Source organism: Triticum aestivum, chromosome 1D, assembly GCF_018294505.1.
Source record: "Triticum aestivum cultivar Chinese Spring chromosome 1D, IWGSC CS RefSeq v2.1, whole genome shotgun sequence".
Taxonomy (NCBI): Eukaryota; Viridiplantae; Streptophyta; class Magnoliopsida; order Poales; family Poaceae; genus Triticum; species Triticum aestivum.
This window is the reverse complement of record NC_057796.1, coordinates 60,060,328-60,132,416: the sequence shown is the minus strand read 5'-3', so window position 1 is coordinate 60,132,416 and position 72,089 is coordinate 60,060,328. Positions and strand designations below refer to the sequence as shown.

Below are 72,089 nucleotides of genomic sequence, written 5' to 3'. Positions count from 1 at the left end.
CCGGTGGAGTGCCGAAAAGGGCCCCAAGATGGGATCTCACGGGTACAGAAGGTTGCGGCGGTGGAAATAGGGTTTTGGCTCCGTCTCTAATGGTTTGGGGGTACGTAGGTATATATAGGAGGAAGAAGTAGGTCAGTGGAGCTACGAGGGGCCCACAAGGGTGGAGGGCGTACCTAGGGGTAGGCACGCCCCCTGCCTCGTGGCCTCCTTGTTCGTTTCTTGATGTCCACTCCAAGTCCTCTGGATCACGTTTGTTCCAAAAATCATGTTCTCGAAGGTTTCCTTCCGTTTGGACTCCGTTTGATATTCCTTTTCTGCGAAACACTAAAATAGGCAAGAAAACAGCAATTTGGCCTGGGCCTCCGGTTAATAGGTTAGTCCCAAAAATAATATAAAAGTGTATAATAAAGCCCATTAAACATCCAAAATAGAATATAATATAGCATGGAACAATAAAAAATGATAGATACATTGGAGACGTATCAAGCATCCCCAAGCTTAATTCCTGCTCGTCCTCGAGTAGGTAAATGATAAAAACAGAATTTTTAATGTGGAATGCTACTTAGCATAATTTTCAATGTAATTCTCTTGTTTGTGGTATGAATATTCAGAACCGAAAGATTCAAGATAAAAGTTTAATATTGACATAAAAATAATAATACTTCAAGCATACTAACTAAGCAATTATGTCTTCTCAAAATAACATGGCCAAAGAAAGTTATCCCTACAAAATCATATAGTCTGGCTATGCTCTATCTTCATGAGACAAAGTATTTAATGATGCACAACCCCGATGACAAGCCAAGCAATTGTTTCATACTTTTGGTGTTCTCAAACTTGTTCAATCTTCACGCAATACATGAGCGTGAGCCATGGACATAGCACTATATGTGGAATAGAATGGTGGTTGTGGAGAAGACAAAAAAGGAGAAGATAGTCTCACATCAACTAGGCATATCAACAGGCTATGGAGATGCCCATCAATAGATATCAATGTGAGTGAGTAGGGATTGCCATGCAACGGATGCACTAGAGCTATGAGTATATGAAAGCTCAACAAAAGAAACTAAGTGGGTGTGCATCCAACTCGCTTGCTCATGAAGACCTGGGGCATTTTGAGGAAGCCCATCATTGGAATATACAAGCCAAGTTCTATAATTAAAAATTCCCACTAGTAAATGGAAGTGATATCATAGGAGACTCTCTATCATGAAGATCATGGTGCTACTTTGAAGCACAAGTGTGGAAAAAGGATAGTAGCATTGGCCCTTCTCTCTTTTTCTCTCATTTTTTTTGGCCTTTTCTTTTTTTATGGCCTCCTTTTTTTCGTCCGGAGTCTCATCCCGACTTGTGGGGGAATCATAGTCTCCATCATCCTTTCCTCACTTGGGACAATGCTCTAATAATGATGATCATCACACTTTTATTTACTTTACAACTCAAGAATTACAACTCAAAACTTAGAACATAATATGACTCTATGTGAATGCCTCCGGCGGTGTACCGGGATATGCAATGAATCAAGAGTGACATGTATGAAAGAATTATGAACGGTGGCTTTGCCACAAATACGATGTCAACTACATGATCATGCAAAGCAATATGACAATGATGGAGCGTGTCATAGTAAACGGAACGGTGGTAAGTTGCATCGCAATATAGGAATGGCTACGGAAATGCCGTGATAGGTAGGTATGGTCGCTGTTTTGAGGAAGGTATATGGTGGGTGTATGATACCGGCGAAAAGTGTGCAGTATTAGAGAGGCTAGCAATGGTGGAAGGAAGAGAGTGTGTAAATCCATGGACTCAACATTAGTCATAAAGAACTCATATACTTGTTGCAAAAATCTACAAGTTATCAAAGCAAAGTATTACGCGCATGCTCCTAGGGGGATAGATTGGTAGGAAAAGACCATCGCTCGTCCCCGACCGCCACTCATAAGGAAGACAATCAATAAATAAATCATGCTCCCACTTCATCACATAACGGTTCACCATACGTGCATGCTACGGGAATCACAAACTTTAACACAAGTATTTCTCAAACTCACAACTACTCAACTAGCATGGCTCTAATATCACCATCTTCATATCTCAAAACAATTATGAAGCATCAAACTTCTCATAGTATTCAACACACTCATAAGAAAGTTTTTACTAATCTTGGATGCCTATCACTTTAGGACTAATTTTATGATTAAAGGAAATTACCATGCTGTTTTGTAGGACTCTCAAAATAATATAAGTGAAGCATAAGAGAACAATAGTTTCTATAAAACAAATCCACCACCGTGCTCTAAAAGATATAAGTGTAGCACTAGAGCAAAAACTATATAGCTCAAAAGATATAAGTGAAGCACATAGAGTATTCTAATTAATTCCGAATCATGTGTGTCTCTCTCAAAAGGTGTGTACAGCAAGGATGATTGTGGTAAACTAAAAAGCAAAGACTCAAATCATACAAGACGCTCCAAGCAAAACACATAACATGTGGTGAATAAAAATATAGCTCCAAGTAAAGTTACCGATGGACGAAGACGAAAGAGGGGATGCCTTCCGGGGCATCCCCAAGCTTTGGCTTTTTGGTGTCCTTAGATTACCTTGGGGTGCCATGGGCATCCCCAAGCTTAGGATCTTGCCACTCCTTGTTCCATAATCCATCAAATCTTTACCCAAAACATGAAAACTTCACAACACAAAACTCAACAGAAAATCTCGTGAGCTCCGTTAGCGAAAGAAAACAAAACACACTTCAAGGTACTATAATGAACTCATTCTTTATTTATATTGCTGTTAAACCTACTGTATTACAACTTCTCTATGGTTTATAAACTCTTTTACTAGCCATAGATTCATCAAAATAAGCAAACAACATGCAAAAAATCTACCCAAATAGGACGACCTAGACAATTTGTTTATTGATCTACTGCAATTGTAATCAATATTTTATCATGTTCTGGTGATTTTAAACAATTGTTTTCGTGAACAGAAAGTTTCTGGAATTTTCAGCAAGATCAAATAACTATCATCCAAGAAGATCATATAGGTTTAACTTGGCACAAACACTAATTAAAACATAAAAACAAATCTAACCAGAGGCTAGATCAAACATTTATTCCTAAAGAGAACCAAAAGGCAAAAAACTAAAAATAAAATTGGGTTGGCTCCCAACAAGCGCTATCGTTTAACGCCCCTAGCTAGGCATAAAAGCAAGGATAGATCTAGGTATTGCCATATTTGGTAGGCAATTCTTCAATAAGGCACCTATAAAACCTAGGAGTTTCTTTATTTTTATCAATTATCAAACTCCTAGGAACAAAATCAAGAAAAGCATTTGTAGCAAACGGTTCCTTAAGGATAGCAAAAAGATTGGGATGAACACTTATTGATTTTAGGTCAGCAGTTTCCTTACTAGAGGATTCACCCTTATTTTTAGGAACATAAACAAGCTTGGCAATTTTGGTAGGGGGATTTGGAGTATTTTTAACGGAAGAAAAAGCGGACCCCAAGTTGGTGATAATTTCCTCAAGTTTATCGGTTCTAATAGAATCTTGATCTATTCTTTCATTAACTATGGGTTCTTTTTCCTTAAAACTTTTCAGAGTAACTCCCACCTTAGATCCATATTGGGTAATTTGGTTGTGGATCTTTTTATCCAAATTCTCAATCAACTCTATAGTAGCAACTTTATTCTCAATAATTTCAAGCCTTTGCATCACATGTTCCAAAGTTAACATAGTTCCATTAACCAAAAGAGGTGGTGAGCCAAACAAATCTATCATAGCATTATAAGAATCAAAAGTATGGCTACCCAAAAAATTCCCTCCGGTAATGGTAGCAAGAATATATCTGTACCAAGGAGTAGCACCTACATAAAAATTGCGGAGAAGAACGGAAGTAGATTGCTTCCTGGTAGAACTATTTTGAGCATTGCAAATTCTATACCAGGCGTCTTTTAGATTTTCTCCCTCCCTTTGCTTAAAATTAAGAACTTAATTCTCGGGACACAACGGAGAAGATAGAGGACTAGCCATAATGATGAAGCAAGCGAGAAACAAGCGAACGGAAAAGAGAGGGCGAATAAAATGGCAAGGGTGAAGTGGGGGATAGGAAAATGAGAGGCAAATGGAAAATAATGTAATGCGAGGGATAAGAGTTTGTGATGGGTACTTGGTATGTCTTGACTTGTGTAGACTCGGCAACGGCACCAAATATGGCTTGTTGTTGGGAGTCAAATCTTGACTTGTCTTGCCGCGAATCTCCCCCGCAACGGCGCCAGAAATCCTTCTTGCTACCTCTTGAGCACTGCGTTGGTTTTCCCTCGAAGAGGAAAGGGTGATGCAGTAAAGTAGCGTAAGTATTTCCCTCAGTTTTTGAGAACGAAGGTATCAATCCAGTAGGAGATCACGCTCGAGTCCCACACACCTACAGAAACAAATAAGAACCTTGCAACCAACATGATAAAGGGGTTGTCAATCCCTTCACGGTCACTTACGAGAGTGAGATCTGATAGATATGATAAGATAATATTTTTGGTATTTTTATGATAAAGATGCAAAGTAAAATAAATGGCAATAAAAATAGTTAAGTATTGGAAGATTAATATGATGGAAAATAGACCCGGGGGCCATAGGTTTCACTAGTGGCTTCTCTCAAGAGCATAAGTATTACGGTGGGTAAACGAATTACTGTCGAGCAATTGATAATTGAGCATAGTTATGAGAATATCTAGGTATGATCATGTATATAGGCATCACGTCCGCGACAAGTAGACCGAAACGATTCTCCATCTACTACTATTACTCCACACATCAACCGCTATCCAGCATGCATCTAGAGTATTAAGTTCATAAGAACAGAGTAATGCTTTAAGTAAGATGACATGATGTAGAGGGATAAACTCATGCAATATGATATAAACCCCATCTTTTTATCCTCGACGGCAACAATACAATACGTGCCTTGCTGCCCCTGCTGTCACTGGGAAAGGACACCACAAGATTGAACCCAAAGCTAAGCACTTCTCCCATTGCAAGAAATATCAATCTAGTAGGCCAAACCAAACTGATAATTCGAAGAGACTTGCAAAGATAACCAGTCATACATAAAAGAATTTAGAGGAGATTCAAATATTGTTCATAGATAAACTTGATCATAAACCCACAATTCATCGGATCTCGACAAACACACCGCAAAAGAAGATTACATCGAATAGATCTCCAAGAAGATCGATGAGAACTTTGTATTGAGATCCAAAGAGAGAGAAGAAGCCATCTAGCTAATAACTATGGACCCGAAGGTTTGAGGTAAATGACTCACACGTAATCGCAGAGGCTATGGTGTTGATGTAGAAGCCCTCCGTGATCAATGCCCCCTCCGGCGGAGCGCCGAAAAAGGCCCCAAGATGGGATCTCACGGGTACAGAAGGTTGCGGTGGTGGAAATAGGGTTTTGGCTCCGTCTCTGATGGTTTGGGGGTACGTAGGTATATATAGGAGGAAGAAGTAGGTCGATGGAGCTACGAGGGGCCCACGAGGGTGGAGGGCGCGCCTAGGGGGGTAGGCGCGCCCCCTGCTTCGTGGTCTCCTCGTTCGTTTCTTGACATCCACTCCAAGTCCTCTGGATCACGTTTGTTCCAAAAATCACGTTCCGAAGGTTTCATTCCGTTTGGACTCCATTTGATATTCCTTTTCTGCGAAACACTGAAATAGGCAAAAAACAGCAATTTGGGATGGGCCTCCGGTTAATAGGTTAGTCCCAAAAGTAATATAAAAGTGTATAATAAATCCCATTAAACATCCAAAACAAAATATAATATAGCATGGAACAATAAAAATTATACATACGTTGGAGACGTATCAGGTATCCACATGAAAGACATACATCAAGTGTTCTCAAATCCAAAAGATTCGATCAGATAATAATGAAACCTCAAAGGGAAAGACTCAATTCATCACAACAAGATAGAGAGGGAAGAACACCCTATGATTCATCTATATTAACAAAGCCCATGGTACATCAAGATCATGCCGGATCAAGAACACGAGAGAGAGAGAGAGAGAGTGAGTGAGATCAAACACATCGCTACTGGTACATACCCTTAGCCCCGAGGGTGAACTACTCCCTCCTCATCATGGAGACCGCTGGGATGATGCAGATAGCCTCCAGTGATGATTTCCCTCTCTGGCATGGTGTCGGAAAAGGCCTCCATTTAATATCTCTTCGGAACAAAGGCTTGTGACAGTGGCATGGAAGTTCTAGGTTTCTTTATGGGGGATTCCCAATTTATAAGAATTTCCAGTGTTGGTTTCACACCAATCGGAGTTACATGGGACCCACGAGCTCAGAGGACATGCCCTAACCCCAGGGCACATGGGGTGAGCTCGTGACTCCCTCGTGGATCTTTTGATCCTTCCTCGAAGCTTCGGGGGTCTCTTATGTTCCATAAAAAATCATTGTAAATTTTTGTGGCATTTGGACTTCGTTTGGTATGGATTTTCTGTGAAACAAAAAATAGCCAAAAAACAGGAACTAGCACTGGGCACTAGGTCAATAGCTTAGTCTATCAAAATCATATAAAAGTGCACCAAAACCATGTAGAACTTAGGTAAATATGGCATGAATACTTCATAAATTATAGATACATTGGAGACGAATCATACCGCCAACACCATCCAAAATGGAACCATCCATATTGAGTTTGACACGTCCAATCGCCGGGGAAGTCCATTGGACTAAAACAGTGGAGGCAATATTGCATGTGTGTGATGTAAGGGGGTAGCAAAACTGAACCAGAGCCCTTCATTTTAGAAGGTCATCATCTGAATGAATTGCTATGGATTGCAAAGATGATAGATAGTTTGACAAAAGCTTGACTGAGACATCCACTAGGGGCAGGTTTGGAGTGAACAAGTTCGTTTCTTACGTGTCAGATTCTCCAAAATAACATCAATAGTTGCACCCTTGTAGCCTCATCAATTTCCCAGATAAATTGGATGAACCAATTTGACCCAGTTGGTTTGATACTCAATGCTTCAAGTAGCGTCTATACAACAGCCATAGCACGCCATAAAGTTCGTGCATTTGTGCATGTCCAGAACGTATGGAAGGAGTCATCATCATCAGAACCACAGATCGGGCACAAGAGAATTGACTTCCAGCCTCCGTCTCTTTTTGTTACACCAAGTTGCAAGGGAGTTGTTTGCTAGGCGCCATGCAAAACTCAACACCTTTGGGGGCGCTGGGCAAGTCCACAGGGCCTTCCAGCCCTCACGCCGTCCATTCGAAAGGTGGCTGGACGTAGATTGTTCTGGAAATCGGTAATCGGTAGCTGCCTGGTCGGCTTGGGAGTAGCGATTAATCGGTGAATCGGCCTATTAATTAGATTAATCGGTCGAACACAAATCTGTAGATAAAATAGGAACCTACCAATATATATCTGGTTTTTATGTATTATACCATAGTCTCATGCTCTCAACTATGTAATATACTAAAATATGCTACTATTTGGTCGAACCCTAGCTATTGAGGAGTGAGAGTTGGATGGGAGGAGTTATGGGCCAACATTTTGGGCTTTGTTTTCCCAGAAGTTAATGGGCTGGCAGCGACTAATCTACCTAACAACCGATTAATTGGGTGTAGTACTGAGTCTATCATAGTACTTTCATAGTGTTATTATGTTTAAGTTTGAACTCATGTTTAAATCTGAACATTTGGTATTTTGAAATGTTGTAATATGCAATGACCATGTGCCCTATTTTACATCATCGGCTATGGCAGAAAAGATCTGGTACCCTATTTCAAAACATTTGCTACGCAAAACAAATCAGGTGCCCTAGTGTACATCATCTGTTGGAGATGATTTAATACCAGGATCATCAATATTCTTATACTACCTTGAGCCCCCATGTGCAAGTAGCGAACCTGAGACTGTTAGCACTGATAAGAAAAAAAACATCTATATGCTCAGAGGCCAAAGTTTTGGGTGGTGGCAACTATTGTGTGACGCCCGGATAATTAAGCTACGGTGAACCTCTGCTAATGATGCCACGTCACCTCGGTTACTGTCGATAAACTCGTGTTAGTTTAAAACAGATTCAAATTAAATTTGAATTAAAGTCAAACGATGAAAGTTTCCAAATATTAAAACTAAAATGTTCGGGTAATACCAAATAATGCATAGGTAATTATGGTGGAGAAACTACACTTTTATAAAATGTTTGAATACTCTAAAGTAAATAAAATAGTAGCTAAAAACATTTATTAAATGTTTTTAATTAAATAAACAAATGCCAACTATTTAATTAATGTACCAAATTAATTATGGCAGTGGCCTATTTACTAAATAATAATTTAGGTGCTAGTGTTATATTTTATAAAACTAAAAATAAAATGAAACTAAAAAAGAAAACCAATAAGTTTTAAAAAGAAAAACCAAAGAGAAAAATAAAAGCCCCCCCCCCATGTTCCCCTCGGCCACTAGACCGAATTGGCAAGGCCAGCCCAACACCCCTTCATCCCCTTCCTCCCTATTCACGCAGCCCCCGTGGACGCAGAGCGTCCGTCCACGGCGCCGATGGCCACGGGGCGGCCATGCAGCAGCTCCCCGATGCCTACAAGACCTTCCCCGCGGCGCCACGAACCCTAGATCGCCTCCCCGCTCTCGCCCCTCTCCCTCTCGATTTTCCTCGGGCCCGAGCTACTGTCACCGCGCTCATCATCGTCTTCGTCGTCACTGTGTCCACCGACCAGGGTTCGTCGTTCCAAGGTCTCCAGGAGACGCGCCTCCGTCGTCCACTTCACCTGCGAGGGAAAGTTCGAGCTGAAGGCCCCCGGTCGTCGCCAACGGACGTCGTCCTCAAGCCCGGTCGGCACTGTTCGGTGGTGGATTCATCGCGTTCCGACCTTCCCCGGCCTCCCCGACCTCGCCACCGACCCCTGCTGTGAGCCCCGGGCCGATTATCGTCTTTTTCCCGTCGATGTATCGCCGTAGCAGCCGTTGCCCGAGCTCGCGCTCACCCCCGTCCGTCGCGCCCTTGAACATCCGCGCCCACCCGCATGCGTGCGCCCGCTCCTGCCCAAAACCGCGCTGTTGCTGCTAGCGCGGTTGCTGCCGCCTCTAGCGCCGGTGCCGATGCCGGCGATGCCTGCTGCGCTCCGCCGCGGCCCTAGGCTACTGCCTACTGTGCTGCTGCCTCTCCTTCCGTAGTCACTGTAGCTACTGGCCCGCATCTGCTCGCCACCCCCTCCCCGCGCGCGCTGCCGCTGCACTGCTGCGCACTCAGCCGACCGCGAAGCTCTCCGCCGTCGCTGCTGCGGACCACTCTGACCGCCCCACGCCTGTCCGCACTCACGACGCGCCCCGCTACCCCCGTCGCCCGTCCGCGCCCGGCCGCGCTCGCGGTTGCCCGCGCACGGAGTTAATTGCACATAAGTACCACAATTGGGGCATCACATGCAGATTGGTACCACAATTGCTAATTTTTGCGTGTCAGTACCAACATTGGTCCAGGTTTTTGCAAAAAAGGCTAAAAGGCTGATTTATACGTATTGATGGTATCTCCGACAGCTCGGGCCCACCCGTCAGGTGCCACGCTGGCCAATCGGCGCGTGCCCGCGCGCTGACTAGGACGAGCCGCTCTCCAACCTGGTCTGGTCGCACCGGTTTGTCCCCCACCGCACCATTCCCCTCCCCTCCTCCTCCTCGACTGAAACCCTAGTCCATGGCGTCGGCGACTCCGGTAGGCGGCGGCGAGGGCATCGGCGGCGGCGGTGACCTACCATTTTGGCCGCCTAGCGGCCTGGCTGGTGTCGACGGCGACGGCGGCGACGACTCCATCTCCGTGTACTCGAGCGACAACGAGGAGGAGTCGCTGTTACTCTCCATGGAGCAGCGGTTGCGGTTGGCGCAGCTGTGGGTGGCGAACCCTAGCAGCAGCCATGAGTTGACGCATGGACTCGGCGGCGTGCTGTACGTATTCTTCTCCTCCTCCGCCTCTGATTTATCCAATTGTGGATTTTTAGGGTTTGTTCATCTTCTGCTTTATCCAGTTGGGGATTAGGGTTTGTTCATCTTCTGTGAGCACTGTAGGACAATTACAGTAACCTAGTAACCTTGTGTAGTGCACTATCAAAGTAGTTCAATTACAGTAACAATTTGGGATCAGGGTTTGAGTAATTGAAGTATTTTGTCCTTGTCTTTATCCTTGAATTTGCTATTGTGCTGAAATGGTCGTAGCTACATTGATTCATGTTCTGTCATCTGTAATTTTAATAGTAAATTTGAGACTTATAGGAAAGTCAATTCAAATTTTCCTCTATTGCACTGTTGCTCTCCAAATTTGGAGTTATGGTAATGAATACATGAAATTGAATTTGTTCTATAGTTTGGATGAAGACATTTGGCAAGTAAGGATCCATTTTGATGCAAGAGAGCCATTGGAGATGAAGCTTTGTAGTTCAGATATTACTTATCTGAATTTGGTTGTAGTGATGGAAACCCAAGGATTTAATGCATATGATTGTTTGTATCACATTGAAAATCCATCTTTAGGAGAGAAAGGGCTGGATTTGGTAGATAGTCATGCAGAATTATAGATGATAAAGAGGAAGATCCAGGACAAATTGGAGCTTAATTTGCTAGTTAGGGCTTGTCCACCCCCTGATAGAGATTTTGAGTTGCAGCAATGTGAAATGCCAGATTTGTCCACTGTTGTGTACCAAGAGCCTGTTGTTTATGATCTTAGTGAGCCTCCTGTCTTAGCTGTTGATCAGCAAGGAGTAGTTTTTGAGAGTCAGTGTAGCAGCTCTAGCACACCCCATCCTCCTGGTGGTTACACACAAGAAAGCGGGAATGCAAATGCCAAGTTGAAAGCTGTTTTGGAAGAAGAAGAAGAGGGATATCGAGGATATGAGGTATATGAGGACAGTGATGCTTCTACCTCTGATGAGGATGGTTAAATTGGAAGTGAGCCTAATTATATGTGTGATGATGAAGATGTAGAGGTGGAAGAGGGGAAGAGACAGAGAGAGTTAGAACTACAAGAGGAAGAATGAGATGATGAGCAATCAGATGAGGAACCAGTGCTGAGGGTGACACTAAAGTTGAGGACCCATTTGAGGTAGAGGAAGATAGGACTTTTGAAGAAGAAGAACAAAATATTGTTGTACCTGTAAAGAAGCAGAAGCTACCAGTTAGAAGAGGACCAACTACTAAGTCACATTCCAGTAAGCTACCAGAGGTTGAACCTGATTTCAGACCATCATCAGATGAAGAAGAGAAGGGGTTGTTGAGGGAGAGTGATGATGATGGTTTTCAGCCAATCTCATTTGTCCTATCAAAGAAAAGGAAGAGAAGGGCAAAGAAAAGGCCTACTAGGAAGTGGTACAATGAGAAAATGGAGCGACCACATGAACAACTATGTCTAAAGTTGTGTTTTATGGATCAGCATCAATTCAGAGATGCTTTGTTGAATTTGCACATCACTCTGGCCAAGAATTTCAAGTATCACAGGAATTCAGATCAGAGGATAATTGTTGAGTGTACAGATAAACAATGCCAGTTCTTTATGGTGGCAGCAGTTATAAAAGGGGAGAAAACCTTTGTAATTAAGAAGATGAGACTAGAGCACACTTGCCCTAGTACTACTGAGACCACCAGGGTTAGTGCTAACTGGCTAGCACAGAAATATGAGCATCTCTTCAGATCTGATATAACTACTGGTATTTAGACTATAATTGATGCATGCATGGAAAAATATGGTGTAAATGTGCCCAAGTGCATGGCATATAGGGCAAAGAACATAGCTATTGAAGCTGTGTTAGGAGATCACAAGAAGCAATATCCTAGGCTTAAAGACTATGCTCGGACTGTCATGGACACAAACCCTGGGAGTAGAGTAATAGTCACTAGTGTTACTCCAGTACCAAATGCAAAAATACCCCACCCAGGCCCAAGATACCATGCCATGTTCTTTTGCATGAATGGAGCAAGGGAGGGGTTTCTCAATGGGTGTAGGCCATTCATTGGTTAGTTCCTGAACCTTGTGCACCATTTACATAATGTAGAGTATTCCATATTGTATCTCACTTGAATGTATTTAATGTTTGGAAATGTTGATTATGCAAGTGTTGATGGATGCTTCATTAATCTCACTACAGGTGCTCAACTCCTTGTTGCCACTGGTAGAGATGGCAACAACAACATATATCCACTTGCATTTGGCATAGTTGGACAAGAGGACACACCTAGTTGGTGTTGGTTTCTACACCAACTGAAAATTTGCCTAGGGGGAGAAGTGGGCAAGTTTGGACCTTATACTATAATGTTAGATAGACAAAAGGTATGTGTTTGCATATTTCATTCTGTTTTGCGCAAGTGTTTACAGTAGCTTAGAGCTTCATTGGTGCATATTTCTTTAGCTTGTAGCTTAGACTTGTTAAATTGTTTGTGTCAGGGGTTACTGAATGCAGTGAATGTTGTGTTTCCAAATTGCAACCAAAGATTCTGCCTTAGACATTTATATGCAAATTTCCAAAATGCTGAGTTTAGGGGTGAAGATCTTAAGAGGTGCATGGATAATGCTAGCTATGCCTACAATGAACACAAATTTAATATTGCAATGAATGATCTTAGAGCTGAAAGTGAGGAAGCTTGGGAGTGGCTTACTGCAATACCAAAAAAACATGGGCAAGGCATGCATTTGACACAAACTGCAAGACTTACTTGGTAGTGAACAACTTGTCTGAGGTGTTCAACAAGTACATTCTAGATGTTAGGAGAAAACCTATAAGGACAATGTGTGATGGGATAAAAGATAAGCAGATGGTGAGGTGGCACAGGAACAGAGAGAGTGGAAAGGCAGCAAGATGGGAGATAACACCTCATTACAGTGATAAGCTAGAGGTTGAGAAGGAGAGGGCCAGTTACGGCAAGCCAATACAGGCAGGGGTCAACTTATGGCAAGTTACAAGTGGGCAGCAAACACATGCTGTCAACCTGGAACTTGAGACTTGTGGATGCAGGAAGTGGGACCTTAGTGGCATACCTTGCAACCATGCCATCTCTGCAGTAAACAAGGCTAAAAGGAAACCAGAGGATTATGTCAGCAAAATCTTCAAGAAAGATTTTTATGTTGCAGCTTATGAACCAATGATCTTTCCTGTGCCTGATGAGCATGATTGGACAAGGACCCCTGGTCCAGACATAAAACCACTTGCATTCAAAATCAAGAGAGGAAGAAGGAAAGAAAAGAGGATCAAGGGCAAATTTGAAGTACCAAAGCCAAAAGACACTTCAAGAATGGGGACCATAACATGTGGCAATTGTGGTCTCCAAGGGCATAGGTACACAAACTGTCTTAAACAGTTGAAGTCTGAGCTAGCTTTGAGGAAGAATAAGCATGTGGTAATAAATTTTCACCATGAAATATACTAATGTTTCCTTTCTTGTACATTTCTTTCTAGCATTATTAACTGTTTTCCTTTTCTTTGCAAGTCTATTCCAAGTAACTCACAGCCAAGAGTTGCTGGTCCTTCTACTACACCAACAGCAAGACATGCAAGAGCTGCTGCTTATGCTCCTACACCACCATCATCTAGAAGAAGAGGAGCTGGCAGAGGAAGAGCTGCTGCTACTTCTACTACACCACCACCATCTGGAAGAGGAGCTGGCAGAGGAAGAGTTGGCACAGGAGCTGGAAGAGGAGTAGCTGGAAGAGGTGCTCCAAGGCCATTCAGTGCCCCCAGGTAATATGCTGCCTCAACTTATGCTGACATTCCTACTGATGGTACACACACTGGATGGATGTCCTACTTCAATGCTATCAGAGGAAGAGGAGCCATGTAATTTGAAATGATGTTGTGTTATTTTGGTTGAACTTGATGCTGATGTTGATGTGTTGTTGCCACTTGATGCATATTTTGGCACAATCCAGTACTGGTTATTGTAATGTTGAACTTGAGGTGGAGTACTCTAGTTGGGGCATCATATTTTGGTGTTGAATATGTATGTATGTATGGTGTTGATGTTGCTACTGGATATGTATGTGTTGCTGTTGATGAATATGTATGTGCTGCCAGTGCCAGTGCGTGAATTATGAATGTCTGTTGGCACAATCCAGTACCAATTTTTGCAAAGCAGTACCACATTTGCAGTTACTTGTTACAAGTCATTACCAATACTGCTGCTAGCTGTTGCATGTCAGTACCAATATTGGACCATCACATAACATGCAGTACCACATTTGGGGATTCTGACAGGTGGGACCGATACCTCTCCTACTCTTAAAGTGACAGCATAAGCTTGTATCGAGTGAGTGGGGAACAAAACTAAGGTTCGTCCACGCGGTGTGCATTTGGAATGCATCGAAGGAGAGATCTCAGCGTGGAGGCACTGACTGGAGCCGGCGACGGAGAGAGAGATGTCGTGGTCGTCCTGTGCCGGGTCCGCTCCCAGATTTCATCAAGCTGCAGGAAGGAGGGGGGAGGAGTCGCGCTCGCCGGTGCGCTACCGCGAGAACCCAATGGCAGACGAGCCTCCAGTGATGTGCCACTGCTCAACTCCGAGGAAGGCGCCAAGATGGATCTCCTGGAGCAGGCAGAACCCTGGTAGGAGGTACTATAGCTGCGTGGATGCTCTGGTGAGTGTGGTTTTCCCCTAATTTTCTTCCTTTTTCTTCTGTGCAATAGTATGTGAAATGATACATATTTGGAAATTTGTTTGTGCATCTTAATAGCACAGTGGCTATGGATTTGTGCAATGGCATGGTGATCCATTGCCCAAATTTTGGAGTGAGCTCATTGGGGATCTGCGTGATGAAGTCTAGAGGCTTAAAGGTGCAACTGTTGCTAGATCTGAAGATCAATTTCCAATGCTAACTCCCAGTGAAGATGATGGCACAAGGGAGGCCATGGTTCTGTCTCTGCAAACTCAACTCAGAGAGAAGAATGCAGAGATTGCAGGGATTAGGGCCAAATTTCACAATGTGATGTTTCTTTTCACTATATTTGTGCTTGGCTTAGTTGCAGGCAAAATCTTAAGTTAGTTAGTTGGTTTAGTTGTAGCCAATCTAAATGCAATGTACTGTCATGGTTTAGTTGCTCTAGTTTAAGCCAAGTTGTCTTTTGTATGCTCTTGCTTAATATGTAATGGATCAGTGAAGTTATCTTCTGATGCAATGAGATGAGTCATATGTGTGGTTTAAGCCAAGTTGCAGGCAAGAGCTTTTTTTGTATGACATGAGTGGTTTGCTGCAACATTGTCATAATGTATCATCATCAACATATCCATCTACATAATCAGCATATCCATAAACATATCCATCTAGCAATCATATAATTTTTTTTCAAACATGGCACTACAAAATAAGAAACTGATCCATGTCTACCAATCATAGCACACATTAGTTTCTGGCGTTCAACTCATTTTAGCCATACATAACCATTGTTCACAATACATAGAGGAGTTCAACTTCAAATGCATAGTTCATCCTTTTCTCACAAAAGGATGAATAGCATAACTACTACATACATACACAGCCATAGTTCACAATTAGTACAAGCATACAGTACACAACCTCAGTTCCTGAGTACTCTTAGTTCCTAGATGCTAGGTCATTGCACAACCATCATTCCCAAAAGGTCAGCAATACCACTAATCTCATTTTCATCTTCTTCACTTCTCCAAGATGGCCTGAATCCCCTTGAACTTATCCTCCAGCTTTTCATTTCCCATCATGAGCTCAGCATTCTGAAACTCTAACTGCCACTTCTCTTGATATGCTTTTCCTTTCCCTTAAGCAGATCAGCAACCTGAAGCTTCAACTCTAGCTTCTCTTGGGTGAGCTTCTCCTGACACTTTGTTAGCTCTGCATTCTTCAGCTCCAAATTCATCCTAGCTTCAGTAAGCACTTGCTTCTCTTTCATTTTGTTCAACTTCAAGTTCTGAATGACTGTTGCTTGAGCTCTTGTCAGGTTGACCAGCAGCTCATACTTCTGAGTAAGTTTCTGGGTCTCTGCATCTTTCTTTGCCATCTCAGTTGCCATCTGTGCCTTCATATCATCAATCAGTTCTTTTCTTACCTCCTGCTGATATGTAATGGCAGACTGCAGATGTCTGAAATCCACCACCCTATCCTCCTGGAAGTTCATAAGCTCATGCACATCTTGGACTAGCTTGTCATAGTTGGCCTCCAGCTTGTTCTTCTCTTCTGTCAGATGGTGGATAGTGAAAGAACTTTCAAGATTGTCATTCACCCTAGTACTTTTGGCATCTTCAACCATTGCCCATAGCTTCAACAATGCAGTCTGCATTGTTGGGGGCCACTGGTGATCAACCCATTTAACAAAGCCACAATTGCTACCTTCCTGTAAAAACAACAACAACACCAACAGAGTTCATACAGCAAGTAATGACACAAGATCACTACAATTGCCAACAAGAATATCTAAATTTAGCATCAGACCACTACATTTAACAAGAGGAGCAGCCACTTGAGTAGCTGACTGACTAGGTTAGTTACTCTAGTGTTCATATCAAGGAGTGTTCAACCATTTTTTAAACATATGGTCAGTTAAAAAATGTTCACAGCAAGCAGAGTACTCCAGCAACCAAAATATACTCATGCTTGACCTAAATAAGCTACTATAGTACCACTATGAATAAAAATTACTATGCCATTGTACTTCAGCAAAATATACTCATGCTTGACCTAAATAAGCTACTCTAGTACCACTATGAACCAAAATGTTCACAGCAAGCAGAGTACTCCAGCAAGCAGAGTTCAATATGGCACTGGCAAACTAAGAAAAAAAATCACTATGCCTATAATCCATACCGGCTGTGCACATGCTAAAAACATCCTGCCTGTGTCTATTCCTTCAAAGGCAACAGGCCTCTCAGATGCCATGCCGTGCTTCTCACATGGGGACATCAAATCCAGCTCAAGCCCTTTGTAATCTGGATCTTCAAGGCTGAAAGGGACCTACAGAAGCTCGCACAAAGACAATGGCCAAATCAAAACCTACCTAAATCAACCAAATCAAGAAATCCCAAATCTGAAACCCTAAACTCACTATAGTGGCCTGGTTGAGCCCGTCGGTGGAGGAGGAAGACTACATGTACGGGAGGCTAGACTGGTCGTCGCTGCTTTCGTCCTCCAAAACCATGGCGTCGGCGGGGCGGTGCGGCGGCTGGCAGTCGGGACGCGGGCGGCCGCGACGGAGGGAACGAGTCGAGGAGGAGGAGGGGAGGGGAATGGTGCGGTGGGGGACGAACCGGTGCGACCGGACCGGGTTGGAGAGCGGCTCGTCCTAGTCAGCGCACTGGCACGCGCCGATTGGCCAGCGTGGCACCTGACGGGTGGGCCCGAGCTGTCGGAGATACCATCAATACGTATAAATCAGCCTTTTACCTTTTTTTGCAAAAACCTGGACCAATGTTGGTACTGACACGCAAAAATTAGCAATCGTGGTACCAATCTGCATGTGATGCCCCAATTGTGGTACTTATGTGCAATTAACTGCCGCGCACGCTACTGCTTGCTGCTGCTCGTGCCATTGCTGCTTGCTGCTGCTCTACTTCTGCCGCTAGGTGCTACGCTGATGTTGTTGCTGCTGGCCACGATCGCGCCCAGCCCGCGCGACGGCAGGGCCTTGGCCGCGCCCGCATGCTTGCTGCTGTGGCACTACTGTTGCTCGAATGCCGTTGCTTGCTACCTGCTGTTGCTCTTGCCGCCGCTGCTGCCTACCGCGTACTGCTACTGCTAATGCTTGCTTGCCACTGCTACTTCCTCCTGCTGCCGCTACTTAGCTGCTCCTCCTTGCGCTGCTCTGCTGCTTGGCTGCTGCTCCTTGCGCTCCTTCCCCTGCTGCTACTGCTGCTGCTTTGTACTGCTGCTAGCTATTGCATATTGCTGCTGCTACCGCTTCTTGGTGTTGAGTATATTGATTATTAGGAAAGCTAGGATAGCGTAGGATATTATTCTACCTTGCCTTGTACTCCAAGATGATCATGTACTCCTACATATATGCCCATGAGGCTCAAGTAATACAACGAACTATTCCACCAAACCACTCTCTCCCTTCTAACATGGTATCAGCCTTACCTCGATTCTAAACCCTAGCCGCCGTCGCTTCCGCACACGCGCGCCGCCCCCGGGGCGGTCGGCCTCCATGACCACTGCCGGGGGCCGCGCCGCCCGTACCTAGGGTTCGTCCGCTGGTCGGGTTGACCGGTTGCCCTAGAGAGTCTTTTTCCCGATCCTTGATCCGGGTTTTCTCTCTCACGCCAGTCGTCTTGATCAGCGCTTCTTTTTTGGTTCTCCGATCTATGGATCGGTTTGCGTCGCCCGTCGCCGCCGTCGACTCCCGTGCGCCTCTACTCCGACACCGGCACGACCGGACGGCTTCTTCACTGACCCGGCGGCCTCGCGCGATAGGCGGTTCCTCACAGTTGTCGTCCGCGCGCCGGCCCTCCCATCGATCTACGCCGGCCGTCGCCGCCCCGCTCCAATCGGGACTACTTCATCAACCCCACGTTCATCTACCTCGGCAGCATCATGCGTATTTCTGTTGGACGGCGCGTCATGGTGCAACTCGTGGCCACCGTGTAACCGCAGGTCACCCCGCGTCCCACGCGCGCGTTGGATGCAGCGACCTCGGCCACACATGAGCGCCACGGCCCAATACGCGTCTTCAGTTCAACGTCAAGGCATGCAGGCGTCTTGGTCAAGTCACACGTGATGCTTGGGCGTGTGGCTCTACACAACGTGTGGCAGCTGGCCAGTCCCCCTCGGCTGCTACATCGGACAATGATGCACTACGAGGAGCGGACACTTCAACTTTGCGGACGTTTGGACTGATCACCCGAGCTTACGCGATCCTCTTTTCATCCGCGCGATCGATCTGGCCCGTCGGTTCCGCGCGCCTCTGGAGGTCCCGTGAACATCATCCTCGAGTTCAGCGCGCCATCCACCGATCGAGCAACGGGCTGCCGCTGGGTCGCCCCTTCGGGCCGCAGCGCCGCCGCCCCGTAGTTCTTCCTCCGGCTACATCGACCTGCGTCACCGCTGTGTCGTCCCTTCGGACCGTAGTGCCGCGGCCGGCGGTCCGCCGCCGCCCCGAGGTCGTCCGCTCCATATCGTCTCCGCGGTTGCACCGACCCTCGCACCGTCGCTGCGTCGCCCCTTCGGGCTGTAGTGCCGCGGCACGCGGTCCACACGCCGTCGTCCCGAAGCCCTCCTCGCAGTTGCACCGACCCACTGCGCCACCCCTTCGGGCTGTAGCGCCGCGGCCCAAGGTCCCCGCCGCCGCCCCGAGGTCTTCCCGCTGTCGCCCTGGCCTACCCGCCGCCACTACGTCACCCCTTCGGGCCGTAGCGCCGCGGCCCGCGGTCCACTGCGTCGTCTCCGCGCATCGACTTCTCGTGGTATGCGCCGTACGCCACCATCCACGCCGATCTTCGTCATGTTGTCGGGTTCCTCGCCTACTTCAAGCACCGCAGCCGCGCTCCTAACCTAGCCGATGCGGCTGCCATAAGGCCGCCACCGCCGCTCCTCTTCGACCACCGCCGCTACCACCATAACCGCCGCGCCGCCCGTCCACCCCCCTTCGTTTTCGTCCAGCACCATGCCGTCGCCAGCATCGCCGTCATCTACCCCGACCACTTCATCTACTCCGACAACCGCGGGCGACATCGTCCCCGCGCCGATTGGCGCCACAACCATCATCGAGTCCTTCTCTGCTGGCTTCTCCAACTTCTTCGACATGGCGTATAGCTCGTGCAGGTCCCTGTCTACGCATGCCCGATGCTGGCAACACCGATGCGTGCCTTCGTCCCCGACGTGTCCCCGGATCTGGCAAGCCTGGAGCGACGCTTTGTCAACTTCGTCTTCGTCCGTCTACGCATGCCCGGTGCTGGCAACACCGACGCGTGCCTCCGTCTACAACGTGTCCCTAGGTTTGGCAAACCCGGCGCGACGCGTCGTCAGCAACATCTTCTTGCCGGCGCACCACTACTTCGACACCACTTCGGCCATGACTAACTCGGCGTCTCCCTGCGCCCGCGGCTCCACGGCGACTTCCTCGACACCGGCTACCCCGACTCGACATCGACCACGACACTCTTCGCACGGCTACCTCGACCACGGTTACACCACCCACGCTCTCGGCTCCCTCAACAAACGGCACAAAGGGCTACCGCCTTGCTTGAGCAACCTCGTTGGTTTCCACTCCAGCCACGACTCCGCGATGCATCGACCGTTACGACTGTGGAGGGTGTGTCCGTCGGCTTGCCTTCGGATTCTTCTCCAGTCTCACCGTCTGCATCGCTACCATTGTGACTGCGGGGGTATGTTGAGTATATTGATTATTAGGAAAGCTAGGATAGCGTAGGATATTATTCTACCTTGCCTTGTACTCCAAGATGATCATGTACTCCTACATATATGCCCATGAGGCTCAAGTAATACAACAAACTATTCCACCAAACCTCCCCTTCTAACATTGGGCATGGCCGCCAAGACCCCCGTACATGGCCGTGTGACTGGTGCTGCTATGTGTGTGTGTATGCACAGCCAAGTGCACGTATGTGTCCTGGCACATGGAGCCAATCCAATTTAATTAGTGCTTATAGCCATTGACATGTGTGACCCATCACTATACAAACCAGTTTAGCACTTTAGTTAAATTATCAGTCAATGACAAGTAGGCCCCACCTACACTATTCACACTTTGACCCAGGTCAACTTTGACTGTTGACTGCTGACCTGCTGACTGGATGTTGACCTTGACCTTGGCCCCACTGTCATACAATGTGGCTAGAATAGCACTAGTAGGTAACAAAAGTATATTCTGTTTTTAATTCGAATTAATAATAAATCCAAAGCCTCGTGAAATGGTGGACAGATCTACGCCCGCAAAACCACATGAGGAAGGAGACGTGGACTGTTATTACTCTCGTGCTATGGCAGTTGTGGAAACACCGGAATGACATACTGTTCAATGGAGCCCTGCCATCGGTTGAGGAAGTGCTTGTGAAGATCGAGCTAGAGGCACAAGATTGGAGAGCGCCAGACTTCTTCGAGAACGGGGTTCCGTCATTTGTATGGTAGATAGGGAGGACATGGGTGAGTAATCCGCATGTGGTTTTAAGGCTTTTATAGCCGTGGAGGGGGTTGTAAAAGGGTTTGTAAAACGGTTGGCCTTTCTTGGCCTCTTCTATCTATCTTCTCGATGCGTCAATCTTGACGCATCCCTTGATAAATCCAAAAAAACATTAAACTTTAGAAAAACATATAAAATAATTCGTAACTCGGATGAAAATACTTTGTACATGAAAGTTGCTCAGAAAACCGAGACGAATACGGATACGCCCTTCGTTCGTCTGTCACACGTTCCTAGCATAGCGAACATGCAACCGCCCCCCTCCGTTTCATCTGTCCGAAAATACCAAACGCCAGGAATACTTTCCCGGATGTTTTCCCCCTTCGCCGGTATCTCCTATCCCTGCGTTAGATCACCCCTCGCACCGCATATTGCCTTGTTATATTTTGTGATGCTTTGTGTGCTCCGTATTTATTGTTTCTTCCCCTCTCTTCTTCTCCGGTAGACCCCGAGACCGGCGCTGATGCCACTGAGTACGACTACGTCACCGACGACACTTCTTCTGTGCAACAAAGCTTCCAGGCAAGCCCCCCCCTTGATCAACCTGATATCGCCTATTCCTTCTCTCTACTGCTTGCATTAGAGTAGTGTAGCATGTTACTACTTTCGGTTTATCCTATTCTGCTGCATAGCTTGTCATTGTTGCTACAGTTGTTACCCTTACCTGCAATCCTAAATGCTTAGTATAGGATGCTAGTATTCCATCAGTGGCCCTACATTCTTGTCCGTCTGCCATGCTATACTACCGGGCCATGATCACTTGGGAGGTGATCACGGGTATATACTTACATACATATTATATGATACATGTGGTGACTAAAGTCGGGTCAGCTCGTAGAGTACCCGCAAGTGATTTCGATGTGGGGGCTGAAAGGACAGGTGGTTCCATCCCGGTAGTGGTGGGCCTGGGTTCCTGACGGCCTCTGACTGTTACTTTGTGGCGGAGCGGCAGAGCAGGTTGAGACCACCTAGGTGAGAGGTGGGCCTGGCCCTGGTCGGCATCCGCGGATACTTCAATTAACACGCTTAACGAGATCTTGGTATTTGATATGAGTCTGGCCACTGGCCTATACGCACTAACCAACTACGCTGGAACAGTTATGGGCACTCGACGTCGTGGTATCAGCTGAAGCCTTCTTGACGTCAGCGACTGAGCGGCGTGCGCCGGGTTGGACCACGTAACGCAACTTCCTTTGTAATGGAGGTTGCTAGGTCTGCTCACCGGCCGCGTTCGCAACGTGCATGTGTGCAATGGGCGATGGGCCCAAACCCCTGCGCGCATAGGATTTAGACCGGCATGCTGACCTCTCTGTTGAGCCTAGGTGGGGCTGTGACATGTTGATCTTCCGAGTCCGAGCATGACCCAGGAAAGTGTGTCCGGCCAGAGGGATCGAGCGTGTTGGGTAATGTGGTGCACCCCTGCAGGGAATTATCTATTAATAGTCGTGATCCTCGGTAACAGGACGACCCGGAGTTGTACCTTGACCTTATGACAACTAGAACCGGATACTTAACAAAACACACCCTTCCAAGTGACAGATATAACCCGGTGATCGCTCTCACACAGGGCGACGAGGGGAGAATCGCCGGGTAGGATTATGCTATGCGATGATACTGGGTGAACTTACCATCTACTCTCTTCTACATGCTGCAAGATGGATGCTGCCAGATGCGTAGTCTTCGACAGGACTAGCTATCCCCCTCTTATTCTGGCATTTTGCAGTTCAATCCACCGATATTGCCCCTTTACACAGATACCCATGCATATGTAGTGTAGATCTTTGCTTGCGAGTACTTTGGATGAGTACTCACGGTTGCTTTGCTCCCCCTTTTCCCCCTTTCCTTTCTCCTCGGTTGTCGCAACCAGATGCTGGAGCCCAGGAGCTAGACGCCACCGTCGACGACGACTCCTACTACACCGGAGGTGCCTACTACTACGTGTAGGCCGCTGACGACGACCAGGAGTAGTTTACGAGGATCCCAGGCAGGAGGCATGCGCCTCTTTCGATCTGTATCCCAGTTTGTGCTAGCCATCTTATGGCACCTTGTTTAACTTATGTCTGTACTCGATATTGTTGCTTCCGCTAACTCGTCTATGATCGAGCACTTGTATTCGAGCCCTCGAGGCCCCTGGCTTGTATTATGATGCTTGTATGACTCATTTATTTTAGAGTTGTGTTGTGATATCTTCCCGTGAGTGCCTGATCTTGATCGTCACGTTTGCGTGTATGATTAGTGTATGATTGAATCGGAGGCGTCACATGTAGAGAGGGCGATGGCGTCATGTCCTTTTATAAGGTGGACCGGGCGATCGGCAGCCTCAACCAGCTCCCAGGATGACAACTAGGTAGCTTGGCAGCCTCCCTCCTGTTTCGGCGATGTTTATTTAGTGAATTTTAATTATGTGTACTTCAAACTATTTAGGGTGTATTTCGGATTTGAAGGTTCAAATCAATTGACTCATATTAACTATGGACTGTAATTAAGTTAAGTGTTGAGTTAAATTTTGTGGTATGTCATTTGAACTATGAGCTGTTGTTTAATACCATGTTATGTTCAATTTTGTGCTATGCAATTTGAAAAGATAGATGTGTTGGGTCCCACATGGCAGTGGCCAATGAGATCGAGCTAGGTCTAGGTCCCATGCATCCGTGAGTGGGCTCGTAGGGGCAAATCGGTCAATCCAACGTCTCATTAACGGTCAAACGACTTTCACAGGACGAAATCGTGACAAAAGAGCAAAAGCATAAGGGCACGCACAAAAACTAAGGGCAAAAACTAAGGGCAAAAGAGTAGGGTGAGCACGAACTAATGACAAGAATGTCATTCTCAACAATAAAAAACAAAATGCAAGAATGTAAAAAAAAAAAATCCTTCTTAGACGTCTCTCACATTGCTCATGTTCTAAAATAGGCTTTTTAATTGTATTGCCGTGTTGCTTGTTTGATGCACTACCAAAAACTGAAATATTCCTGTGAGCCCAAACCCGACAGGAAAATAGGGTTTACCGACAGGGAAAGTATTTCCTGTCGGCCAGCCGTCAGGGTTAGTCGTCAGGCATAGCTTGACAGGAAAATTTTCATATGCCTGTCGGCTGGCCGCCAGGAACATTATTCCTGTCGGTTTTCATTGTTTCTCTGACGGTTTTGGACTCACAGGGATACATAGTCGTCAGGTTTGGCAAATCAGGTAAATTGCATATCCCTGTCATTCATAACCGCCAGGAAAAAATGAATCCAATGAACAAAAAAAAATCTTAACATTGATGGTCTTAGACATAGCTATTTCATTACTCTGAATGTTTAGAATAGAGAAACATCACTATCAATAGCTTCCATCAACCATAGAGTTACAAATTCACATAATTCGGATACAATTCCATCGAAGTTGCATACATGAATCAAAGGAAAATGAAAACAGAGGCGCAACATCTAAAAACACTAGTGCATCAACTAAACATTCACAGCGTGAGACCTCTTTTCATAATGTTTTGTTACAGCTTAAGTTGCAAGCTTCTCTTCCAGGTTACCCTGCAGTGCACATAAATGAACTTCTAAAAAGGTGCAAGTGTCTGGCATAAAAAAAGTGCAAGTGTCAACACTTTGCTACAAAAAGGTATCAAGAAACAGGAACAATATCTATAAGATATAATAAGCATAATCAATCTGATATCTCGGTTTCTCGCAATAACAGTGGCATATATACCCAACTTGTTTTTGTCACAGCAAAGTTACCTAATTTATCAGCTATACGGAAAATAATGGAGTAATTGTTCTAGAGTAATATCTCAGATTTATACAAACCATGCAATTGAAAAAATCCATTCAAATGGCAACCTAACCACATGCTTCTGGACTAGTTAGAACAGCTAACAGTCTGAATAGATGAGATATTAGAGGATTCTTGCAAGTCTGGCTCAAATCACAGTACCAATGTAAATATTCTTAAGTGCAACTGCTCGATGATGCATAACCACAAAATTTTATAATAAGAAAATAACAAGGAGTTAAGTCTACCCATTTCAGATGTTCGAGAAAAATGGGTAAAGTCGTCATCATCTCCATAACAATGAAAACCAAAGCATTATGAAATTATTCAATAATGTAACAGCAGGGAACAGTAGCTCTTTATTCAGAAGAGTATGTATAATTTCTTGCCTTTATTGATTACCTTAACTTCTTGCTGCAACCTCCTTGTTGTGCTGATCATCTTCCTTCCATGCAACAGATCAATTGTCCCTAAATCATAACAGAATGAAAGAGCATGAAACCAAAAGGTATTGACAAACAAAACTAGATAATACATTTTTACAGTACTGCATGGTTAGACAATAAAGGACCCCAAAGAAATAGAAAGAGGTTGTCTGCAGATTAAACCAACATAGCAGCTACTGGCTCAATAATGTTGATCTCATGATGTTGGGCACACTGAACATAGCATGGTCTGTTTGAATGTACACGAGGCAACTTGATTTGACAATTAATAATGATAAAAGTTTGGAGACGAGGGTGAGAGCAAAAGTAAAAATACCTTGATTAGAACAAAGGCTCTTGCATCTCTCGTAGATCCCAGATCTTGAATTTTGCTCCTACTCAAGATGAATTGCAAACTAGAAAACCCAGACCTCAAATACATGTTGACCAATATTTAATTTATAGGTTGATGTGCATACAACAACAAAATATTAAAGGGAATAGCACCACTTCATTGGGACGAATATTATTCAATTTCTTGACATTGAGTGATAACCTGTGAAGTTTTTTCAATTCTTCCTAAATCCAAAAATAATGAAAGAGATTAAATCAAAGGGTATGGACAAACAAATTAGAGAGCAAAACTGTTACGTACTCGATAGTCAGACCATAAAAAATCATAAGGAAATAGAATGGAAAGTAACATTAGGAGTTTAAGACTGAACAAATATAGCAGCTACTGGCTCAAAACACACTAGATAATCTTGAGCATACTAGACATCGAATGTTATTGTAATATATAGGAGAAAACACGCCATACAATTATTCATTTTAAACTTTGGAAGGGCGAAAGCACAAGTAAAAAACCTTATGCGCCATGTGTCCCGACACAAGACAAAAGATAGGTTATGTATAGAACCTGCTAGTGACTTTTTCAAGATTCTTATTTACTGCTCGATCTTGAGAAAATTAACTGGGTAACCAATCTTCACTGTTACTGCTTACTCAATAGCTTCAACTTCCGATTACATGTTGATACACAACATACAAATATTGGAAGGGGTGACCCATGATTACAGAACCAGAAAAGGAGATATGCAGAGCTATATTTGAGAAACCATTGATATATTAAATGATAACAAGCATGCAGTATTGTCCATTACCTTTACAATTAACAGTTGGACTCTGTTTCCCTCCTCTGAAGAAGTGATTTTTTAGGAGTCCTGCAACCTGGAAGATGAAAATCAAAACATATCACAGACTTTCTAAAAGCAGTTGTGGTTCTAGTACTAGTAGAATCTCTTGCACACATACGGTTGCAGAGGAGAGACATCAACTACCTTGCCTATTCAAAACCAATGTCTGTATAAAGCCATTTTCTTCTACCAGTACCCAACAAATGAGGAAGGAGACAATTCTCGTTATTTTTCTGGTGAATCCAGTTGGGGAACTCACATATGAATTTTATCAGGAAAAGGAAACAAATCCTAAAGAAGGGAATACAAAAAAAATGGATCTGGAAGGGTGGTACCTGGATGGAAAGGGGTGGCACTCGAACAAGGATTCGATGGCGCGCAATCGACTGACGACATCGGCGGGCACTTTGACGACGACCCTCTGGAGGTAGAGGCGAAGTTGACGGCGATATTCCGAAGGCGGCCATTCCTTGTTCGGCAACCCAGCGAATATAGCGAATGGGGCGGGCGAGAGGTTGGAGGAGGCGCATCCGGCGGCGAGGGATTTGGGGCGCAGCAGGTTGGCGACGGATTTGGTGCGCATCAGCGTACGGACGACGAGGGATTTGAGATGCCGCTGGCTGGCGGCGGCCAGATCTAGGATTTGGGGGCACCGCTGGCTGGAGGCGGCCAGATTTGGGATTTGGGAGCGCCGCTGGCTGGCTCGGGTGGGGAATGCTGAGATTTTTTCACTGGGGCTTTTAATCCAAGTTTTCCAAACGGTGAGCGGCAGCCCAAAAATTAGCTCGATCAGCGGTGGGACGGGCTTTGTTTTGGCGCGCGTGGCTGAATTCATGGCGCCAAACATGGGCTTCACTTTCGCTGTGGGTTACCCACGCCAGGGATATTGGTTAGTCCTGTGGGCCGGGCCGGCACCGACAGCAATATAGTTTTTTCTGTGAGTTTTCACCGGACGCACAGGAATATGGCCCATTTTCCTATGCGCTAGTGCGGGCCCGACAGGAAAAGGTATAACACACAGGAAAAATCCAGTTTCTGGTAGTGATGGAAGCTTAGGGTGTTATCTCATGGATTTATATCTTGTTTTCTCAAACTAAAAGAAAAGTTGCCAATTGTAGCAAACCCCTTCTATGAGGCCCAACAACTACTACTAATCTATTGGCTATTGGGCGAACCAACCTGTGGCCCAGCCCACCAGGGTTCAAGTCCTGCTGCTCGCATTTATCCTAGATTTATTTTATGATTTCCGGCGATGCGTGTTCAGAGGGAGCAGACGTTCTCATCGGCTACGAGGCGCCTACGGTGGCTTCGTAAAATCTCAAGATGGTATGCCGGCTCAGTGTCTCGGAGGTGCTCATAGGGGTAGCGTATGTGTGTGCAATAGGGGTGAGTGTATGCACGTTTATATGAGCGCTTGTGTCTGTACTGTGTTAAAAAAATCTATTGGCTATTGCAGTAGTGAAAACCCATCTCATATTGTGCTAAAGAGCTCAGTCATTGATTCCCAGATATCCATCCTTTCTCTCACTCGAGAAGATCAACTCACGCAGGCACAGCGCAGTGTGACGTTTTTCATTATCCATCTTGTATGTTAACTCTTCGATCTCCAAAGATAGCATTCAAATCTTAAAGTAATCAATACAGTCCTTTTATTCGCAAATGAGATCCATATATACACCGTAAATACATGATCTCAATTCGTGTCCGAAAAATATATGAACTGGCTGTAGGAAATATCAACCTTCTCCAATGAAGTTAATTCCGTCAAATAAGTTCAGATACGGGGATGATACGTTTACATTTGGCACCCAGTTTCTTAAGGTCGCAAAATCTCCTCACATCGTCAAAACAAATCAATACTCGTTCATGCAAGGCGCGTAATTATTCTAGGATATCAATGCGTGCATTTCTGATGGATTTGTTTCACCAATTCATAGTGGATTGAAACCTAGCTTGTTCCTCGCCCATCTCCTTACTTGCGCCTATAAATACACTCGTCCCATCGACGGGAAGAGCATATCATACTCGCTGATCACTCCACTGCACACACAACGCGGTTGTACAATACAAGAAACTAGCTAGTTAACGCCGAGGACGACGAAGATGGTGGGTAGCGCTAGGGTGCTGCTCGTAGCCGCCGTGGTAGGGTTTTTTGGCAACCATGGCGTGCGGAGCCGCCCAGCGGGACTACGCCGCCGCGCTCACCAAGTCGCTGCTCTACTTCGAGGCGCAGCGCTCCGGCAGGCTGCCGACGACCCAGCGCGTCCAGTGGCGCGGCAACTCGGCCCTCAAGGACGGCGCTGACCACGGGGTAAGCACGTCGGCGATGCATGCTTGTGTGGTACGTTCTACGTGTTTGGTTCGTGCATGATGCTGACATGCTTGATCGATCGACGTGCAGGTGGATCTCACGGGCGGCTACTACGACTCCGGCGACAACGTCAAGTTCGGGTTCCCCATGGCGTTCACGGTGAGTCGGTGACCATGCTGTCGTGGAGCGTGGTGGAGCACCGGGGCCGGCTGGCCGCGGCAGGGGAGCTGGGCCACGCGCTCCAGGCGGTGCGCTGGGGCGCCGACTACCTGGCCAAGGCACACGCCCGCCCCGATGTGCTCTACGTGAATGTCGGCGACGGCGACTCCGACCACGCCTGCTGGGAGCGGCCGGAGGACATGGACACGCCTCGGAGGTCCTACATGGTGAACGCCACCAACCCGGGCTCCGACGTCGCCGCCGAGACGGCGGCGGCGCTGGCCGCGGCCTCCGTCGCGTTCACGGGGCCGCGCGGCGACCCCCGGTACGCGTCGACGCTTTTGAAGCACGCGAAACAGGTGCGCATTACTTACATGCAGAGAGATTATACAATGGATGGTCAAAAAACAGTAGGTAATCATGGTGTAATTACACAATGGATGGCCGCACTATGTAAGAAAATAGAGCGGCGCACATATTAATTTGCCCTTTAAATTGGGCAATTATATGCATGCACAGCACAAATTGGACGGCTTCTGTGGCTACAATCAATTTGAAAATAATGTGAGGGAATTTATTTAGCAAACAATTTCATAGAGTGGTGGTCATATAGTGGCAAAAAATGAATGTCAAATGAATTAATTATTGCTAGGAACTGAAGGTGGACTTGTATTTGTGCACACAGACAGACGAAACTGTATCAGCTAATTTCTTGAGTCACTTGCTTCTGCAGTTGTTTCAGTTCGCCAAGAACCACCGTGGCCTGTACCAGAAACAGCATTCCATCGGCCAGAAGTTTCTACAGTAGCAGCGGCGACGAGGTAGCACATCACTAATTAATGTCATAATAATGATAAGAAACATAGCATAATTGTAAAGCAAAATACGAAACTTGTTTGGAACAGGACGAGCTGCTGTGGGCAGCTGTCTGGCTCTACATCGCCACCGGCCACCAGGAGTACAAGGCCTACATCGCCGGCGCCAACAACGTCGGCGGGGTGCCGCAGTCCTTGGGTTGGGATGACAAGTTCGTCGGAGCCCAGGCACTGGTCGCCAAGGTAAGTGTACCATGATGATCCTAGTAGGTCTGGCCGACGGCAACTTTTAGTTTCAGTAACTGATGAGTGTGCCGGCCATGTTGCAGCTCATCCTCCAAGGGAAGCTGCCCAACAACGGCCGCCACGCCGAGATGAGGAGCAACGTGGAGAGCTTCCTCTGCAACGTCCTTCAGCATGGCGACGGCCGCAGCGGGCGGCTAACCCCGGGCGGCATGCTCTACCTGCAGCCCTGGTCTAACCTGCAGGACGTCACGACGGCGATGTTCGTCCTCGTCACGCACGCCGACCAACTGGCGGCGGCGAGGGCTTCCCTGCAGTGCGGCGGCGTGAGGCTGCCGCCGGCGCAGCTCGTCTCGTTCGCACGGTCACAGGTGGACTACATCCTTGGCAAGAACCCCATGAAGATGAGCTACATGGTTGGGGTTGGAAAGCGGTACCCGTTGCAGCCGCACCACCGCGGCGCCTCGCTGCCATCCATCAAGAACAACCCGGGGAAGATCTCCTGCGGCAAGGGAGCCGACTACTTCCACAGGTCTGCGCCCAACTTGAATGTGATCGACGGCGCCATCGTCGGAGGGCCTGACAATAACGACCACTACGACGATTCTCGGGGGAATTACCAGCAAGGAGAGCCATCAACCTACACTGTCGCGCCCATCGTCGGAGTGCTTGCGAGGCTTCTGCCTAACTGATGTTAATGTTTTCAGTCAAGAGATGTGCAATGTCAATGCCGTCCTTGTAATTTAGGCAGATATAACTTAGTCAATAAAAGACTTATACCGACAACAACACAGGCATTGTTTCCTTCCAAACTTTGAAAAAAACTTCAACATCACAATAGTCCAACATGACATTTTATTCCCTTCCTAATTTTGAAAGAAACTTCAACATGTAGATCTCATCATATATATTTTTTTGAACGAAAGAGGGGGTGATCCCTCCGATTTCATTAACGAAACCAAACCAGGCAACATCATCCCAGTCCAATCTGCTAGTCAGGTTCGAAACCAAAGACCAAAAGGAACGACATATATCTTACATAGTTTTCATGGAAAACAAGATAAAAGAAAACTAAACAAGGGGCAGAGCCCTGAAAGCAAACTGAAGAGATCAGTTCCCCAGCCGCAGCACTCAGGGCCTCCATCCCTGCGAAGCTTTGTATATCTCACTTGCCACCCGCTCGATTAGCTTTGCTCCGAGCATCAGTAGTTTCTATTTTGATTTTTTTTCTCTACAAAATAAACCATTCATCAATCCAATTACACATAAGTCTGATAAAAGTCATGGGATCATGAATCTTCTTTGCTCTAAAAACAATGAATCTTCTTTGCTCTAAAAACAATCTCATTTCTGCATTTGCAAATAGACTAGAATATCGCAGAAATCCCAACCAGGACTATGTTCTTTTCAGGTTTTCATCCAAATATTCAAGCAGTCACTTGAATTCGAGTTGTTCTAAGGTCAAAAGCACGTTAAATTAGACTCCAGATCAATCTAGGAGCAAAACAATCAAAGAACAGATGATCAATGCTCTCATCTTGTCCACAGTATACACATTCCTTTCTCCTTTCCATCTTTTTTTAATTAGATTGTCTTTGGTTAGAATGCTTTTTCGAGCAATCAACCAGAAGAACATCTTGATCTTGGCTGGCACTTTGATTTTCCATAGAAATTTGTTTGGGAAACCAATCTCAGTTTTGATTAAGAAAGAGTACAAAAATTTCACACAAAATTTCTTATCTTTAGTGAGCATCCAAAGTGGTTGATCTTTCCCCCATACATCCTCACTTCCTCACATCTAGCTTTTAAACTATCCCACAACCCAGCTGTCTCACCAGCCAGATTAAGCCTGAAGGTGAAACCCTGCCATCCCTTGCTGATAGCTTCAGTAACAGAGATCTTGTGATCAAAACTAATATTATAGATTCTGGGATATAGGTCCTTTAATGGTTTTGACCCCACCCACCAATCTTCCCAAAATCTAGTCACTCTTCCATCCCCCAATTTTTTCTTAACATACTGAAAATAGATTTTTTTTAACTCCCATCAACCTGCACCAAAACTGGGAATCTCCAGGTTTTTTCTCTATGCCAGAGAGACATCTCTTTTTTACATATTTGTTAAGCAAAATATCTATCTAGGTCCCAGTTTCAGTTTCTAGTTTCCATAGCCATTTTGCTAGCAGGGCTTTATTCATAATGTCAAGATTAAGGATTCCCAGACCTCCCTGCTCTTTTGGTAGGCAACAGATTTTTCCAATTAACTGGATGGTATTTCTTATTGTCCTCATTTTCTTGCCATAGCAATCTAGCTCTAAAGACATCACTCTTCTTCCTTACCCCAACATACAGTGGATAAAAGGACATCATAAAAAGGGGGATGTTGGTCAGGCAGGCCTGGACAAGGGCCACCCTCCCTGCCATGTTTAAGAGCCTGCCTTGCCAACATGCACCTCTTCTCTCAATTTTCTCAGTGACCACTTTCTAGAACTTATTCTCCAATCTTATATCAGAAACTGGCAACCCCAGATATTCAAGAGGGATTTCCCCAACCTCACATGTAAACATTTCCTGATAGATATCAGTCTTATTAATAGACTCCCCCAAACAAGAAAATCTCGCTCTTATGGGAATTTATAGTCAACCCAGACATTTGCTCAAATGCAGTTAGAATGAATTTTAAGTTTTTGGCACTTTCTTCATCGTCTTGTAAAACGAAGATAGTATCATCAGCATATTGGAGCACGTTGACCTCACAATTTTTAAGTTCAGATAAGACCCCTTTAACAAAACCCCCTTGTTTAGCTTTATCCAAGATAATAGCCAAGGCATCAGTAGCTATATCAAATAGCAAGGGAGATAGAGAATCCCCTCGTCTGAGGCCTTTGAAAGTTTTAAAATAGGGTCCAATGATGTCATTAACCTTGATCCCCACATGACCCCCAACCATTGTGTGCATCACCAGGTCACACCATTGGTCAGGAATTTTTTTAATTTCATCATTTTATATACAAAAGGCCACTTAATCTTATCATATGCTTTTTCAAAATCCACTTTGAAAAGCAATGCAATCCATTTCTTATAATCTATTCTGTTCAGGGATTCATGAAGTACCACCACCACTTCCATTATATACCTCCCTTTGATAAAGGCAGTTTGATTTGGAGAAATAACATGTTTTACTACCTTGTTGAGCCTATTCATAAGGACGTTAGTTTGTGATTCTAAAGCACACATTAAAGAGACAAATTGGTCTGAATTTCTGGATTTGTTTAGCATATTTAACTTTGGGGACTATGGTAATAATCCCATAGTTTAATCTTGTAATGTCCAATGTCCTAGAATGGAAATCATCCAGTCGACCTTTGAGCTCCCACTTCACCAGCTCCCAAAAATTCTGATAAAAATCTACAGGCAATCCATCTGGGCCTGGACTCTTGTTCTTTTTCATACTAAACACCACATCATGTAATTCCTGCATACTAAAAGGTCAATCAATGTAGCAGTCCGTTCCTCAGAAATTCCAGGAGCATTCTGGATATTAAGGTTTACAGTTGAAGGCTCCGGCTGACCAAACAGGTTTTTATAGAAATTTGTGATATATCTAACAAGTTCATCATCCCCATCTATCTCCCCTTCCTCTTGAGTCAGGGAGAATATTCTGTTTTTTCTTCTCCCCCCATTTACTTTAGCATGGTAGTACTTTGTGTTACTATCCCCATCTTTAATCTCCCTATCTTTATATCTTTGTAGCCATTTTATTTCTTCTTTCTTCAGCAATCTACCAAGTTGAACCCTCAACTCTTTTTGCCCATTTCTGTCATAAGCAGATAGCCCTACGATCTCAACTCTTTTATCAATATCATCTAATTTAGATAAAATTTCTTTCTTCAGTTTCCTGTACCATTCATCAGAGTTAAGTATCCATCCCCTCACTTTTTGTCTAAAAATTCTCAATTTTTGTTGCCATCTCTCAATGTGGCTTCTTGTAACTTGGGTAGACCACACCTTAGTTACAAATTCTCTAAAGCCTTCTTTGAGCATCCAGGAATTTTCAAATATGAATATGGGGGTAGCATTACTTTTGTCTCCAGTATCTAGAATCAGGGGAGTATGGTCAGACATTTCTCTCTCTAAAGCTTGAGCTATGGTTAGAGGGTAATGTTCTTCCCAATCATGGCAGATCAAAATTCTACCTAATTTTTCATAGGTGGGATCACATTGGTTGTTAGCCTAGGTGTAATTCGTACCATTTAAAGGTAACAATATTAGTAAGAGATCTTGTATACACTAAGAGGTAGAGGCTTCAAGAGCAGGTAGACATTCCCTTATCACCTCTGCAGCTTGCTCCAGCTCCTTCTCCGACACGATGACCGCAGACACAAGCCTCACCACATTGCCTTTCCCGGCCGTCGGCAAAAAGATACCAGATTCCAAGCACGCATCAACTAAAGGACCAGATAGTATGTCGAGCTCGATGCAAACAATGAGACCCCCCCCCCCCCCGGATCTCTTTGACGTGAGGGTTTCCACCCAGCTTAGTTTTGAGCAGCTGCTTGAAGTATTCTCCTTTCCTGTCACCTCTGCTAGAAAGCCAGGTATCTAGATATTGTCCAATGTGGCTAATGCAGCATGGCACACAAAAGGGCCTCCGCTGAATGTGGTTCCATGGTCACCGTAGTTTATGGCTGCAACAACCTTTTCCGTGACCAAGGCCACGCCAATGGGAAGGCCATTGGCCAGTGGCCTTCGCCAAGGTCATTTTGTCAGGTACTACATCATAAACCTCATGATCCCAGAGGTAACCTGTGCGCCCCAGACCACATTGCACCTGTGTTTCAGACAATAGATTCGATGTCTCCACTTTTCAAATTGACAGAAGTTGAACTTCAAACTGCAATCCTAAATCCCTACTATTGAATTGCCTATTTGGGTAGTATTAAGACGCAGATTGCTCATGGGGTATTCCTTCATGGGGGTGCAGAATACATTCCCAGTCTTGAACTACCACTGAGCAATCTCCAGAACAAGGAGTAAAATTTACTCTCCTTTATACTACTACAAATTGTGTAGTTGCCACTAATTACTTCTATGTGATCGACAATAGAGATAAGTATTAGTGAAGGCAAGCTGAATCATACCTCGTCAAAGAACAAGAGAGTCACTGCCTCATCACAAGCATCAGGCAGTCTCCACCCTTTATCCGGGACGAGTCCGTCGGCGATGAGATCGAGCACTTGCTGCGCGGGTACCTTGGACGGCAACTGGTCCCCTTATTTCCAATCAGGCGAAGGGGCGGTGCTCGACGTTGAGCCCTTCCACGCCTTCTTCTTCTTCTCCAGCACGAAGGTCTTGTTCTTCCCCATTTCCGCAGGCAATGCTGGAGTCGAGTGATGTCGGCGGTTGGGTGCGACATATGCCAATGGATGGCTTATCATGGTGGGAGCGAGTAGAACGTCGCCGGTGCCTGGAAGCGGGATGAGGCGTATACAAGAACGCCGGAGCACTTTACCCAGGTTCGGGGCTCTCCTAGGAGATAACACCCCTAGTCCTGCTCTGCGGGGTCTCCGCATGATCACTAAGGCACTAGTGAGTACAATGGTGCTCCTCGAGCTGTATGCTAGAGGTAGAAGAAGGCAGGGCTTGCTCTCCTCTCCCTTAGGTGTGAGTCTAATTCTAACAGGTTGGAACCCTTTGCATGGGTGCCCTAGGGGGTTTATATAGGCCTACCCCCAGGGGTACAATGGTAATCTGGCCGGGTGTAGGACCCGACTGTCAGTCTCTCTGGCCGCCGGCTTCTCCGCCGGCTGCTGGGGCCCGCCGCCTGGTCTGGTACGGAGCCGACGGGCCGCCCCCGCCGCTCGCGGGTCTTGCCGACAGCTGATTACTGTAGCCATGATGCTAATGACGCGGGCTTGGTCAGGGGAGCGTGGCTACAGCCCCGCCGCCTGGTCGGAGATCACTGTAGCCACGCCGCGTCTTATCTGGTTAATGGCGCGAGGGGCCCCGAGGAAGGAACGGGCCGCCTGCTGTAGGCCGGCCTCCCTCGGGTCCGACTGGCCAGGCTTCCGCCGTCTTCCGGGCTCTCACTGCCTGGTAGGGCCCGCCGCCTGCAGGCCGTACCGACAGGCCGTCGTGGGAACAGGGCTCCGCCCGCCCATAGTGACGTCAAGGGCGGGGTGGCCACAGTGCCGCGCTGGGCGGAGACCTCCGCCTATACGGAGCACTGTGGCCATGCCCGGCCCTAGATTCGGGGGGATGGGCTACACTGTAGCCTCACCATGTCTTGTCTTCTTAATGGGGACGCAGACTCTGAGGGCGCTGAGGGCCGCCTGCCGGAAGCCGGCCTCTCTGGAGGTCGCCTGCAAGGAGTCGGCCTATCTGGATGTCGCCTGCAAGGAGTCGGCCTGTCTTGGTGCCGCCTTTCTGGAGCTTAGCCGCCTTCTGGCACCCGGCCACTCGGACCAGCCGGCCATCAGAAGGCGGTGCTTTGTCTCGATGTCCTGAGGGGCGCAGCCGGCCCCGATGTCTTAAAAGATTCTAGGACTCGGGTTAGGCTACCCGTGGCCCATTACTCCAACAGTAGTCCCCGAAGCTGGTGAGGTGCCGCGGCAGAGGAGCCGAGAAGCCTCAATAGTTTCCTCCTCCGGGTGCTCTGGATGGAAGCTTCATCTGACTCCTGACAAGCCGCCTGATGGGAGTCGGCCACGTCCAGTCGGATCTGTCTGGAACTTCGAACGCAATGGCGGGAACTAGGTAGCGTGCTAGCTAAGCTTCTAGGCCCGGCGCCCGTCGTGGGCGTGCCGCGTGGCATCAGCCAGCCGAGCCAGCCTGCCAGCCCATGCGCGCAATGGGACGCGACTGCGGGCTGGGCCCGCCACCACCGGGCCTCGGCATGCGAGCGGATCCACTGCGGCCGAGGCAGGCAGTTGAGTTTCCCCGCGGAGTTACTGCGCGCAGTAACTCGCGCGATAAAGGTGGGAACGTGGGGTTGTGGGCACAGTTAATCGCACGATCCAACGCCCGCCCCCTCGGCTTCATAGCTCGTAGGCTATAAGTAGGGGGAGGAGAGGGAGCGGCGGAGCACGCGTGCCCCTCCACCCCGTTCTTGCCTCCTTCTTCTTCCTCTCGCCGCAGCGCCCCCGAGCCACGTCGGAGCGCTGCCGCTGTTCGCCTCCGTCGAGTTCGTCCGCCACGAGCCCTGTTGGCCCCGCACCACTCTCAGCTCCCCCGCCGCACCATTTTCTTCGTCGAGCTCTCCATGGCGCACGAGCGGGGAGGAGACTGGGACGGGTCGAATGTCAATGAAGATCACATCACTTTCCTCCGGGAGACGCGACGTCTTCCCGGCGCGGGCTACATGAAGGCGCGCGTGCCGCCGGCGGGGGAGATCTCGCCGGCGCCGGGGGAGGGCGAGCGGGTCGTCTTCCGCTCGCACTTCATCCGCGGCTTCGGCCTGCTGGCGAGCGGCTTCCTCCGCTCGTTCCTCGAGTTTTATCACCTCCAGCCTCATCACATGACGCCCAACACCGTGATGGTCCTGGCCGCATTCATCACGATGTGCGAAGGCTATCTCGGCATCCTCCCCACCATCGAGTTGTGGGGAGCGTTCTTCTACACCAAGCTGGGCACCTCCGTCCGGGAGGTGGCTGCCCAGTGTGGTGCCTTCGTCGCGGTGCGCCGGCCGTCGCCGAAGAATGCCTTCCCCACCATCAAGCTGCCACAATCGGTCAAGATGTGGCAGCAATCTTACTTCTACGTGGAGAACGTGGACCCGGCCATTGACTTCATCAACCTACCGGCTGAGCCTCGGGCCAGCTGGGGCTACCAGCCGAAGCCGGTATCAGTAAACGGCGCCGCCGCCATCCAACGACTCCGGGAGCTGACCGACGCCGAATGCCTCAAGGCGTCCGACTTGTTAGTCGCCTTTGTCGTGCGCCGGGTTCTCCCACTCCAAGGCCGGCCTCACCTGATCAGCCGGATGAGTGGGCATCGCGACCCGTGCCGACTGAGTACCAAGGAGATGCCGGTTGCCGAGGTTGCAAACTTGGTGAACGAGATCTCCGGCCTCAAACTGGAGGGGTCTTGGTGCTTCAGCAAGCGGCCATACTCCCGCGCTGACCCGCCGCCTGCGGTAGGTTTTTCAATTCTTTCTTTTTGATATTCGTCTTGGCCTTGATCTTGGTCTTGACCAGCCGGCCTCTCACCATTTGAAACAGATCTACATGTCGGAAGCGACGGCCACCATCGTAGGGGCGGGTGGCGACTACGAACCGGACCGGGCGGTGAGTGACATGGACGACCCCGACTTGGGGGCGGCCGCCTTGGAGGACACCGCAATAGGCGGCGTCTACGAAGCAGGTGGCTCCGAAGAAGGTGGCATCGAGACCTGGCCTGACAGTGATGAGGAGGAAGAAGAGCCGCACCCTACGCGGGGCGCTGGCAGGGCGGACGCAGGCCCCTCCGTCGAGCTGACTGCTCGAGGCAGCACGCGCAAGCGTAAACAAGGCGCCGTCTTGTTCGGCAGCGCGCCGAAGAAGGCCAAGAATCCGACCGCCGCGACCAGGCGGAAAGAGGCCGCCGCGAAGGTGGCCAAATACCAGAAGCTCCCGAAGGCGCCTCCCATGGTGTCGGCGTAAGTATCTTTTCCTTGTGCTCTTCTTTCTTGTTGATTCTTGACTTAGGCCCCGCTCTCTCTTGAGATGTCGGCCGCCGCCTCCATCATTGGGTCGGCGGAGACCTCCACCACCACCTGGTGAATCGATCCGGCCGCCGACCTCTAGGAGGCGCGGGAGCGAAACGCGCGGGAGGTGCGCGAGGAGCAGGAAGCCGCCCGCCTGGAGAAGGCGGAGGCAGACAAGGCGGAGGCCGCCGCTTTGAAGAAGCTGGCGGAGGCCGAGGCTGCCACCGCGGTGAAGAAGCAGTCCGAGGAAGCCGCGCGCCGTCAGTCGGCGTTGTTCGTCATCCCCCTGAACTCCGCGCCGCCACCGCCAGAGTTTATGGCGCCGACTGGGGGAGCCGGCGATGAGCACCCGATCATGGAGAGGGACGGCGACGACGTCGTCATGCCGGACGTAATCACCTCCGCCACCACCTTCTGAGGAAGCGCGAGACAAACAGCCGGCTGATCTTCCGGTGCCACCAGCCGGAGACGAGATGGTGACGGGCCCGACTCCTGAGGTCCGCACCCCCTCACGCTGCCGGTTTGCAAAGGCGGCTTCGGCGCCATGCCCGCTGGAGGCCGCAGCCGCGAGCTCTTCGATCCCGGACGCCGAGGCGACCTGCGCCGCGCTCGCTGACTGGATGCGGGGAGGCGGGGCGGGCCCTTTGAATCAGGCGGTTCTGGACGTCCAAGGCAAACTCCGGGCCGAAGCCGATGCCCTGAAGTGGTGCAACCAAGCGTTCCTGGAGTCGCGAGCCGCCGTCTGGGTATGCTTCTTTATCTTTAATTCTTGTATTTCTTATACTTCTCTGTGGGGCGCGCCAGCGCACCCACTGGATGTAGTCCCCGAGTTTCGGGCCGGCTGCTGAGCAGGCGGCTCGGAACTTTAACTGGCAAGCTCCGAGTACTAACATTGTCTGATATCTTCACTGCAGGATTATCATAACCTCCGCGCGGTCATCTTCAACACTAATGTCCGAGATCTAGACAAACGGACCGCCGACCTGTCGGAGAGCCGGAGTAAGTCCTTGTTTTCTTTCTTTGCGGGGGCGCGCTGGCGCACCCGCGGGCTGTAGTCCCCGAGATTCGGGCCGACTGCGGAGCAGTCGGGCCGGATCTCCCCGGCAACTATTCTTCTTCTTTGTTGGCTGCTGACGCCTTTTCTTCTTCTACTTTTGCAGAGGCCAACGCCGCCCTGCAGCAGCAGCTGGGCGAAGCCAACACCGCGCTGCGTGCCAAGGAGGCGGACTGCAGCAAGCTGGCCGAAGAGCATGACCGGCTGGTCACACAACTGGCAGAGCAGGCGGAGCTTCTCAAGAAGACCCAGAAGGAGGCGGAGGACAAGGAGGCCGGTCTCCTTGCTGAGTTCGAGACCGAACGCTCCGCCTGGACCGAGAAGGAGGCAATGCTGACTGCCGGCTTCGGCGAGATTGAAGACATGGTTGATGGTGAGCTTCCTTCTTTACTCTTTCTTCGAGCCGCCAGCTTCTGATCAGGCCGGCTTCTTGTTTATAATTTGGCTCTTTTGCTTTTTGTTCGAGCAGACTTCTTCCCAGGTCACTCTGGTGCTGCCAACCAGGCTATCGAGGCCGATCGCGAAGGATGGAGGGCAGAAGGCGAGCAGATTGCTGCCAATGCCCCCCGCACTCTTAGCAAGCAGCTTCTCAGCATCCAGGCTCGTCTTCGACCGGCTCATCGGATGTTGCGCCGCCTTCAGCGTGTCGGCGCCCAGGCGATCGCCGCCCTGTGGTCAGACATGCCGGCTCCACGTACACCCAGTCGAACTGCCGATTGGCTGGAGGTGGCGGCCGGCCGCCTTGAGGCTTGGAAGGGTTCCTCTGCCCGGGCCGGGGCACGCGGGCCTTGGAGTTCTCAAGGCGTGGTACCCTGGGCTAAATCTAGCCCAGTTGGCCACGCTTCGACTAGAAGCCCAAGAGGAGCTGGTGGCGGTGGAGCGTGAACTTGTCCAGCGAGCCGCGGCAATCGCCGAGTACACCAATGCTACCTCTTGAGCACTGCGTTGGTTTTCCCTTGAAGAGGAAAGGGTGATGCAGCAAAGTAGCGTAAGTATTTCCCTCAGTTTTTGAGAACCAAGGTATCAATCCAGTAGGAGGCCACGCACGAGTCCCTCGCACCTACACAAACAAATAAATCCTCGCAACCAACGCAATAAAGGGGTTGTCAATCCCTTCACGGCCACTTACGAGAGTGAGATCTGATAGATATGATAAGATAATATTTTTGGTATTTTTATGATAAAGATGCAAAGTAAAGAAAGCAAAAATAAAAATGGCGCAAGAAATAGCTTGTTGTCGGGAGATTAATATGATGGAAAATAGACCCGGGGGCCATAGGTTTCACTAGAGGCTTCTCTCGAGAGCATACTGTTGAGCAATTGACAGAATTGAGCATAGTTATGAGAATATCTAGGTATGATCATGTATATAGGCATCACGTCCGAGACAAGTAGACCGACTCCTGCCTACATCTACTACTATTACTCCACACATCGGCCGCTGTCCAGCATGCATCTAGAGTATTAAGTTCAAAAGAACAGAGTAACGCTTTAAGCAAGATGACATGATGTAGAGGGATAAACTCATGCAATATGATATAAACCCCATCTTGTTATCCTCGATGGCAACAATACAATACGTGCCTTGCTGCCCCTACTGTCACCGGGAAAGGACACCGCAAGATTGAACCCAAAGCTAAGCACTTCTCCCATTGCAAGAAAGATCAATCTAGTAGGCCAAACCAAACTGATAAGTCAAAGAGACTTGCAAAGATAACCAATCATACATAAAAGAATTCAGAGAAGATTCAAATATTGTTCATAGATAAACTTGTTCATAAACCCACAATTCATCGGTCTCAACAAACACACCGCAAAAGAAGATTACATCGAATAGATCTCCACAAGATAGGGGGAGAACATTGTATTGAGATCCAAAAAGAGAGAAGAAGCCATATAGCTAATAACTATGGACCCGAAGGTCTAAGGTAAACTACTCACACATCATCGGAGAGGCTATGGTGTTGTTGTAGAAGCCCTCCGTGATTGATGCCCCCTCCGACGGAGCTCCGGAAAAGGCCCCAAGATGGGATCTCATGGGTACAGAAGGTTGCGGCAGTGGAATTAGGTTTTTGGCTCCGTATCTGGTAGTTTGGGGGTACGTAGGTATATATAGGAGGAAGAAGTATGTCGGTGGAGCAACGTGGGGCCCATGAGGGTGGAGGGCGCGCCCCCTACCTCGTGCCCTCCTGGTTGATGTCTTGACGTAGGGTCCAAGTCCTCTGGTTCACGTTCGTTCCGAAAATCACGTTCCCGAAGGTTTCATTCCGTTTGGACTCCGTTTGATATTCTTTTTCTGCGAAACTCTGAAAAGGCAAAAAACAGCAATTCTGGGCTGGGCCTCCGGTTAATAGGTTAGTCCCAAAAATAATATAAAAGTGTATAATAAAGCCCATTAATGTCCAAAACAGAATATAATATAGCATGGAACAATAAAAAATTATAGATACGTTGGAGACGTATCAAGCATCCCCAAGCTTAATTCCTGCTCGTCCTCGAGTAGGTAAATGATAAAAACAGGATTTTTGATGTGGAATGCTACTTGGCATAATTTCAATGTAATTCTTCTTAATTGTGGTATGAATATTCAGATCCGAAAGATTCAAGACAAAATTTTAATATTGACATAAAAATAATAGTACTTCAAGCATACTAACTAAGCAATCATGTCTTCTCAAAATAACATGGCCAAACAAAGTTATCCCTACAAAATCATATAGTCTGGCTATGCTCTATCTTCACCACACAAAATATTTAAATCATGCACAACCCCGATTACAAGCCAAGCACTTGTTTCATACTTTTAGTGTTCTCAAAATTTTTCAATCTTCACGCAACACATGAGCGTGAGCCATGGACATAACACTATATGTGGAATGGAATGGTGGTTGTGGAGAAGACAAAAAAAGGGAGAAGATAGTTTCACATCAACTAGGCGTATCAACGAGCTATGGAGATGCCCATTAATAGATATCAATGTGAGTGAGTAGGGATTGCCATGCAACGGATGCACTAGAGCTATAAGTATGTGAAATCTCAACAAAAGGAACTAAGTGGGTGTGCATCAAACTCGCTTGCTCGCGAAGACCTAGGGCATTTCGAGGAAGCCCATCATTGGAATATACAAGCCAAGTTCTATAATGAAAAATTTCCCACTAGTATATGAAAGTGATATCATAGGAGACTCTCTATCATGAAGATCATGGTGCTACTTTGAAGCACAAGTGTGGTAAAAGGATAGTAAAATTGTCCCTTCTCTCTTTTTCTCTCATTTTTTTATTTGGGCCTTTTCTTCTCTTTTTTTATGGCCTCTTTTTTTTCGTCCGGAGTCTCATCCCGACTTGTGGGGGAATCATAGTCTCCATCATCCTTTCCTCACTTGGGACAATGCTCTAAAAAATGATGATCATCACACTTTTATTTACTTACAACTCAACAATTACAACTCAATACTTAGAACAAAATATGACTCTATGTGAATGCCTCCGGCGGTGTACCGGGATATGCAATGAATCAAGAGTGACATGTGTGAAAGAATAATGAACGGTGGCTTTGCCACGAATACAATGTCAACTACATGATCATGCGAAGCAATATGACAATGATGAAGCGTGTCATAATAAACGGAACAGTGGTAAGTTGCATGGCAATATATCTCGGAATGGCTATGGAAATGACATGATAGGTAGGTATGGTGGCTGTTTTGAGGAAGGTATATGGTGGATGTATGATACCGGCGAAAAGTGCGCGGTATTAGAGAGGCCAGCAATGGTGGAAAGAAGAAAAAGTGCGTATAATGCATGGACTCAACATTAGTCATAAAGAACTCATATACTTATTGCAAAAATCTACAAGTTATAAAAACAAAGTATTACGCGCATGCTCCTAGGGGGATAGATTGGTAGGAAAAGACCATCGCTCGTTCCCGACCGCCACTCATAAGGAAGACAATCAATAAATAAATCATGCTCCGACTTCATCACATAACGGTTCACCATACGTGCATGCTACGGGAATCACAAACTTTAACACAAGTATTTCTCAAATTCAAAACTACTCAACTAGCATGACTCTACATCACCATCTTCATATCTCAAAACAATTATCTAGTATCAAACTTCTCATAATATTCAACACACTCATAAGATTTTTTTTTACTAATCTTGAACGCCTATCATTGTCAAAGCAAACTACCATGCTGTTTTGTAGGACTCTCAAAATATTCTAAGTTAAGCATAAGAGAACAATAGTTTCTATAAACAAAATCACCACCGTTCTCTAAAAGATATAAGTGAAGCACTAGAGCAAAAACTATATAACTCAAAAGATATAAGTGAAGCACATAGAGTATTCAAATAAATTCCAAACATGTGTGTCTATCTCAAAAGGTGTGTACAGAAAATATGATTCTGGTAAACTAAAAAGTAAAGACTTAAATAATACAAGACGCTCCAAGCAAAACACATATCATGTGGTGAATAAAAATATAGCTCCAAGTAAAGTTACCGATGGAAGTAGACGAAAGAGGGGATGCCTTCCGGGGCATCCCCAAGCTTTGGCTTTTAGGTGTCCTTAGATTTTCTTGGGGTGGCATGGGCATCCCCAAGATTAGGCTCTTGCCACTCCTTGTTCCATAATCCATCAAATCTTTTACCCAAAACTTGACAACTTCACAACACAAAACTTAACAGAAAATCTCGTGAGCTCCGTTAGCGAAAGAAAACAAAACACCACTCTAAGGTACTGTAATGAACTCATTATTTATTTAAATTGGTGTTAAACCTACTGTATTCCAACTTCTCTATGGTTTATAAACTATTTTACTAGCCATAGATTCATCAAAATAAGCAAACAACACACGAAAAACAGAATCTGTCAAAAACAGAATAGTCTGTAGTAATCTGCAACTAACGCTAACTTCTGGAACTCCAAAAATTCAGACAAAATAGGACGACCTAGAAAATTTGTTTATTGATCAGCAGCAATTGGAATCAATATTTGATCACGTTCTGGTCATTTTTAACAATTATTTTCGTGAACAGAAAGTTTCTGCAATTTTCAGCAAGATCAAATAACTATCATCCAAGAAGATCCTATAGGTTAAACTTGGCACAAACACTAATTAAAACATAAAAACACATCTAACCAGAGGATAGATCAAATATTTATTCCTAAACAGAAGCAAAAAGAAAAAGAAAATAAAAGTAAAATTGGTTTGCCTCCCAACAAGCGCTATCGTTTAACGCCCTTAGCTAGGCATCTATAATTTTAATGATGCTCACATGAAAGACAAAAATTGAAGCGCAAAGAGAGCATCATGAAATACGTGACAAACATATCTAAGTCTAACATACTTCCTATGCATAGGCATCTTATAAGCAAACAAATTATCATAGCAAACAAAAACTAGCATATGCAAGGAAGCGGAAAGAAACAATAGCAATCTCCACATAACGAGAGGTAAGTTAGTAACATGAAAATTTCTCCAACCATATTTTCCCCTCTCATAATAATTACATGTGGGATCATATTCAAATTCAAAAATACATAAAATTTTCTCTACATGATCCACATGCATGCAAAGTTGACACTCTTCCGAAATAGTGGGATTAACATTAACTAAAGTCATGACCTCTCCAAACCCACTTTTTTCAAAAATACCATAAAATTGAACATTCTCCAAATATGTGGGATCTAAAGTTGACACTCTTCCAAACCCACTTTCAATATTATTGCAAACACTATTATCAATCTCATATTCATCATGAGGCTTAAATAAATTTTCAAGATCATAAGAAGAATCAGCCCAATCATGATCATTGCAACAAGTAGTAGACATAGCAAAACTAGCATCCCCAAGCTTACGGTTTTGCATATTATTAGCACAATTGACATCAAGAAAATTTATAGTAAAATCATTGCAATCATGCTTTTCATCGAAGGAACTATCAAGTATGGGTGCAATAGCAACGATCTCATGTTTAACGTAAGGAACTATAGCAAATTCATCTTCATAAATATTGGCATCATGGCCACAAGAATAGCAAGCATCATGTTCATCAAGGGATATTTCAATCAAATCATCGGAATCATCATTATCTATAGATTCATGCGTATCATTATTTTCTTTCAAAGCAACGGTCATTCTCTCAATAAATTCTTTGACATATACATTATGAGCATAGTTTTCATAGCAATATTTAAGTATGTCAAAAATTTCAGATTCGTAGAGAGTAATATCATACTTTTCAATCAAAGAAGCAACTTCATAAGCACCCTTAAAAGCAACAAATTCTTCAATTTGTTCGATATCATAGTAACTATAAACACCCTTTGCATAAGAAGATAAGATTTTATTTTCATTAAACTCACAAAGGTAGGGAAAGTGTTTTTTAGGGTTCTTAGAGCAACAAGTAAAATCACAAATTTCACAAAGATTCCAAGCATAACACAGCAATCTGTTTATTTGATTCCATAAGAGTCTCCCTTTTTCAGACAAACGGTGACGCACAAAATGAGCATGCTCATCTAAAGATTTCCCATCAACTAGGCTAGTTGGGGTTTCAGCATGAGCGCATAGGGATCGAAGATGATCCAAGTAGAACACTTTAAGTGGATCCATAACAATAGACTTTTAGCAAGCAAAGATGCAAACAAATAGAAGGCACATGGTAACACAAGCAAACACTAGAACTGGCGAGAAAAAGGCAAACGGAAAGAGAGGGCGAATAAAACGGCAAGGTTGAAGTGGGGGAGAGGAAAACGAGAGGCAAATGGCAAATAATGTAATGCGAGGGAGATAAGAGTTTGTGATGGGTACTTGGTATGTCTTGACTTGTGAGTAGACTCCCCGGCAACGGCGCCAGAAATCCTTCTTGCTACCTCTTGAGCACTGCGTTAGTTTTCCCTTGAAGAGGAAAGGGTGATGCAGCAAAGTTGCGTAAGTATTTCCCTCAGTTTTTGAGAACCAAGGTATGAATCCAGTAGGAGGCCACGCACGAGTCCCTCGCACCTACACAAACAAATAAATCCTCGCAACCAACGCAATAAAGGGGTAGTAATTCCCTTCACGGTCACTTACGAGAGTGAGATATGATAGATATGATAAGATAATATTTTTGGTATTTTTATGATAAAGATGCAAACTAAAGAAAGCAAAAATAAAAACAGCGCCAGAAATAGCTTGTTGTCGGGAGATTAATATGATGGAATATAGACTCGGGGGCCATAGGTTTCACTAGAGGCTTCTCTCGAGAGCATAGTGTTGAGCAATTGACAGAATTGAGCATAGTTATGAGAATATCTAGGTATGATCATGTATATAGGCATCACGTCCGAGACAAGTAGACCGACTCCTGCCTGCATCTACTACTATTACTCCACACATCGACCGCTATCCAGCATACATCTAGAGTATTAAGTTCAAAAGAACAGAGTAACGCTTTAAGCAAGATGACATGATGTAGAGGGATAAACTCATGCAATATGATATAAACCCCATCTTGTTATCCTCGATGGCAACAATACAATACGTGCCTTGCTGCCCCTACTGTCACTGGGAAAGGACACCGCAAGATTGAACCCAAAGCTAAGCACTTCTTCCATTGCCAGAAAGATCAATCTAGTAGGCCAAACCAAACTGATAATTCGAAGAGACTTGCAAAGATAACCGATCATACATAAAGGAATTCAGAGAAGATTCAAATATTGTTCATAGATAAACTTGATCATAAACCCACAATTCATCGGTCTCAACAAACACACCGCAAAAGAAGATTACATCGAATAGATGTCCACAAGAGAGGGGGAGAACATTGTGTTGAGATCCAAAAAGAGAGAAGAAGCCATCTAGCTAATAACTATGGACCCGAAGGTCTGAGGTAAACTACTCACACATCATCGGAGAGGCTATGGTGTTGATGTAGAAGCCCTCCGTGATCGATTCCCCCTGTGGCGGAGCTCTGGAAAAGGCCCCAAGATGGGATCTCACGGGTACAGAAGGTTGCAGCGGTGGAATTAGGTTTTTCGCTCCGTATCTGGTAGTTTGGGGGTACGTAGGTATATATAGGAGGAAGAAGTACGTCGGTGGAGCAACGTGGGGCCCATGAGGGTGGAGGGCGCGCCCTGGGGGGGTAGGCGCGCCCCCCTACCTCGTGCCCTCCTAGTTGATGTCTTGACGTAGGGTCCAAGTCCTCTGGATCACGTTCGTTCCAAAAATAACGTTCCCGAAGGTTTCATTCCGTTTGGACTCCGTTTGATATTCTTTTTCCACGAAACTCTGAAATAGGCAAAAAACAACAATTCTGGGCTGGGCCTCCGGTTAAGAGGTTAGTCCCAAAAATAATATAAAAGTGTATAATAAAGCCCATTAATGTCCAAGACAGAATATAATATAGCATGGAACAATCAAAAATTATAGATACGTTGGAGACGTATCAACCAACACCAGCGTCTTCGTTCCTGAGTTGGCTGAGAACGGCACCGAGGCGCCGCAGGAGTGGTTCGGGCTGAACCCAGAGGATGGCGAGGACTCGGCCGAAGTGATCGACTCCAGCGACGAGGGAGAATGCGGGGAGGAGGAGGGAAGTGAAGAGGAGGCGCCAGAGGTCGGAGCGGACGGCCAGCCTCAGCTCGACCGTGCCTCCAGCAATGAGCCACGCCCGAGCGAGCTGGCTGCTGCTGAAGGCTACCAGGCGGAGACCGACCAGCCGGCCGCTCCACCAACCGGCACCACCGACGCCACCGTTCCGCCGAACCCATCTGTTGCTTCCTAGGCTGTCAATTTACCTTTTGTTTCTACCTGCTTATCAGTCTCGACAAACTTCGTTAACTTCGCACAATTCCACCCGCGGGGTGTATTTCAAACTTCTGTTGAATGTTGGCCAAGGGCCTTTTGATATGTAAATATGCTCCCCGAGTTCTATCTTTCCTTGCTTTCTGCTCCTTGGCTTTTTTCCTTTGCAGCCCTCCCACGACTGCCGTCTGGCCAGCCAAACAGCCGCTCTGCAGACTGCGGCTGGGTCCAGTACTTGGCTGCTTTGGGAGGGTAAGTACTTAGCCGATTTTCAGAGTTTTTTAGCAAGTCAAGTAGAAGTCGGCCGGCCGGCTGCTCAGCAGCCGGTCGGCGACGCGGGAAGCCGGCTTGAACTATGTGCACGCTTTGGGTCCTCACAAGTTCTCTGTTGACGATGGTGTACGCTGCTGCCCGGCGTTGCACTTGCCGGGCCGAGATCTCATCAGTCGGCAGCTCTTTGTTCACCAGGAAGTTGAGGATGGGCTGGGCCCATGAAGGTGTTGCAATTTCTTCGACTGCTAGGACTGCTATTTGCACGAGGGTGGTTGGGCCGGGAGGCGGCGGGTTGGAGTCGGTTGCCGCTTGCTGAGTCGATGAAGTCCCCAGGCCGACTGCTACATTCCCCGGGCCGGGTTCTGAAGTCCCCGGGCCGGGTGCGGCTGCTGCAGTCCCCGGGTCACCTGCCGAATTCCCCGTGCCGGCTGCTGGGGTCCTCAAGTTGGATCCGACTGCTTCAGGAGGAGCCGGCAAAAAGATGGAATCCGATTCTGGCGATGGCTTGACGGACGGTTTAAGGAGGCGTTGTAGGGCGACGCCGGCTTGTATTGCTTGCCGGGTGGAGCCGATTCGTGCCAAGGCATCTGCTTGCTCATTGTCATTTCTTGGCACATGGAGGAACTCGCATCCTTTAAAGTATCCACTGAGTTGTTGTACGAGGAAGCGGTAGGTCGCTATGTTTGCGTCCTTGGCGTCCTAGTCGCCTGACGACTGCTGGACCACCAAGTCGGAATCACCATAGCACAGGATCCGGCGAATGCCGAGTTCCTTGGCAAGCCGAAGCCCGTGAATGAGTGCTTTGTATTCAGCAACGTTGTTGGCAAAATGGACTTGCAGCACAAATCTGAGCTTGTCGCCTTTGGGAGAGGTGAGGACGATGCCGGCTCCCAGACCGGTGCGCATCTTGGAACCATCAAAGTGCATTCGCCAATGGGTGGAGTCTGGCGCTGGCGGCAGGTACTGGGTCTCGGCCCAGTCGACGAGGAAGTTGGCCAGTGCTTGTGACTTGATGGCGGTGCAAGGCTGGTAGTAGATGGTGTAGGGGGGCAAATCTATGGCCCATTTGGCCACTCGGCCTGAAGCATCTCGGCTTCCAATGATCTCATCAAGTGGAGCTGTGCAGACCACAGTGATTGGGTGCTCTTGGAAGTATGGCTTCAGTTTCTTGGCGGCAAAGTGCACGCCATAGCACATCTTCTGGTAGTGGGGGTAGTTTTGCTTGGAGGCGGACACCACTTCACTCAGGTAATACACCGGTCTCTGGACTGGTAGTGCTTTGCCTTCTTCTTTCCGTTCCACAACTATGACCGTGCTGACCACCCGGCTGGTGGCGGCGATGTAGAGGAGCATGGGCTCCTTAGGAGTCGGAGCCGCCAGGATAGGCGGAGTGGTCAACATCTTTTTGAGCTGGAGAAAAGCTTCATCCGCCTTGTCGTTCCACTCGAAAAAAGTGGTCTTCTTCATGAGCTGGTACAGGGGAAGAGCCTTCTCGCCCAGCCGACTGATGAAACGGCTGATGGATGCCAAGCAGCCGGTGAATTTTTGCACGTCCAGCAGTCAGGTGGGCACTTCCATCCTCTCGATGGCCTTGATCTTCACAGGGTTGCAATCTATGCTGCGCTCTGAGACCAGAAAGCCAAGAAGTTGGCCGGCTGCACTCCAAAGACGCATTTCTCCGGGTTGAGCTTGATCTGAAATCGGCGCAAGTTCTCAAAGGTCTCCTTGAAGTCTTCTAGCAGCGTTGACGCTTCTCCGTGTTCACCACAACATCGTCCACATAGACTTTGGGTGTTTCTGCCGAGTTGCTTGAGGAGACACTTCTGCATGCAACGCTGAAACGTGGCGCCGGCATTCCTCAAGCCGAACGTCATGGTCAGGTAGCAGAACGCTCCGAATGGTGTGATGAAGGTGGTCTTCAGTCTGTCGGCCGGATTTAGCTTGATCTCATGATATCCTGAGTATGCATCCAAAAAACTCAACAGCTCGCATCCGGCTGTGGAGTCTATCACTTGGTCGATTCTTGGTAATGCAAAGGGGTCTTTGGGGCAAGCTTTGTTGAGGCTGGTATAATCAATGCACATGCGCCACTGCTTGTTCTTCTTCAGCACTAGGACTGGGTTGGCTAACCATTCTGGAAAGAATACCTCCATGATGAAGCCAGCTGCTAGAAGCCGGGCTATCTCTTCTGCAACAACTCTTCTCTTCTCTTCCGACAGGCGGCGCAAGGGCTGCCTGACTGGCTTGGCATCAGACCGGATAGCTTGTGCTCGGCGAAATCCGTTGGAACACCCGGCATGTCTTTGGGTGACCATGCAAAGATGTCCCGATTCTCATGGAGGAAATCGACGAGCTCGCTTTCCTATTTGCTGTCAAGGATTGCACCTATGACAACGTACCTCTCAGGGTGCTCTGGGTCCAAGGGTATCTTCTTGGTTTCTTTGGCCGGCTTGAACGAGCCCTCAGCTTCCGACTCCTTGGGGTTGGGTGACATTTCCGGCTGCTTGCCTGCCATTGCCACAAACCGGTCAAGGAGCCGCTTCTCAGCAGTGATCACGAGGGACTCGGCTAGCCGGTTGCTATCTACTGCACAGGCGGACGACTTCTTGTAACCCTGCTATGGTCAGGATTCCCTTGGAGCTTGGCATCTTCATCTTGAGGTAAGCATAGTGGGGGACCGCCATGAACTTGGCCAGGGCAGGGCGGCCAAGTAGCGCATGGTAAGGGCTCTCAAGGTCCACCACCTCAAACCAGACTGGCTCTCGGCGAAAGTGTTCTTTGTCTCCAAAGAGGATGTCAATCTGTGTCTTGCCGATTGGTGAGCAGGAAAGGCCAGGAACTATGCCATGGAAAACAGTCCGGCTGGGCTGAAGATGTCTCTGCTTGATTCCCAACTTTTCCATAGTATCTTTGTACGGATGTTGATGCTGCTGCCGCCATCTATCAGAACTCGGGAGAAGCGAGCAACCTGCCTCTCCGTGGCAAAGGTGGCATCCAGAACCAAGGCATAAGAACCGGGATTTGGCATCACTTCCGGGTGGTCAGCTCTGCTCTAGCTGATGGGCTTCTCAGACAAATGCATGAACTCGGGGGCCTCTGACGCTACTGCGTTCACTTCTTGTTGTCGCTGCCTTCTGCTGTGCTTGTCGTCGGCCACACTGGTGAACACGACATAGGCTCCATGCTCCTCTGGGTATTCATCTTGTATCGCGCCGACTAGCCGAACAGTCGGCTGCTGAGCAGGAGGAGGCGGCGGGCTGGCAGGCGGAGGGGGCTGGAGTCCATCACCCTTGGCGATCCTGGTGAGCCAGTGGCACTTCCGAGTGGTGCGATTGGACGGCTTCGCGCCGCTGTGGAACTTGCAGGGTGCATCGAGAGTCCGTTCGTACGAGAAGGTGGGCAACCAGTTGGGCTTGCCGCCCTTCTGGCGTTTGGGAGAAAGCTGCCCTTCCGGCTGCTGATCTTTGACTGTTGCCACCTGCCGACTCGTGGAAGCCGGCTGCATGGCCTTGCGCTTGTTGTCGTTCGGTTGCTGTCGCCGACTGGCGTCACCAGCCGGGGTCCGAGGAGCTCGAGGGGCCACCTTGCCTGACAAATTAACTTGGATCTCCACCTTCATGGAGGAGTCGGCCATGGCGTACTTGTCTGCTGTGATCAGCAGTTTGTCAAGGGTTGCCGGTTCGTCGCAGAGAAGCTTGTGCTTCAGGAGGGTGCCCTCTCGGCACCCGGCAGTGAAGTGCTCGATGGCCTGCACCTCGTGCACGCCCTCGCAAGAGTTGCGCAGCTCGGCCCAACGCGTGAGGTAGTCGCGAGTCGACTCGTTGGGGCCTTGGACGCACAAGGAGAGTTGGCGAGGCTTGGGCGGCCGCTTGTACGTGCTAGTGAAGTTGCGGATGAATGCTTCAGTGAAGTCAACCCAGCTGTTGATGCTGCGGGGCTTCAGGCTGTTCAGCCACGTCCGGGCCGTGCCCTTGAGCATGAGCGGAACGTACTTCACGGCAACGCGCTTGTTTCCGTTGGCGATGTTGACAGCTATTGAGTAGTCGACCAGCCAGTCCTCCAGCTTCACGGAGCCGGTGTACTTGGGTGTATCTCTCGGGAGCGTGAACCCTCTGGGGAAAGGTTCGTCTCGGATGCGGGGGCCGAAGCAAGGCGGACCCAGCTCATCGTCTTCTTCCAGCGCCAGGGATCGATTGAGGCGATCGATCCGGTGGCGGGCATCATTTCCTCCGATTCCTTCTCGGCGGCCAAGGCGGTCGCCGAGTGACGGGTGATCAACAGGCAGTGGGGAAATGTGCCTCTCCCTGCGAGGAGGGGTAGGTGGGCAGTCGTCTTGCCGCCGCACTGCTCTTGGGCGGCCGTCTTGGTCGCGGTCGATGGTGATGTGAGTTCGGCTGCGGCTGGCAGCCGGCTCCTTGTCCCTTCTATCGTGGACGCCACCAGTCGGCGTCCGGGATGTCGCGCCTTGGTCTTGGCGAGGAAGCGGGTCATCGTTTCTCCGGTTGGGCGCTTCAGTGCGGCACCTGTCCTCTTGATGCTCAGCAGCCGCGTCGAGGAGCTGCTGGACTTGCTCCGTCATGTGGCGACGCTCATCGCCCTCGAGCTTGTCTAGCTCGTCTGCTGCCGCCTAGGCAGCTCATATGTTCTCTACAGGCGTGGCATAGACGGGATGATCTGTCCCGAACATACTGGCGACGGTCGCGCCACGCTGCCGGACCAGGCCAATGCGGCTAGGACCACCAGGAGCCGGCGTGCCGCCGACGGCACGGTCCATCTCCCGCTGGTAGGCCTCCGAAAGGCGTCTCACGCTAGCCTGCCGGTTGGCGCTTTCGACGAGCTGGACACGGCGTGCCTCCAGCGTCTCGGCGTCGGCGTCTTCCGGGATGGGTGCGGTCAGGTCTTGCATCGCCGCCTGCAACGGATCCTGGCCACCTCCACCAGAGTGCTCGCCGTGGCTGATGACGAGCACTTCCGTGACGGTGCTGCCGCCGCTGTCCACGCAAGGAAGCGGCTCGTCGTAGACCACCACATTGGTAGGGAACGGGTCAAGCGACGCCATGTCGGAGTCGACCAACATCGGGTCGGTGGAGCCAACCGACTCCAAGTTAGCAGCAGGCTCGCTGGCGACGTGGAGCTGATCGAGGAGGCTCACGAGGCGGCTCTCGGGGCCATCGGTGCCCTCATCAGACGCGGGCTCGTCAGAGAGGCGAATCTCACCAACAAGATCGGCGAGGCAGCTCGTCGCGCAGTGCGTTGCCGCAGACGCCATCTGGCTGCGTTCGCCAGGAAGGAACAGGGTTCCCGTCCAGAATAGGTCTCCGGGAGACGGTGCACCTCACCCCACGGTGGGCACCAAATGTCGGGGGTTGGGTGCAACATATGCCAATGGATGGCTTATCATGGTGGGAGCGAGTAGAATGTCACCAGTGCCTGGAAGCGGGATGAGGCGTAGACATGAACGCCGGCGCACTTTACCCAGGTTCGGGGCTCTCCTAGGAGATAACACCCCTAGTCCTGCTCTGCGGGGTCTCCACATGATCACTAAGGCACTAGTGAGTACAATGGTGTGATACGTCTCCGTCGTATCTACTTTTCCAAACACGTTTGCCTTTGTTTTGGACTCTAACTTGCATGATTTGAATGGAACTAACCCGGACTGACGCTGTTTTCAACAGACTTTCCATGGTGTTATTTATGTGCAGAAACAAAGGTTCTCGGAATGACCTGAAACTCCACGGAACATCTATTTGGAAAATAAGAAAAATACCGGAAGAAAAATCCACGTCAGGGGGCCCACACCCTGTCCACGAGGGTGGAGGGCGCGCCTGCCCCCCTAGGGCGCGCCCCCTGCCTCGTGGGCTCCCTGACGCTCCACCGACCTCAACTCCAACTCCATATATTCACTTTCGGGGAGAAAAAAATCAAAGAGAAGGATTCATCGCATTTTACGATACGGAGCCGCCGCCAAGCCCTAAAACCTCTCGGGAGGGCTGATCTGGAGTCCGTTCGGGGCTCCGGAGAGGGGGATTCGTCGCCATCGTCATCATCAACCATCCTCCATCACCAATTTCATGATGCTCACCGCCGTGCGTGAGTAATTCCATCGTAGGCTTGCTGGACGGTGATGGGTTGGATGTGATCTATCATGTAATCGAGTTAGTTTTGTTAGGGTTTGATCCCTGGTATCCACTATGTTCTGAGATTGATGTTGCTATGACTTTGCTATGCTTAATGCTTGTCACTAGGGCCCGAGTGCCATGATTTCATATCTGAACCTATTATGTTTTCATGAATATATGTGAGTTCTTGATCCTATCTTGCAAGTCTATAGTCACCTACTATGTGTTATGATCCGGCAACCCCGAAGTGATGGGGACCACTCACGGTGATGACCATAGTTTGACGAGTTCATGTATTCACTATGTGTTAATGCTTTGGTCCGGTACTCTATTAAAAGGAGGCCTTAATATCCCTTAGTTTCCATTAGGACCCCGCTGCCACGGGAGGGTAGGACAAAAGATGTCATGCAAGTTCTTTTCCATAAGCACGTGTGACTATATTCGGAATACATGCCTACATCACATTGATGAATTGGAGCTAGTTCTGTGTCACCCTATGTTATGATTGTTACATGATGAACCTCATCCGGCATAATTCTCCATCACCGATCCAATGCCTACGAGCTTTTCATATATTGTTCTTCGCTTATTTACTTTCCCGTTGCCACTGTTACAATCAATACAAAACACCAAAAATATTTCTTTTGCTACCGTTACATTTGTTACCGTTACTTCCATACTACTTCGCTACTAATACTTTGCTGCAGATATTAAGTTATCCAGGTGTGGCTGAATTGACAACTCAGTTGCTAATACTTGAGAATATTCTTTGGCTCCCCTTGTGTCGAATCAATAAATTTGGGTTGAATACTCTACCCTCGAAAACTGTTGCGATCCCCTATACTTGTGGGTTATCAAGACTATTTTCTGGCGCCGTTGCCGGGGAGCATAGCTCTATTCTTTGAGTCACTTGGGATTTATAACTACTGGTCACTATGAAGAACTTGAAAGAAGCTAAGACAACAATTTATCCCTCAACTACGAGGGGAGGTAAGGAACTGCCATCTAGCTCTGCACTTGATTCACCTTCTGTTTTGAGTAAGCTTGCGACACCTAAACCTGCTTCTGCTATTCGTTCTGATATGTCGCATGTTATTGATGATGCCACTTCTGCTATGCATGATACTTATGATGAAACTACTTCTATGCTTGATACTATTGTGCCACTTAGTGAATTTCTTGATGAACAAATTGGTAGAGTTAGAGAGAAAGAAATTATTGAAACTGATTATATTGATGAAAGTGATGATGAAGACTTGCCTGTTATTCCTGAGGGTTATGTTTTTGAAAAAGAAGCTGATTTAGCTATTTTAGCTTGCAAAGATAGATATGAGCTCAAGAGGTTATTAGTTAAATGGAAGCAGCAATCTCTTAATGCTAGAATGAAACCTGACCCTGCTTTTGCTACTTCACCTATCTGTGTTACTGATAAGGATTATGAATTCTCTGTTGATCCTGATATAATTACTTTGGTTGAATCTGATCCTTTTTATGGCTATGAATATGAAACTGTTGTGGCACATCTTACTAAATTAAATGATATAGCCACCCTGTTCACTAATGATGAGAGATCTCGCTACTTCTATATCCTTAAAATATTTTCGTTCTCATTAAAGGGTGATTCTAAGATATGGTTTAATTCTCTTGATCCTGGTTGTGTGCGTAGTCCCCAGGACATGATTTATTATTTCTCTGCTAAATGTTTCCCTGCTCATAAGAAACAAGCTGCTTTGAGGGATATATACAATTTTTTGCAAATTGAAGAAGAGAGTCTCCCACAAGCTTGGGGGAGGCTTCTCCAATTACTTAATGCTTTGCCTGATCATCCTCTTAAGAAAAATGAAATACTTGATATCTTTTATAATGGAATAACCGATGCTTCCAGAGATTACCTGGATAGTTGTGCTGGTTCTGTTTTCAGGGAAAGAACACCGGATGAAGCTGAAATTCTATTGAATAATATGTTGACCAATGAAAATAATTGGACACTTCCTGAGTCAACTCCTGAGCCTATTCTTAAACCAACTCCGAAGAAGAGAGGTGTTCTATTTCTCAGTCCTGAAGATATGCAAGAGGCAAAGAAATCTATGAAAGAAAAAGGCATTAAAGCTGAAGATGTTAAGAATTTACCTTCTATTGAAGAAATACATGGTCTTAATCTACCGCTTGTTGAAGAAATATATGATCTTAATCCTCCACCTATTGAAGAAACTCATGGTCCTAATAACCCGACACAGGTAGTAAAGGTAAATTCTCTCTATAGATATGATAAAGCTGAAATCCCTCCTACTAAAATTGCTAGCCAATGCTTGGATGAGTTTGATAACTTTATGGTTAAGCAAGAAGATTTTAATGCTTATTTTGGTAGACAATTAAAACAAAATGCTTATATGATTGAACACTTGGGTGATTATATGTCTAGAGTTAAAGGTGAACTTAAACTCATTACTAAACATGCTTCTATGGTTACTACTCAAGTAGAACAAGTACTTAAAGCTCGGAATGATTTGCTCAATGAATTGAATAGTAAGAATAATGATTATGCTGTTAGAGTGGCTACTAGAACTGGTAAGATGACTCAGGAACCTTTCTATCCTGAAGGCCACCCTAGGAGAATTGAGCAAGATTCTCAGAGAAATAATATTGATGCACCTAGTCCTTCTAAAAAGAAGAAAAAGAAAAATGATAGGACTTTGCATTCTTCTAGTGAACCTATTGCTGAACCACCTGAGAATCCAAATGATATTTCTATTTCTGACGCTGAAACACAATCTGGTAATGAACATGAACCTAGCGATAATATTAATGAAGATGTTCATGATAATGTTCAACCTAGTAATGATAATGATGTAGAAATTGAACCTGCTGTTGATCTTGATAACCCACAATCAAAGAATCAACGTTATGATAAGAGAGACTTTGTTGCTAGGAAACATGGTAAAGAAAGAGAACCATGGGTTCAGAAACCCATGCCTTTTCCTCCCAAACTATCCAAGAGAAAGGATGATGAGGATTTTGAGCGCTTTGCTGAAATGATTAGACCTATCTTTTTGCGTATGCGATTAACTAATATGCCCAAAATGAATCCTTATGCTAAGTATATGAAAGAAATTGTTACTAATAAAAGAAAGATACCGAAAGCTGAAATTTCCACCATGCTTGCTAATTACACTTTTAAGGGTGGAATACCAAAGAAACTAGGAGATCCAGGAGTACCAACTATACGATGCTCCATTAAAAGAAACTATGTTAAAACTGCTTTATGTGATCTTGGAGCCGGTGTTAGTGTTATGCCTCTCTCTTTATATCGTAGGCTTGATTTGAATAAGTTGACACCTACTGAAATATCTTTGCAAATGGCTGATAAATCAACTGCTACACCTGTCGGTATTTGTGAGGATGTGCCTGTTGTGGTTGCAAACATTACTATTTTAACGGACTTTGTTATTCTTGATATTCCTGAGGACGATAGTATGTCTATTATTCTTAGAAGACCTTTTTTGAATACTGCAGGGGCTGTTATTGATTGCAACAAAGGCAATGTCACTTTTCATGTTAATGGTAATGAGCATACAGTACACTTTCCGAGGAAACAACCTCAAGTCCACAGTATCAATTCTATTGGAAAAATCCCATCGATTATATTTGGAGGTTTTGAATTTCCTCTTCCTACTGTCAAGAAGAAATATGATATTCTTATTATTGGGGATGTGCATATCCCCGTTGAGGTAACATAGTGTTTATTGAAATTTCTCCAGTTCCATGTTATTCGGAATGAGTTTGTTAACAAGACTTGATCAACCTTGTTAGTGGATTCCTTTCGATGAGCATGAGATGGATGAAACTAGAAGGCACAACCTTCCGTACCCTCCTTTTATTTTCTGTTATTTAGTTGAAATAAAGTAAAAATAGTATTTTCTTGTCTGTTTTATGATTTATCCGTGCAATATAAAAATACCCCGAAAATAAAAGTTCTCCAAATGCCCTGAAAATGGAATATGATTTTTTTCTAGAATATTTGAGAATATCAGGCACTGAGAACACCGCAGGAAGGGCAAGCACCTGGCCACGAGGATCCCTGGGCGCGCCCCCCGCCTCGTGGGCCCATGGTGGGCCCCCTCCACTTATTCCTACACCCACACACTTCTTCTTCCTCCCACAAACACCAATATCCAGCTCAAGCACGAGTTCTACCTCATTTTGCTGCGATTTTCGATCTCCTTGCTCAAAGCACCTCTCACAAAACTGCTTGGGGAGATTGTTCCTTGGTATGTGACTCCTCCATTGGTCCAATTAGTTTTTGTTCTAATGCTTTATTCATTGCAAATTTGTGCTGCCTAGGTGACCATGTTCTTGAGCTTGCATGTCAAATTTATATGGTTCCAAGTAGTTCTAATGCATGATATAGGCTCTAGCCACTTGTAGGAGTAGTTGCTATCAATTTTGTTGAGCTTGGTTCACTTTTATTTGAAGTTACTAAAAATTTCAGAAAATAATGAAGATATTTTTTACGGGCTCATCGAGCCGAAGCTCAAAGGAAAAGCAAAGTGAAGAAGCACAGAGGCCCAAATATAATTTACCTCGCATTGCGGAGGTCCGGCCATGTGAATGGCCTTCCAATGATTTCTTGAGAGACGCCGGGATTTATGATGATTTTTATGAATTGGCTGAGAATGTAGGCCTCACCGACTTCCTCCACGACCAACGCAATCAGTATCTCTTACTCACCAATACTTTTGTGCAAAACTTCTAGTATTATCCTAAGGAATCACCACCTTCAGTAGTTTCATTTATATGATGTTGTTAAGAAGATGCCACTAGATGAATTTTGCAAGATTTGCAAAATACCTTTTGAGGGTAGTTTAGATGAACCACATTGTAAAGATGTGGATGGGTTTATTGACACTATCACTGTGGGGGAAACCAGGAAGGTTTCCGATGCAAGAATCACTAGCATACATTTTCCTGTTTTACGCTACTTTGCCATATTTGCTAGTCGTTGCTTAATTGGTCGCGGAAACTGTGGAAACCTTGGCGTTCCTGATATTATTATTTTGTTCCATGGTTTATTCTGCGATAACACAGTTAGTATGGGCGGTATTATTGCCAAACGGTTAAGTCTGAACCGTACAAAGGGCCCCATCTTTGGAGGTATTTATGCTTCATGCCTATCTGCACATTTTAACATACCTATTGGGCACTATGAAAAAGAAGAAAAATTGTTGCCCACTGCTTATTTAGATTATAAGAGTATGGTAGCGCATGATTTTATTGTTAAGAATAGGGAAGGAGCACTGAAATACAAATTGTTCTTTGATAAACATCATCCTGAGACTATTACTTTGCCTGCTCCCTCTTTGTTTAATTTATCTGAAGATCCGTATCTCATTCCATTGGCGGCCATTCACGCCCACCGGAACCCTACACCAGCCACGGAGCCGGAACCACAATTTGAACCTCCACGACAATCTAATTACCATTGGGATCCGGAGATGATTGCCAACCAGTGGCAGTCAGAGTCTTCTTCATCTCACTATGACCCCGGCTACAACTATGGATATCCGCCAGGCCATCCGTGGCAATAAACCAACTTAGCCAAAAGCCTAAGCTTGGGGGAGTACGTATTTCCCACCGACATTACATTTATGTTCACACACTCATTGCTAGATGTCAGTGCTCATACTTTTTCACTGTAATATCCATGCTAGTTTATTTTCTTTTTCTCGCTTTCTTCTTGTGTGTTTGTTAAACCTTAAGAAAAACAAAAAAAATTAGTAGTAGCTTTTAGTAATTTATTTTTCTTTCTGTAGTAGTAATAATTAGAAAGAAAACCCAAAAATATTTCCTGTTCTTCTTTTGCTTGTTGGGAGCTTTCCCGTGTAAATAGTTTTATTTCTTTTCTTTTCTTTGGGGGTTGATGGGAGAAGACCATAATTAAATTGTTGAAGTGGCTCTTATATGCATTATTGTTGATTTAACCAAGAGCCCATATTGCCTTGTCTTCTCCTGTTTATTGAATGCTCGCAGATTCCAGCTTAGTCCAATGCACGTACACTCTTATTATTTTTATATCGTTCGGTCGTGCAAGTGAAAGGCAATTATGACGATATATGATGGACCGACTGAGATGAGAAAAGCTGGTATGAACTCGACCTCTCTTGTTTTTGTAAATATGATGAGTTCATCGTTCCTGATTCAGCCTATTATGAATGAACATGTTTGCAATGACAATTAGAGATCATAGTTGCTTGTGCCATGCTTGATTAGCTATGAAGTTATAATGGTTTACCTTGCGTGCCAACATGCTATTAAAATGGTTGTGATGTGGTATAGTGGGGGGGGGGTATCCTCCTTTGAATGATTTAAGTGACTTGACTTGGCACATATTCACGCATGTAGTTGAAACAAATCAACATAGCCTTCACGATATTTATGTTCATGGTGGATTATATCCTACTCATGCTTGTACTCACTGTTTATTAATTTTTATGCATGTTCATGACTGTTGTCGCTCTCTAGTTGGTTGCTTCCCAGTCTTTTGCTAGCCTTCACTTGAACTGAGCAGGAATACTGCTTGTGCATCCAATCCCTTAAACCCCAAAGTTATTCCATATGATTCCACTATACCTTCCTATATGCGGTATCTACCTGCCGTTCCAAGTAAATTTGTATGTGCCAAACTCTAAACCTTCAAATGAAATTCTGTTTTGTATGCTCGAATAGCTCATGTATCAACTAGGGATGTCCGTATCTTCCATGCTAGGCAGGTTATTCTCAAGAGGAGTGGACTCCGCTCCTCATTCACGAGAAAATGGCTGGTCACCGGGATGCCCAGTCCCATGCTTTATGCAAACTAAATCAAAATAATTGCAAACAAAACTCCCCCTGGGACTGTTGCTAGTTGGAGACACTCGTTGTTTCGAGCAAGTCATGGATTGATGCTTGTTGGTGGAGGGGGAGTATAAACTTTACCATTCTGTTTGGGAACCGCCTATAATGTGTGTAGCATGGAAGATATCGCCATCTCTTGGTTGTTATGTTGACAGTGAAAGTATGCCGCTCAAAATATTATTTATCTCTATTTTAAAATCGAGCTCTGGCACCTCTACAAATCCCTGCTTCCCTCTGCGAAGGGCCGATCTATTTACTTTTATGTTGAGTCATCGTCCTCTTATTAAAAGCACTAGCTGGAGAGCACAGCTGTCATTTGCATCCATTACTATTAATTTATATTGGGTATGACTATGACTGGATCTCTTTTACCATGAATCACAATGTCTAGTCAGTCCTTGATCTTTAAAGGTGCTCTGCATTTATGTTTTGCGGTCTCAGAAAGGGCTAGCAAGATACCATCTTGTTATATCATATTATGATTGTTTTGAGAAAGTGTTGTCATCCGAGATTTATTATTATGGTTCGCTAGCTGATTATGCTATTGATATGAGTAAACATGAGACTCAAGAGTTATTGCAAATGTGGTTAGTCATAATCTTTGCTGAAAACTTGAATGCTGGTTTACATATTTACAACAACAAGAGCAAACAGAGTTTGTAAAATTTTTTCTTTATCACTTTCAGTTTATCAACTGAATTGCTTGAGGACAAGCAAAGGTTTAAGCTTGGGGGAGTTGATACGTCTCCGTCGTATCTACTTTTCCAAACACTTTTGCCCTTGTTTTGGACTCTAACTTGCATGATTTGAATGGAACTAACCCGGACTGACGCTGTTTTCAGCAGACTTTCCATGGTGTTATTTATGTGCAGAAACAAAGGTTCTCGGAATGACCTGAAACTCCACGGAACATCTAGTTGGAAAATAAGAAAAATGCCGGAAGAAAAATCCATGTCAGGGGACCCACACCCTGTCCACGAGGGTGGAGGGCGCGCCCCTGCCTCGTGGGCCCCCTGACGCTCCACCGACCTCAACTCCAACTCCATATATTCACTTTCGGGGAGAAAGAAAATCAAAGAGAAGGATTCATCACGTTTTACGATACGGAGCCACCGCCAAGCCCTAAAACCTCTCGGGAGGGCTGATCTGGAGTCCGTTCGGGGCTCCGGAGAGGGGGATTCGTCGCCATCGTCATCATCAACCATCCTCCATCACCAATTTCATGATGCTCACCGCCGTGCATGAGTAATTCCATCGTAGGCTTGCTGGACGGTGATGGGTTGGATGTGATCTATCATGTAATCGAGTTAGTTTTGTTAGGGTTTGATCCCTGGTATCCACTATGTTCTGAGATTGATGTTGCTATGACTTTGCTATGCTTAATGCTTGTCACTAGGGCCCGAGTGCCATGATTTCAGATCTGAACCTATTATGTTTTCATGAATATTTGTGAGTTCTTGATCCTATCTTGCAAGTCTATAGTCACCTACTATGTGTTATGATGCGGCAACCCCGAAGTGACAATAATCGGGACCACTCCCGGTGATGACCATAGTTTGAGGAGTTCATGTATTCACTATGTGTTAATGCTTTGGTCCGGTACTCTATTAAAAGGAGGCCTTAATATCCCTTAGTTTCCATTAGGACCCCGCTGCCACGGGAGGGTAGGACAAAAGATGTCATGCAAGTTCTTTTCCATAAGCACGTATGACTATATTCAGATTACATGCCTACATTACATTGATGAATTGGAGCTAGTTCTGTGTCACCCTATGTTATGATTGTTACATGATGAACCGCATCCGGCATAATTCTCCATCACCGATCCAATGCCTACGAGCTTTTCATATATTGTTCTTCGCTTATTTACTTTCCCGTTGCCACTATTACAATCAATACAAAACACCAAAAATATTACTTTTGCTACCGTTACCTTTGTTACCGTTACTTCCGTACTACTTTGCTACTAAATACTTTGCTGTAGATATTAAGTTATCCAGGTGTGGCTGAATTGACAACTCAGTTGCTAATACTTGAGAATATTCTTTGGCTCCCCTTGTGTCGAATAAATAAATTTGGGTTGAATACTCTACCCTCGAAAACTGTTGCGATCTCCTATACTTGTGGGTTATCATGGTGCTCCTTGAGCTGTATGCTAGAGGAAGAAGAAGGCAGGGCTTGCTCTCCTCTCCCCCTAGGTGTGAGTCTAATTCTAACAGGTTGGAACCCTTTGCATGGGTGCCCTGGGGGGTTTATATAGGCCTACCCCCAGGGGTACAATGGTAATCTGGCCGGGTGTAGGACCCGACTGTCAGTCTCTCTGGCCGCCGGCTTCTCCGCCGGCTGCTAGGGCCCGCCGCCTGGTCTGGTACGGAATCGACAGGCCGCCCCCGCCGCTCGCGGGTCTTGCCGGCAGCTAATTACTGTAGCCATGATGCTAATGACGCGGGCTTGGTCAGGGGAGCGTGGCTACAGCCCCGCCGCCTGGTGGGAGATCATTGTAGCCACGCCGCGTCTTATTTGGTTAATGGCGCGAGGGCCCCCAGGAAGGAACGGGCCGCCTGCTGGAGGCCGGCCTCCCTCGGGTCCGACTGGCCAGGCTTCCGCTGTCTTCCGGGCTCTCGCTGCCTGGTAGGGCCCACCGCCTGCAGGCCGTACTGACAGGCCGTCGTGGGAATAGGGCTCCGCCCGCCCATAGTGACGTCAAGGGCGGGGTGGCCACAGTGCCGCGCCGGGCGGAGATCTCCGCCTGTACAGAGCACTGTGGCCACGCCCGGCCCTAGATTCCGGGGGATGGGCTACACTGTAGCCTCACCATGTCTTGTCTTCTTAATGGGGGCGCAGACTCTGAGGGCGCTGAGGGCCGCCTGCCGGAAGCCGGCCTCTCTGGAGGTTGCCTGCAAGGAGTCGGCCTGCCTGGATGTCGCCTGCAAGGAGTCGGCCTATCTTGGTGCCACCTTTCTGGAGCTTAGCCGCCTTCTTGCAGCCGGCCGCTCGGACCAGCCGGCCATCAGAAGGCGGTGCTTTGTCTCGATGTCCTGAGGGGCACAGCCGGCCCCGATGTCTTGAAAGGTTCTGGGACTCGGGTTAGGCTACCCGTGGCCCATTACTCCAACAAGTGGAGAGCCAGAGCTAAGCTTGAGCGAGTAACTGGATGGAGGAAAAGGGGATCTAGAAATTATCAACTTGAAGTTGAGACTCAAGAAGACGAACTGATTCAGGCAGCGAGTTCGAAGAGCTTGTGCCAGTAGTAGTGGCCAGTAACTCGAACACTACATCAAGACAGGACTTTTGGGTTCCCTCACTGTCGTCAAGATAGTTTTTATCAGCTTTCTTGGATACCAACAAGGATGTCTCACTATCTTGAACCTTATCTGCATTACTTCCTTTACCATTGGATAACGCGGTACTGTTCTCCAATATTTTGTCCGCATACTAAAAGAGAAACAAGCAGACACATCACATGTTTACCATGTTGTATATGAAACTCATTTTGGTAAATGAGTTCAGTAGTAAAGTGGACAGGATAACAGCATGAAACAAACATATATCTATGTACCATGGTCACTTTATGGTCTATATCATTCTAGTTTTTGTTGCCAAATCAAGATAGAGACACAGTTCAAATAATATTTGTTCAAGACAAAGTAGAATAGACAGAATATAAGTGTGGGTAACTATAGAGCAATAACAACACTTGTAATGTGCATGACATGAGAACATAACTGTTTATTCAATTGAAACTGAAATCAACATAGAGCAGGTTACAATAGCAAACCAGTTAAAGAAACAGGTTTAAAACATACCTGTTGCGCCATTGGAGTTTCAATTCCATCCTTCAAATTTGAAAATAGTTGGTATGAGTAAATACAGTCATGCAAGAGCAAAGGAGTATGAACCATAGCTACAGAACATGACCTGAGAACAAATCTTCTTCTCCTTTAAGCGTTGAGTTGGGATTCGGAGTGGTGGTCCTCGTGCTTTGGGCACTGCAGTTCCCTTACTAACTGCTCGTGTTTGGGTGCTCTGTGGTGGAGACGGTGCTGTGTCAACTGGAACTGGGTTACTATCTGCCGGGGTTGGGGTTAGAAGGGGTGTAGCTGGTTCTCTGTCCAACTAGGTAGGGGTACAATCTGCGAGAGTCTGGGTTATGTGTGGTGGATCTGGTCCTTGGGCAAGTACAACCGTGGTTCTATCTGCATCAACTGGTAGCACTATCTTTTCTGAAGACCGTGTTGTTACTCCCTTAGATACTGCCATCACGCTCTCCAATTCAAATGGCTGATAAACAAGAAAAGTAATTGAAAGTATAGACATTGTATGATACACAGGTGCAATGGATAGTGGGGAATAAAAGAGGGCATGAAATAATTCATATTTATGTTGTCTAACCAAACAGGATAGCATGACACAATTTCACATATATGATGGCTAACTAAACAGGATAGCATGACACAATTTCACATTATGATGGCTAACTAAAAAAGATGGAAAGACATAGTTCAAAATATGAGACTATGTAAACAGGATGACATGACATAACTATATAATGTGTTTATTAAATAGGTTGGCATGCCATAATTCACATACATTCACGGATAGAATGCCATAATTCAAAATATGATGACTGTAAACACTAAACAGGATGAGATGATATAACTATATGATGTCTTTATTAAATGGGTTGCCATGCCATAATTCAGATAGATGATGTGTATGTACTATGTAAACATGATGGCATGATATAATTCAAATATATGATTTATATAGTAAGCAAGTAAGCAGATGGCAATCCATATATGATGTAAAAACTAAGCAATGCAAGACAACATGCATGACATGGGTAATATAACCCTGCCAAGTTTGAGCATAGACCTCGGGGGGAAATAGGACTGGTCATCGGTCTCTGAATCCTCCTCTGAGGAGCTCTCTGTAACCAGCAAGATGTTTCCTTCAGCAGGTAGCATTGTCTGCTCTTAATACCTTGTTTTCACTCCAGATACTTCCATCACCGCTTCAAATGGCTGATGCACAGGAAGAGTAGTTGAATATACAAACGTTGTCGAGAAATGGAACATGTAATACAAAAAAATGATAGCATGATATAATTCACATACATGATGATTGGCTAAACAGCATGGCATTGCATAATTCACATATATAATGCCTTTGCAACAAGATAGCATTGTATAATTCACATATATAATGTCTTGCAACAAGATGGCAATGCATAATTCACATATATGGTAATTAGACACTGTACAGGTGGCATTCACACAAAGCATGTCTAAACTAATCAAATGACACAGCAATGCGAGACACCATACGCACGATATGAGCAACATAACCCTGCCAAGTTAGAGCATACACCTCGGGGGGGGGGGAATAGGACTGGTCATCTGTCTCTGAATCCTCCTCTGAGGAGCTATCCGTAACCAACGAGATATGCGCTTCATCAGATAGCATAGTCTGCTCTGAAGACCTTGTTTTCACTCCAGAATTTGCCATCACCATGTCAAATGGCTGATGCACACGAAGAGCAGTTGAATGTAATAACATTGTTGACAAATGTAATATGTAACAAAAAAAGGATGGCCTGATATAATTTACATATAAGATGACTAGCTAAGCAGGATGGCATTGCAAAATTCACATATATGATGCCTGGCTAAACAAGATGGCGTTGCATAATTCACATAAACGATGAATAAACTAAACAGATGGCATTCGCACAAAGGATGTCTAAACTAAGCAGATGACATATTTGATGTATAAAGTAAGCAATGCAAGACACCATATGCATGATATAACCAACATCAGCATGCCAAGTTAGACCGAAGACCTCAGGGGGTAAATAGGAGTTGTCTTCTCCTTCTGAATCCCCCTCAGAATAGATATCTTCCTCTCGATTACAATCCGAAATGCGTGGAGGGGGGGCTGCCTTTGCGCCTACCATGGAGCAACGTCTGCATGAAATTTTATTGCCACACAAGGCTCGTCTCTTTTGCTCTACATGTTCAGTTCCATTGTTTACAATAACTGTCATGCATAGGAATAAAATATAGTGAGATTATGTAAGGAGTGCATGCAAAAATCCAGAGTGATGGTAGCAACCGATGGATAGACCCAAAACCAATAATAGCAGGCAGATAATGGCTTCAGTTAAAAAATACAGATAATGGCTTCTTTACTGTTTGTTTCCCACCCAACATGAAACTCATAGTAGACACCGGAGATTAACCAGATAGTAGATAGATACTATTGATAGCGGCCCCGATATGTACCCCACAACCATTTAAAAACTCAAGTTTGACAATTAGTTTGGAGCTGACTCAGAGTCTAATCGGTGAACAGGACGATAAGTAGCATGTAATATTAAGCGATGCATAACGTAAGCAGACACGAAAGAGTGCGACCTCTCTTGCGGAGCCGTGTAGTCCTCGAGGTCATCTGCTCGGTTGATGATGGTAGTGCAGTTTTCATGGCTGCCAGTGGCGGGGAAGAAGATCTGAGGCGGCGAAAGACAGTCTGGAGGCCGGATCCCTGCTGTGCTGGACCCTTCTGTCATTGGAGCAGCTGAGCTGGGGTGGACGACGGCGCAGCAGGAGCGGGACAAACCACGCAAGGTTTTCTTTGACAACTATCTGTAAGAGAAGTAATTCTGTAAGGGCTCGTTTGAATTGGAGGATTCCAACAATGCAGGGATAGGAAATAGACAGGAATAGGATAGGAATGCACGTGCAAAACAGAGAATTTAAAAACACATGATTTCTGCCAATCTGGGTGTTTGATTCACAACAATTGGAAGATCACAGGATGCAAAGAAGCATGGTGAGATTAAGTCAAACCACAAGAAAATGTACGGTTATAATGCTATTATCCTACTATCTCTTAGTCTTGTGCTTCATGAATAGGAATTTGAAAAGGAGGACAAGTGAAAATTAAAATTCCTATGTTTTTTCTTTCAAGGAGACACTAAAGGAATAAATTCGTGTGCTCAGTGGACAATATATATAACATGTAGAGTAAAAAAGAGATGCAACAAGTGTACAACCTCTTTGGCGAAGCCATGTCGATCTCAGCTTGATTGGGTTGGCCGGTGAGGATGCTACGGCTGACTTGGCTGTCGGAGGAGGGGAAGAAGATCTTAGGCGTCTGGAGATGGAGCCCGAGGTACTGCTCCGCTGTGAGGGAGGGTTTCGTCGTTGGAGCAGCTCTGGTGAGTTGTACGACGCCGAGGCTGAAGCAGGACAAGAGAGACAATGAACAACGTTAACCTGAGTGGAATTCTAATAGCATCTCCAGTACATGACGTAAAATAATCACAAAGTGCTAGATGTAAAATACATCAGCCGCTCATCTCTGAACTTAACTGTCGAAACTGAATTTAACTGTCGAAACTGAACTTCACTGTCGAAACTGAATTTTGCTGTCGAAACCGAATTTTGCTGCCGAAACTGAACGCACTAGCAAGGTGAGGCTACACGTTGGTCGACTGACTTTTTCATCTCTGGTCAGTCGATTTTGCAGCCGTTGGATACGAAATCAAGGGCCTGCGGTTCATCTTCAACCTCCACCCCCCTGAGTCGGCCAAACAGCAGCCCCCCGCCGCCCACGGCCGGCGGTGCGCCGCCCCGCCCGCCCCGAAAACACTCCCCACCGCCGGTCCGCCTCCGCCCCGACCATCCCTCTAGGCCCCCCCATGCCGAGCTTTTTCTCCGGCGATCCCCACGCCACCGCCCCGCCACCGCCGGCGACCACCGCCCCCATCCTGAACCCTAAGATAGATAGTGGGGTACCTCCCCGATGAGCCCCCCTCCCCGCTGCGGCTGGTTCTTCCTTCACCCCGGCGAGCCCCCCCCCCACCCCCTGAAAATCGACTGACCCAAAAGTCGATTCAGTCGACTTAAGTGTAGCTAAATCGGAGCAGCATCGCAAGCAAGAGCAAGAGCGAGAGCAGCAGCGCAAGCAAGAGCAATAGCAAGAGCAGACCAGGCAGGGGACCGAGAGCAAGAGCAGAGCAGCAGCGCGAGCGAGAGCTAAAGCAGCAGCAGGTCCTACTGATGTGGACGTCGTCGCCGAGGGAGCGACGCCGTGGAGGAAGTGGCCGGCGACGCCGCCGTGGATGGAGCCGCGCCGTGTCGGCTCGGGACCAAGTGCCGACAGCATCGTGAGATCGAATCAAGAAGAAAATGCGGCGATTAGTGTACAACCTCTTTGGTGGCGCCGATTAGGCCGCAACTTCATCCGAGGAAACGGTGATGATGATGCTCTTCCAGTGGTGCAGGTGAAGACAGCGGTGTCGGAATGGAGGTGGCGCGAAAGATGAGGGGAACGTCGGGGCAGCTCCTTGGAGGTGGAGGACGGGGTGGCTGAACCGGCGGGACGATGAGATCGACGACGGATCCTCATCCGGTACAGTGGATGAGGAACGTCAAGGTGTTGATGTGGACGACGTCGTCGGGGAAGAGGCTCCGGCTGGGTGACGGACGGAGTAGGGTGTGGGGTTTCATCACGGGTTTTCGCGGCCTCGGTGTACGAATGGGTGGGCGGATGGGATGCAGTGGGGAACCATGGCTTAGAGACGCGCTTGTCCGAAATGTGGGGTAAGTTATGAAAGTACCCCCACCGATTTGAGGCAGTTCTTTCGGTTCAGGGGTACCACAGGCATTTCGCGTGTCGGGATTTCATAGGAGGTGGGAGTTTTCGCGCGCGTTGTAATTTCGGAATAGCAAGGCGCGGGTTGAGATGGAGGGAGTTGTCGGAGCACAACGAGACAAAGATATATCTTAAATATTTCGGGCTAACAAGGCGCGGGTTGAAATTTCCGGACAAGCCTAACGTGTACTGTACCAAATCAATGCGCCCTACAAATGTCATTCAAAACTTTGAATTCATGTTATGTTCAATTAAAATATTTCACTACGTGTATAATGCATGCAACCTACTACTCAAATGAACGTTTTAGTGCATTCCAAACGTATATACTACCGCTTCAATATGAACTAAATTTGAATTCGTTTCTCTATTTGAATAAGATCTACAGCAATGATTGTTGTGAAGTCAAAGCATTTGAATTCGTTTCTCTGTTTTAATAAGATCTACAATCGTCATTATTGTCAAGTTAAACCATCGTTTGTGTATTATCTTCACAGCACACCACATGATTAGTCTCGAGTTACATATGAACTATGTGTACTATATGAACTCGAACTAGATTTTTTGAATCCACTTTATTTTGATTTGAAATCACATTACATTTCTAGCTCTAGCTAGATCTTCATAATCTAAACCATGTCTCATATGTATAATGTGTTTATCACATTATGTATGGTGCCCCGCCCCCTACGCCTACAAGTATTTAGATGTGAGTTGCAAACACCACACATTACCACAAATTCAAATAAAATGTGAGAATGTTCGATATATAGTATTGTTTAGATTGTTCGATATTTAGTTGTAAGCTGCAAACGCCACACATTATCACAAATTCAAATAAAATGTGAGATTGTTTGATGTATAGTATGGTTTAGATTGTTCGGCATTTAGCTGTGAGTTGCAAACGCCATGCATTATCACATTATGGTATAACATGTGCACAGCACGTGTATCACCGCTATATTCATGCATGCAATGTTTAAAAAACTATGATCTCCTATTCAAATATATGAATCCACTTTCATATCAAATTATGATCTTTGTTAGTCTCTTACACCCACACAATCCTCTAACCTTTGTAGCTACCACTAACTTTCTCTCGTGCATGCACACGCCCTCCTCGCCCTCCCCCTCCCTCAGCATTCTATCCACTGGGCACATTCATTTTTTTTCTTTAGGTCGTTCTCCCAGAGTCTCCACAACTCCTTTCCGACACACACCGGTCGATAAACCTCTCCATCGATGCCTGCCTACAACATACAAACACACCTTCAATCTCCTCCTTTATGTGTCCTTGCCTCGTGTCTCTCATACGGTCAGACACACGTGTAAACTCTCGCCCCTCTTTTCATCGCTCTCACAACCGCACACTCCTCCCCCTATCTAGCTAGTAGTTGGGCCTCTCGCACCACCTCCTAGCTCTCTCTCTGTCTATCCATCTCGCTGGGCCTTATTTGCCTCTAACAAATGGACGTACACCGACCGATCTCTCGCTATACATATAGCTAGCTAGGTCCTTATAACTCATTTTTACCCACAC

The 72,089-nt window shown here is 46.6% G+C and overlaps 1 long non-coding RNA gene and 2 pseudogenes across 2 annotated transcripts; 1 reads left to right on the top strand and 2 right to left on the bottom strand.

The window, feature by feature from the left end:
- Positions 1-24,423: 24,423 nt before the first annotated feature.
- Positions 24,424-27,275, bottom strand: LOC123165235 (uncharacterized). 2 transcript variants are annotated; one of them, XR_006482866.1, is made up of 5 exons: positions 26,886-27,275; positions 26,518-26,584; positions 25,692-25,933; positions 25,332-25,399; positions 24,424-24,691 (listed from the first exon to the last, which is right to left on the bottom strand). It is a non-coding gene; the product is annotated as an uncharacterized lncRNA (long non-coding RNA). The 2 variants fall into 2 exon arrangements; XR_006482864.1 differs by having other exon boundaries at positions 25,692-26,584.
- A 1,378-nt stretch (positions 27,276-28,653) lies between these two features.
- Positions 28,654-30,770, top strand: LOC123165229 (endoglucanase 14-like; annotated as a pseudogene).
- Positions 30,771-34,367: 3,597 nt separating this feature from the next.
- On the bottom strand, positions 34,368-35,443 carry LOC123157818 (acetylornithine aminotransferase, mitochondrial-like; annotated as a pseudogene).
- Positions 35,444-72,089: the final 36,646 nt, after the last annotated feature.